The sequence below is a fragment of the Coloeus monedula genome, assembly GCF_965178545.1.
Source record: "Coloeus monedula genome assembly, chromosome: 1".
In the NCBI taxonomy this organism is placed as follows: Eukaryota; Metazoa; Chordata; class Aves; order Passeriformes; family Corvidae; genus Coloeus; species Coloeus monedula.
The window spans coordinates 27,964,595-28,036,683 of NC_138781.1; the positions used below are offsets into that span (position 1 = coordinate 27,964,595).

General features: G+C 39.0%; 2 protein-coding genes across 2 annotated transcripts; one reads left to right on the plus strand and one right to left on the minus strand.

The window, feature by feature from the left end:
• Positions 1-7,452: 7,452 nt before the first annotated feature.
• On the plus strand, positions 7,453-14,633 carry LOC309573388 (uncharacterized protein; the record flags this gene model as incomplete). The annotated part of the gene is made up of 5 exons (XM_082282314.1): positions 7,453-7,633; positions 10,369-10,464; positions 12,288-12,392; positions 12,797-12,892; positions 14,458-14,633. 5 exons carry the CDS (start codon positions 7,453-7,455, stop codon positions 14,565-14,567), a joined length of 588 nt encoding a protein of 195 aa, XP_082138440.1. The 3' UTR covers positions 14,568-14,633.
• A 7,383-nt stretch (positions 14,634-22,016) lies between these two features.
• On the minus strand, positions 22,017-56,414 carry VWDE (von Willebrand factor D and EGF domains; the record flags this gene model as incomplete). The annotated part of the gene is made up of 30 exons (XM_082286273.1): positions 22,017-22,159; positions 22,706-22,801; positions 24,087-24,182; positions 24,280-24,375; positions 24,866-24,961; positions 25,300-25,395; positions 26,649-26,744; positions 27,266-27,361; positions 27,446-27,541; positions 27,873-28,553; positions 29,985-30,047; positions 30,633-30,770; positions 31,301-31,520; positions 31,639-31,889; positions 33,249-33,363; positions 33,709-33,813; positions 34,421-34,576; positions 36,505-36,641; positions 37,804-38,789; positions 39,271-39,479; positions 39,562-39,835; positions 41,784-41,857; positions 42,677-42,891; positions 43,565-43,709; positions 44,797-44,886; positions 46,275-46,534; positions 47,271-47,336; positions 49,240-49,471; positions 50,784-50,968; positions 56,327-56,414. 30 exons carry the CDS (start codon positions 56,412-56,414, stop codon positions 22,017-22,019), a joined length of 5,601 nt encoding a protein of 1,866 aa, XP_082142399.1.
• Between the last annotated feature and the right edge of the window lie 15,675 nt (positions 56,415-72,089).

A 72,089-nucleotide genomic window follows, 5' to 3' on the forward strand; every position in this document is an offset into this window, starting at 1 on the left:
TGCCCGGTGTTTTTTAGATGAGTGACAGAGCTCTTTAGAAATAAACTACTATCTGACCTCCTTCTTTTCACATATTCATTTCCTGGCCAGACAAGCCCAGATCACATGAAGACACATTTGCATTAGTCATGCTGTCCTGTTTCAAATGTGGACCAAACAATACCATGTATACTTCAGCTTTGCTATTAGCTCTAAATATGAGTTGCCAAAAAACTTTTTGATGTCTTGGCATGTGTAAAGTGGTTATGCTGTTTAATTTTCCCTCAGAAGTGCTGTGAAAATGAATACAAGCTGGAAACATTTACAATGAATTTTAAACTTGTAAAAGGGCTTCTAAACTTCTAAGTACTGTTTAATTGAGATACCACTTTCTTTTTTCAGATGTAGATTTGAAGCAATATATCTTAACAAACATAAGACAGGAAAACCCTAGAAATATGTATTGAACCAATTTTTTAACAATCAGCTGCCAAACCTAAGTCTTCTCTGTTGGTGGACAGTAAAGAACTGATTGTAGTTTTTACTTTTTTTCTTTAAATAAGGGAGCATTCAGAGTGCTGATGCTTTGAATGAATTCCAGCATGAGTAATTACATCCTACCATATTTAAATATCAATTAGATGTGGTCCTTTTTTTATTCATTTCCTGTTTCACATTGCTGGATAATGTTGCTGTGCACTGCTGAACAGTAGCCACATTCACCCTAAAGCTGGCAATGTTTCTGTGGCAGACAAAGTGATATCTTTATGTCTTAAGGATGATTCTCTGAATGCTTCCACTCACACTAATTTTACTCTGGGACAGCTTCAGTAGTGTTGCTTTGGCTTACAGCAGCATTAGTGTATATGGGGATTATGATACAATAACAACTAAATAAATATCAAATCATCGATAGTGCTTGATAATGCAGGAAGCTGATTGATGAAAGCTGAATCCTGTAAAATTCACTACTAAATATTAAAACCCCTTATCTTAGAATTAGTATTTAGCCTCTTGGTTTTTTCCTCAAGTTAATCAGGATGAATTGTGAATATGGACTTTCCACTTCAACTGATTTACAGAACATTAGGCCCCTGGTATTTGTACTGTGTGCAGTAGTGTGGTATCTGAGTTTTACTCAATAGTTACACCAAGTGCTATTCAATTATGCTTTTCATTGAATATTATGCCAAATTTCTCTGAGGGCAAAATATAAGATTCTGTGACCAAAAAAAACCCCATATATATTTCTGAGGGACATGGCTGAGAGCCCAGGAGTGGTGAGAAAATCAAATTATTTTCATTTTCTTGCAAGCCAACTTCATGCAGTGCAGAAAGAAAAGCAGATGAGAGAGGACTATTTCAGTTTGATGGTATTGTGAGCTACTGAGTCCTCTAAACTCCAGGCCAAACACAAATTCAAGATAACCATGCAGTATCATGCCCATTATTTGCCAGAATATAGTCTGATACTATAGTGCTGACAAAAATAAAGTGTTTTCTGGATGGCTCTAAAAGAAGCTGGATGTGATAGTTAAGTGTCTTGCAGTCTTGCTTTATCTGGACTTTGGTTCTTAAGAGTCATTTTTGTATATTAATCATACGTTTGGGTTCCACTGACGGGTATCTGCTCAGCATCTTTCAGATGGTGCATCTATAGAATGGGGCTGGTCTCAACACCTATAGCATGAGCAGAAACTCCCTTAGTTGAGACTGGCCTCAGCTTTCAAGTTAAATTGGGTGTTATATTTGTGCAGAAATTTGATGTCTCCTGGTTGCAGTGACTAAGCAAATGATCTGCAGTGGAATGTTAGGGCCTCGATTTATAAAATTACAATTATGAAGTAATGCTTTATGCTTGTGAAATCAGATAAAGGGTCACTGGTCTACTGGCTCTGTAGAAATGGAAGGTTTCTTAGCTTAGACATCACCAAACTATCCCAAAAGATAGAACAAGATCCAACAACAAATTAAGGTTACTGCTGAAAGCTGAGCTGTTTGCCATGCAGCAAGACAAGCCTTGACCTTTTTTCGCAGTAGTCTTTTAATGGACAAAAGAAACACCCATCAGGAAATTTAAATCCAAAATTCAAAAGAGGGAGTAGTGACTCGGTGACCTTGACTTGCATGGAACAAAGCTTCAAACAGAGTTAAACTGTTCCTAGTGAGCCTGGCTGGTCTTTTGACAGTAATTTTATATTACTTTGGGTTACCCAGAGTCCCCAGGCAGAGATTTATTCTGCACTCTAATTGCAAATACCTACATATGGTGGCAATCTGAGAGATTTATAACTAATTGCAATGATTAAAGTGTTAATTCTGAAGTATCTCACATATACCATTTTCATGTTTCTATCTAGTAAGCAAGATAAATCTGTGAACAGGAACTTCAGTGCACATCAGTCTTGTTGACTAAAGATCATGTATTGAGAGTTTGCTATTATGTGAAGAAAATTACTTATTAGAATAATGGTTTTGAAGTTGCATACAGGGCTGGCATCCTTTGGATTAATGTATTCATTTCATATAAATTAAAATAGGGTTTCGTATTATGGAACCAGGACTAGGTGCAGTAATGGAGACAATATGTACATGCAATCCACAGATGCCCTTAGTTTTGGACACCAAGAAGAGATGTGCCTGGAAGTTGTGGATGAATGTTTGTACATAGCCTGTACATGTATAATATTTCTGTTCACCTAATTCACACATAGACATGTTTGAAAATAAACCCATATATCATCTTGCTTCTTTGTGTGGATGCTGAAAAGCTAGAAGCAGAGAAATTTTCCAGCTTTCTGCCAGAATCCTGTGAAAGTTTTGCTTTCTCATGGAGGCTAGATGAAAACAGTGAAGAGGTTTTTGTAAACCAAGACTTTATCTGCACCTGCAAGCTTGTTATGCAGTATTGTTATGGTACATTGGAGATCTATTTTGAAATGGGTGTTGTAGGGTCTTAACCAATCATCCTGGGAGGTGGATGGTCAGAGGACCAATAACCTTATGCCATTCAAGTGAACCAAGTTATATAAATGAGTTTGTAATTTATTAAATAATTCCATTCTTCCTGGACCTGATTTATGTCATTATTCTCGCCGTGCCCGGTACAACAGCAACATTTTAGCAGAACAAGAGTGAGTTTCATTCAAATCCCACTGAAGCCCAATTGCACTGGAAGACAGATCACTATTCAAGCTGTCAACAAAGAAGACTGATGTTGGTCATAAGTCCCTATTATCTGATGTGGGCTTGAGTTGAGATACAGCTGTGATCAATGTTACTTAACTGTACCATTACCTGATGGCTCATCTACACGTGGTAGAACAGAGACCAAATTATGCTGAAAAGTACTTATAAATGTGGTTGCTACCTGTGATGCTACACTGATAAACAAAGCATCAGCTCTGGATGATGCATTTTTTAGATGTACTTGGGTACCGCACCCAGTGCAGCTGTAACAGTGCAGGGATGATTGTGCCAGAGCCTGAACTGCACATACTGCACAGGACTAGTAAAGAGGTCAGCTGTGGAATACACCTCCTAACATTACCTCTCATCCCAGCAAATCTAGTTGATTATTGAGATACTGACATTTTATTAGCTGGTTGTGTATCACCACTGCACAAGCACCCTATAAGATTTTGTATCCCAATTTCTAGGCTTATTGTTTCCTTGCAGCTACTACTGAGAATATGTTGTGCTGTATTACAGCTGGCTGACTCATAAACTGCCATGGCTTCTGAAGATCTGAGCTTGTACATCCTGAATATTTGTCACACTGTAATGAAATAAAAGCCTCTGAAATAGGTGAGAGATGTGGGCATGCTCTAAGCTGGTCAGAAGTGGTGTCTTCCCATAGGATTGTTGGGGACCCTTGTTTTGTACCTGCTTTGCCTTACATAGAGCAGAATCTCAGACTCCAGGTGAGCATCCTTATTCCCATAATATACCACTCCACAGAGTACCTTAACTCTGATTATAATGGAGACTTCATTTCTTCCCTGTCTTCTTCTTTGGGCTGGACAGCAGTGTCCCTCAAGAGGCTATTACATATTGCTATGATACAGTATTTCAGGAGGATGTTGAGACAAAAATGAGCCTGCGAATGTCCTATGGCTAAAACTGCCTTATTTTGGTTTGATTTTGAAAAGAAGTATCAAATATGACCATTAAGGCAAGACTGAATGAATCTAAATTCTCTTTGTCTAACTCTACTTAAAAACTTCATTATCTGCTGTCTTTTTTTTTTAAATCAGATTGTGCTTCTAAGGCTAAAGCATGTTGGATGCCTGGAAGCATTTCGGTTTTCAGTGAGAACCTCTGTTAACATGACTCAATCCCTTGTAAATGCAGACATGCACTCAGCAAATTTGATAAGCCCTGAGATGAATTTAGATGCACAAAAATGGTGGAGCAGCCTAATCCTTCCTACAGAAGATAATGTTTAAACAAATTTGCTTCATTCAGTGAAACACCTGGGCAAGCTTATTTAATATAGTCTTTGCATTTAATTATCTCCTCTGAAGGGGCACTTGCCATATTTCAAAATATGATTATTTTCTTTGGTATTAATTATTTTAAGATCCTCAAAGGAAACTGGGAGAGAAATAGAAAAAGGGGGTCTTAATTAACCTGAGCCACAAAAAGTCATCTTTTGGAATAGGGAAGATGGGATATGGAACTGAAAATAAATAGTGCTTTAAAAATCATGAATAATGAAGAATAGCTCTTAAAACCTGAAAGGAATTCTGTATGGAGGTGTTGTTGCTAGGCATTAATATCAGAAAGGCACATTTCCACATTAAACTGTCTTATGGAGGAAAGACAGTAATGGAAAAAATATTTCTGTGAAGAAATCAATATGGACAAAATTACTGGCAGAAATCAAAGAAGTGCAAAATTACGATATACCCAGAGAACAACACAGCCCAGAATCAGCATCTTTAGTTCTTTTCTTCTCTCATTTTGCTCCTGTGGGGATGGCATAAAGAAAGCTATTCCTTTTGGGAAGGATTTATTCCACAATATATTCCTGGCAAGTAGTTTTACTAAAAGTGGTATCACTGCACAGTCCTGTTACTCCTGTCCTTGCAAGAAGGAATACTGTATGTGAAAACAGGAGGCCCTGTTCTCCCCACCACAACTGGAACTGCAATAGGAATGGGGTTTGGATGTTCTTATTCTAGATAACAAATTAGCACACTATGGCAACTTGTGCATAAGTAATTAGATCACTGGGAGGTTTTGCTTCATCATTACTACATGAAAGGATATTTGCTATGTAGGTTTGCACAGGACAAATGTAGTTGTATGTATGTATCCTCTAAAAGTTGCTTTGGTTGCCTAGGCACAAGCAAGAGGGAATTGTGCATGTTTTGGGCAATTACTCAGTGTGGAACTTCTAGGTTACACATTTAATGGTAGTTTGCTACTTGAAAGTCTAAATGCAGTCTTGCAAAGATAATTTTATATGTGCCTTAACCTTTGCAAGAAGCCAGACAGCACCTCATGCTGTTAGCAACAGATTTGCCTCGTATTCTACTGCTATGAACTCTATGTTCCACGCTCTGTAGGTGTGAAAAGGGATTAAAACCGGTTTTGCAAAAGACATTCCTCTGACTTTTATTCTGCCAGTTGTGAGGCAATCACACAAATTTTAATTTCCAGACAACGTGAAAGCAGTTACCAAATCATACTCCTGCTTCACCTAGAAAACAAATTAAACTCTTTTATGCTACTTGGAAAAGTAATTCTAAGTCAGCTCTCACAGTTGAAGACAAGACTTGGTTTTCCCTTAGTTTTTTAAAAGGCATGAGATTTATTTCACTTTTCTGTAGACACTGTGTAGGTGGTTAAAATGTCTCTTTTTCATTACTGATCATTCCAACTCATCCGAAAATGCTTTGTTGGGCTGAGTCTTGGTGTTGAAAGTGTGTGCCTTTTCTGGGAAACTTTTGAAATTATAGGAAATGCTTGTGGAATACTGGAAATAATGAGAGAAAAATGTTTTCTGATCATCTATGTGTTCTTTGCAATGGAATATATTTTCATGATCAAATTAAAATATATTGCTATCTTGTCACAGAATTGTACTCAAGCCATTCCCAGAGACAGCATGGCAAGCATCAAGTCCAGAGGAGGGCAATCAGCATGCTCAGAGGGCTGGGATACCTCTTCTATAAAGCCAGGCTGAGAGCTAGAGCTGTTCATCTTGGAAAAGAGAATATTCTGGGAAGAACTTAGAGCACCTTCCAATACCCAAAGGGCCCACAGGAGAGCTGGGGAGGAAATTTTGACAAGGGCATGGACAGGACATGGGGGAATGTCCTCAAACAGAAAAAGAAGAAATTTGGATCATATATAAAAAAGAAATTGTTTATTGTGAGGGTGATGACGCACTAGAACAAATTGCCCAGAGAAGCTGTGGACGTCACATCCCTGGAAGTGTTCACGGCCAGGCTGGATGAGGCTTTGAAGTGGAAAGTGTCCCTGTTCATGGCAGGGGTGTTGGAACTAGATGATTTTTGAGGTCCCTTCCAAATGAAGCCAGTCTATCATTCTATGAGACCCATACTCCTCTCCTCTGTAAGGTGACAGTGAGTTCAGTACGTCAGTCCTCTCTGAAATCATCCTTTGAATATTGTGTCACCATATTCACGTACGGCACCCTTGAAGATGGAAGTGTATAGAAATCAGAGTCTGTAAGGTCTCAAACGGGGCAGGAGATCAGAGCTGTGCTGTCCTGGAAGTAGTGGCAGGGCCAGCAGCCGTCAGGCATGCCAGCAGGCAGGTGCTAAGGTGGGCTCCTTATCCGACATGCCGTGTGACTGCCTGGTGGATGGATGGTCCGCTGCCAGCAGAGGCCTCTGCACCTGCAGATAAAATCACAGGATGAGTCAGGTTGGAAAAGACCTCTGAGAAGATTGAGTCCAATCTATGACTGAACCACCACTAAGTCACACGTCTAGTCTTTCCTTAAACACTCCCAGGGATGATGACTCCACCATCACCCTGAGCAGCCCATTCCAACGTCTAGAAACCCCTTCTGTGAAGAAATTCCTCCTAATGTCCAACCTAAACCTCCCCTGATGCAGCTTGAGAGTCTGTCCTCTTGCCCTGCCCCGTCGCTGGTTGCCTGGGAGAAGAGGTCGACCCCCCACCCGGCTCCAACCTCTTTTCAGGCAGTTGTAGAGGGTGATGAGGTCACCCGAGCCTCTCGTTCTCCGCACCCCCGGCCCGGCCCGCTCACGGTGACCCGCTGGGCTCACGGGCGCTCGGGGGGGCTCCCAGCGCCGTGACACGGCACGGGGGGCCGGCGCCGAGGAGGTGGAGGAGGAGGAGGAGGAGTGGGAACGGACTGAGAGGGTAAAAGCGGGGGGAGGTGAAGGAGCGGGGCTGAGAGCGGAGGAAGCGGAGAGGAGGCAGGAGCGCCGCGGGACGAGCTGCCCGGGCCCGGGGCTGCCCTGCCGGGCCATGTGGCGGCGGGACGGCGGCGGGACGGGGCTGCCGCGGCTGCTGCTGTGGCTGTGGCTGTGCGCGCTGGGCCCCGGCCCGGCCGCCGCCTGCAGCCCGCGCTGCCGGCACGGCGGGCTCTGCCTCGGCGACGGCTCCTGCCTCTGCTCCAAGGGCTACGAGGGCGAGCGCTGCCAGCACGGTAACAGCGGGCGGGGTGCGCCGGCTCCGGGGCGCCTCCGGGTGCGGCAGGCACGGGCACAAGCGCTGCCTTCGCTCTCTATCAGGCCAGCCCTCCGGCGACTAATCCCTCCGGGAAGGTCTGAGGAGCTGGGGTTTGGATCTGGTGTGAGAGGCGGGTAGTGAGGTGCCGGGGAGGACCTAAAGACGGAGAGGTGGAAGAAGAGAGTTAATGCATCCTTTGGTGAGGCAGTGATAGCAAACTAATGGAGCACAGCCAAGAGCCGGCGTGAAGACCTCACGTTGGTAAGCAGACCCCGCTGTCAGAAACGGCTGTGGGTCCGTAGAGAGCTTTTTCCCACTTGGATGTTGAGTAAGAAGCCACTCACTAGACAGGCTTCGGTGTTTTATTCCTCCTATTGCTTTAACTGTGCATGCTTAAATACTCCCCTGGAAGTATTTGAGGAATCAGAGAATCAGTCAGGTTGGAAGGGACCACAGTGAGTCATCTCGTCCAACATCCCTGCCCAAGCAGGGTCATCCTAGAACGCAATGCACAGGATTGCATCCAGATGGTTCTTGAGTGCTTTTAGAGTCTTTGCAGCATTCTAAGCCTCAGTAGCATTTAACTAGTATTTCTAGGTGCAATTAGTCAGGACTAGTCATTAACAAAAACATCAAAAAAGTGTGTAGAAAGTAGATTATTTTCCGGGCTCCTTTTTATTTAGAATATGTTGTGCTTGTAAAAGTACTGTAGTTTACTTCCTGGATGTTACCTGACGCACGGAGTCATTTGTACATCCCCTTTCCACGGTAGGAGGCGTAAAGCTAGGGTGGAGTCTGTTCCTGTTAGTGTCCGCGGAGAGACAAAAGTATTTTTGAAAATGCCACCTAATATGCAAAAGCAAACATTGGGAAGAAGAGTTTTAGTTTAAACCCTGTTCAATGTAACACGTTAAATTTCTAAATCCCTTTTTGAAAAGTTTAACTGTAGAGCTTGTGGCTATTAACTGCTAAAAAATCACTCAGTGTCAGGAGTTCCTTTGCTTTGCACGTTGTCCTATGTGAAGAGGTGATATAATTGTGCAATATTTGTTCTAATTTTCAGTGTCATTCATTTTAAATGCAATTTATTTTTTTTTAACTCTGAGATGAGTTTCTGAAAATTTCATTCAGCAGTGTAGTTATTCAGGGAGTGTTGTTTCATTTAAAGGCTGAGGCTAGCAGGTGGTAACAATTGATGTATAGCTAATGTGCTGTGCAGTGAAGATTAAAAACTATGCTATATGAACTGTTCCAAACAACTGTTGGTTCCTAGACATTTTGGGGTTTAAGGGAGAGGTAAAATATTGCTGGAGAGGCAGATCAATTCTTGAACTAGAGAGATGAACTGTCTGGAATTGTTAGGGGAACCACTGAATCCTTGTGCTCATATGGCCATCAACGTAGAAAAAAAATAGGGTAAATGAAGCTTCATCCCTTGTTCTGTCAAGAAAACCAAACTGAAAATTCTGTGAAATGACACAGAAAGAGAATTTTTCTTAAATCAGGAGCTTTTGTATGGCACTTCCAAAGAACTGAGAGCATCTGGTAAAAGTTAGGGAGAGCTGAGCACTGGCTGGTTTTTTCATACATGTCTCTGTCCTTTATTTGCCTGCTAATACTCATTCTGCATGTACTAATGTGAAAAGTCCTCTATTCTTCAGCTGGGTTGCTTAAGAGTGCTGTAAGTATATGGGGACAAAATCAGGGTGGTGTCATTCATCATTCATATTTTCCCTTTTCTTCCCTCTCATACTTTTCACCCATCCAGTCAAAGGATTAGTAGAGAACCATCTCACACCAGCAGCTAACTCAGATGAGGCTCCCAGAAAGAGATGGGTTCTAAAATCTGTGTGTGAATAAACAAATGTTTTCTCGGACAGCAGAGCTGATTCTATCTATATGATAGGTAATTTATTTGCAATCTGATTGGATTTATCCAGAATTTTGCAAAATTGAGATTTTTATTTGTACCTTATCGAGCCTGTTCAAGCTGTCAGCAATGAAAAAGTTGCAGGATTTGTGATGATCATAGATGCTTTGCTCCCAACAGATAATTACAGTTATAAGAAAAGTTACATTTATCTTGGATGCTTGCTAAACAAACACTGTACATTTCAGAAAGGTCTCTGAAAAGCCAGCTGAAGCAAATAAAGGAAAAAAAAAAAAGAGCGTGGGGGAGAAAGAAACCCTGAGTTATTTCTGGAGACATTTTAGAGAAGAGATATAAGGAATAGAGCATGTAGTTTTTCTGAAGAGGAACATAGGAATCCAGTAAAGAGTAAAAAGTCTGATGTTTCATCTCAAGAATCACAAGATTCTTGCCTCTCAAGTTGTAACATCTTTTTATTAAATCATTTCTACTTATCACCTATTTTCTTACCTGTCATTTCTCCGCTTTGGTTATCAAAAGCTTTTTTGGCAGTCCAGCTGTGTTCCTTTTTAATATGGCTCTTTCTTCTGCCTGTTCTGTCCAGGCTCAAAACATTCCTTAATTTGGAGTGCTTAAAAGCTCAGTATGGTGGAGTACTCCCTGTGCAGGGAAATCATTTCACCTTATCAACAACATAAAATGACATGGCAGGTATATCTTAGAAAATAAGAAGACAAACTGATGAAAATATAATAATGTGCAAATTTCTTATATATTTGAGTAGTAACTTTAGTAAGATTCACCAATATTTATCCAACCTTTCTTTGTTGTCTGTCTTACAGCTACATGTTATCCAAAATGCAAAAATGGTGGAGAGTGCCTCCGACCTGGAAAATGCAGATGTCCACCTGGCTATGGGGGTAGATACTGTCATAAAGGTAAGACCCAAGCAAGCAGTAGCTTGGAAAGACAAGGAGTTTGAAAACAGACTAAATTAATTTGGGAGTTCTTAAAGCCCTGGATCTGATGAATTTTGAAATAATGACCTTAATTCTGTAAATCTCTGAGCTTACTGTCAAGACATGCATGGCCTAGAGGATGTGCATGCTTGCAGGAGGATGGGATGGAGTACATGTACTGAAATGTGTTGTGAGAATCTGAGTGAGTTTTTTCCCTTGGAAAATACCCTGTTTATGTGCTACATAAATATTCTATTCTAATTTGCTCTATAACAGATTCTGTCTAAATAATTTCTTGGGATGTTTCTTCATTAGGTGGTTGAAATTTTATGTAGTATCTGCAAGATGGTAACATTGAGGGCAAGTCACTGAAGATACGTGTGTCAACATATTGTTGAGATATGATGGGAGATGACGGAAAAGGAGTAGCAAAGACCATTTTTATGGTTTTGTGAAGCCTATTGAATATAGGCATGGATTGGAAAAGGCAATCCAAGAAAACACTGTTATGTTGTGCATGTACAAACTTGTGTTGTGGGGCACTGTGCTATTATAGAATCTCGCAGAATCACAGACTGGGCGAGGCTGGAAGGGACCTCTGGAGGTCATAATTTCCAAGCTCCCTGCTCAAGCAGGGCTACCTAGAGCCAGCTGCTGAGTGTCATGTCTTTATGGCTTTTGAATATCTCCAAAGACAGAGATTCCACAATTTCCAGGGCAATCTGTAGCACCATTTGGTCACCCTCACCGTGAAGACCTGATGGTGATTTTCTCATCCTTAATGTGGCTGGAAATGGTTTCCAGGGTCAGTTCTTGTACTGCCTCACCAGGGACTGAGGTGAGGCAGACCAGCCTGTAGTTCCCTGGGTCCTCCTTGCCCTTCTAGAAGACTGGAGTAATATTTGCTTTCATCCAGTCTTCATGCACTTCTCTCTGTCACCGTGATTGATCAAATACAATCAATATTAAATACATTAACCTACATTGTGTGACACAGTAATATGCAAACAAGCTTTGAAGAGCTTTTCCAGCTGTGGTGGATTTGTCTTTCATGTCCTTGCATGTTCAGTATTTGTGCAAAAAATCTGTTAGCTGAAACTGTGCTCAATACTTGTGGTTGAACAAGATATTTGGACATTTTTTTCTGCAAATTATCAAGCAGATGTCCAAACTGTCCATGTTTATAATGAAGGATGGCTGTTTCTCTTCAATACAGTGAAGGTGGTGTAGAATATACTTTCGTACTTGCGGAAGGAAGCATTTGGTTGTACAGAACAGTAATTGTACCACTTTTCGAAGATCGTTCTCTCCACAGTTGATACCAATCGTATGTCTGGCATAAATAATGCTTCATAAATGAGGCCTTCAGGGCTTTGTTGTGTAGAACAATTCTGAAATGAGGAGGCTAACTTAAGTATTTGGCCTTTGGGAAGGCACCGCTTAACTTGACTGTAGTGATAGTTTCATTTGTCAAAGGAATATCCCCATCTCTTCTTACTCCTGTTACGTGAAGGTCCTGTCAGGTAAGGAAATAGATGAATCCTTAACCACATGATACTGGCTTACCAGCTGTGATTTGGCAAGCTTGATACAAATATGCATGTTAGTAGTTCCTGCAGTGTAGCTGATGAACAGTGGTGTTACTGGTGAGAAGCAGAACAGTGCCTTGCTCTGAACAGTTGAAATTTTAGTCTTTGCAGATATGATAAAAGAAGTAGTTGATGTCAGATGAGCTGCTTAAAGACAATTATTTGAGGTCCTATGCTGCTTTTGAAATGTATGGTGTATGCTGTCTTCCACAGTCAGCTGTGAAGGAGGCTGTCAGAATGGTGGGGAATGCATCTCTGTCAATGGAGTGGTGAAGTGCCTTTGTGCTTCTGGCTGGACAGGATCAAGATGTCAGGAAGGTGTGTGTCAACATTCATGCAAATATTTATATTAATACTAAAACTGAAGTAACAAAAACATCTTAAAAGTATTAAGGGACTAATAAGAATGGAAATTGCATTACTACAGAAATGAGTGACTTACATTATGGGTACTTACACAAATAAAATAATGTGAAATTATTTTGCATTAAGGTGTACAATGTTCACATTTAAACCAAGGTTCATAATACAGTACCTATATATTTTTTTTCCATTTCCATGGTCCTGGAAATGCTTTTGGAGTTATACATGTTGAATATCTGGCCTAGAAGAAAGTGTGTTTTGCCATTTTGACTTGTATCATCCTGAATCTTTCATTCTGTCAGGATTCTTTTACATCAGTTTTATAAATCCTGCTGACTTACCCATTCTTTTTCTTGTAGCAATTTGTCCTCAAGGTTGTCGGAATAATGGAGCTTGTGTGGCTCCTGGGATTTGTAGCTGTCCAGCTGGATGGGTCGGTAGAGCATGTCACTTAGGTAAATGACTTCTGACATTTTTCATTTATCCTTTCCTCTGCTTGTTTAATTTACCAATCAAAGTGTTCAAATCTTCAGTGCCTAACAAAGCTTCCAGGGAAAGTATCTTCGAATAGTAACTGAGAGCTGCTTCCATGTACTGGGGCTCTTACAAGCATGTGTAAGGAGTAGATGGCTGTTCAGTTTGGTCAGAAACACAGAACTTTTCCACTTTGAAAGAGCTTCAGATTTTGGTTGTCACCAAATTAATTACTAGGTATGTCTTACTGGTATTTCTGAAATATTGTCTGTAAACTGAGACCCCAGTACAAAGAACTGAAAACTACAGAAATACTATTGCTACTGGTGTGGATTAGAAGCTTCAGTAAATTTTACAGACATGTAAAATTGAAACTCACTTCTCACTTTGAGGATAAGTTGAAGAATCAACTCCAGGAGTTCTTAGAATTGTGAAAGCTGCCTGTAATCAGGATTAGTACTGACACTCTTGCTGAACAACCGCTTCTGTTTTCACAAACTTTGATTCACAAAGGCAGGTGATTATAAAGTCTTTAATCTACACATCTCAGGCCTTCTATGCTTGTAACAGCACTGCCCGGATGCTAAATGCAATAGTCCTGACACTACAAAAGGAAAAGGTTTTTTATTTGCTCTCTGGGAGACTGAAAGAAACCTTGTGCAAACATTGGTTTTGAACTGGATATTGTGGGTGCATGGTCTCTGGATTAAGTCCTCTGCATCTGATATTTTGGCATGGCTGTGGGAATTAATCAGCTAGTGTTAGTTCTACAATATATATGGTCAAACAAACATTAACAAGTAACCTTTTGATGTTCCCATTGACCATCAGAATGCTTCTCTTTTGTATTCATCGGGGTATTGAGATACAGGGTGATATTAGAAGCCAAGTGTGGGAGTTGCAGAGAACTTACAGAATGCTAGCTCCATTCCCTGCAGCTGCAGTAATGGTGGAAGTGTTCAGGTTCTTAATGTCAAAATAATTACTGTTCCCAAAGTAACTAGATCTGCGTCAAGTTCAACTTCTTTTGGTGTACATGCTCATAAACAAATTGCAGCCTCTGGCTTGTCAGCTGAACTGGTGTGTAGCAGGGGGCAGCTGAAGCTGTGCCCACTCAGCCTTCCTCTGTTCTTGTGGGGGAAGAGGAGGGCAGTGTGTGAGACACTGATAGGATGTGGTGACTGTTTCCTCATGGGTGTGGATCCAAGAACTGGTTTGAATAAGTTTCAGCAGGAATTTTTATTGTTCTCTCACTTTTATGGGGGCATCTGTCTCAAAAAACGCCTATGCCTTAAAGAACAGAAATTATAGTATTTTAAAAGGGAAATGGAGCATGAATAAGACTAGATGTACTGTGCCTGTATTCCAGTGAAGGCCACGATGCCATAAATTGAGAGGCATTGCTTTTCAGTTCTTCCATTATGCTTTTATTTATAATGTCCCAGTGTGGCCACCAGGGAACAATTCTGCTACCACAGTGAGACAAAGAGAAAAATGATCCTGTGTTGTGCTCAAGACATACTGTGTATCTGGTGTCTCATTTCAGCTGTGTGTAAACTGCCCTGCCAACATGGAGGGAAATGCATCGCTCCAAACGTGTGTAGATGTCGACTGCCGTACTCTGGGCCACAGTGTACAAAGAAAAGGAAGGAATGAAGAAACTTCAGCCAAGACAAGCTGCATTTTTTTTCATGTAACCATACAGAGAGGAAGTCTGCAGCAGTGGGGGGGGACCTTAAAATAAACATGATAACTTGATTTCAGATAGCTTTTTGTACCCACTATATTAAGTAAATGCTTTTCTATATGAAAGGAAAGTACTGCTGATTGTAGGGAAGTTATTATAAATATCCAACTGTGTGCAGTGTATGACACAAGTTTTCTCCTCATTTTTTCTTCATAAGCAGAAGTATTATGCCTTGGTCAGTACAGCTGACCTTGAAATAAAATTTTTCTTCTAATTGAGTACTTCAGAACAGATCTCTGCTCTTCTTTTTGATTTTTCTCCCCTTTGACTAGACTTATTCTGTTATATAATTACATTTTTAAAAAGCACATGAAACAAAAATCCCTCAATTCAGATCATCAGAAGTGAATGTTGGTTCAAGTATAATTTGCTTTCAATGAGATTAAACAGTTGCAAGAGGAAACTTGCAGAGTTTGCAAGTCTCTGGAACATTACCAAACAGCAAAGCTTCTTATTTAAATCGTGGTTATCACTTTATGTCTGCTTCCTGTCCCTCCCCCCAGTCTGATCTGGATCTCAATCAGCTAAAGAGTATTTAAATAAAAACCCCAACAACTGACCCCCCCCCACCTCCCATACTTGTTCAGACAATTCTGCTGTTACTTTCTAAAATCTTAATCCATGCTGATACTCTAAGAGTCCTTATCTCGACTACTTCTACGGTCATATTATCTGATCATCTCTCAACTTCCAATTATTTCTTTTCCTTATCCCAGTGAGACAGGAAAATATATTTTTCTCCTGGAGACATTGATAATTCTATGCTATTCAAGACTGTGTTGTTACAGGAGCAGTATAATGGCAGGCTACAGACTAGCAGGGAGGAAAAGCCATGCCTGTCACAAATCACATGTGTGGGGGATGTTTGTGCTTGCCTTCTGGAAATGTTCCCGTTTGGCTTCATTTAGGTTTTGCAGGCTTTTGAATGACCTGCAGATTGGACTGAGTCTCCTATGTTCACTGTTCCTTGTCTCATTTCTGCTGTTTCCTGAATGCTACTGCTGAGGAAGGTTTTGCCAAAACATGCTAGTCGAAACAGTCAACTTTCTGAATGATGCTCAGATCAATTTTTATTTTTTTGAGACATTGATTTTCATTGTCTTCTAGATGAAACTGGAATAATTTTTTTTTTGTGGGAGAATTTTACTATGCATTACTTTAGTCCGTTTGTCGGAACAACATTTTAACTGTGTTTAACTAGCAGAACATGTAGCTCTCATGGCCAGTAATTTATATGGACCTGTTTCTGCCAGGATTACAAGCCACTGAGCAAAGAGGCAAAGGTAATGGGGTCTTCTTAGTTACCAATTTTTTCTACAAGAGAGAACCCAAGCATGCAGAGGGCAATTGAAAGGCAATGGTTTATTTCCTGAGACTCCTGTTTCCTGTTACAAGCAATTGCTGTGTGGTGCAGTTGAGCTTTCTCCTGTGCTTTCTTTGGAGGCTGTTGCCTTTTGTTCAGAGGAAACCTGCTGCAGAGATGTTGTGAAGGATTTCTTGCAGGGACAGGGCACAACACAAGAGGAATGCACATTTTTTTGTGCTGCTTTTGCTGTGATACACTGGCTATTTCACACTTGCTGGTGAATAATGTGATTCTCGTGTGTGAACCAAGATGATTTCATCAATGGTTCTGAATAATTTTATAATGATGATGTTGATGAAATTCTGTGTCACAGGTCACTACATCATGCCATAATTTAGAAATTCAGGAGCGAGGCTGAATACATTAGGTGACATACTGCTTGTAGGGGAATGAAAGGGACAAAAATTACTTGCACCAGACCCAAAATTTAGAATAAATAATCAGTACTATGTAAATACAAAGAGGCATAATATCTCAGTATTATTCCCAAAAAGACTGACTTCTCCTAATAAAGACAAAAGTGACAGTAATAGTGACTAGAAGGTTGAAGAGATACTGGCATTGTCAGGAGCAAGAGACCAGGAGCAATCATTGAGAGACTGTAACTGGTGTTTCTGAACAGGCCAAAACAAATGCTAATTTAGTTTTCTGTTTAGAAATGATTGAAGTAAGCAGTAATTTGATGCCACACAGAATGCAATGGTGTATTTCAGAAATACTACTTGAACGTAGCACCATCTACTGGCTAGAGGGTTTTTTTCTTTTTTTTTTTTTTTTTGTTTTTTTTTTGTTTTGCTTTTAAGAAATACTTCTTCTTATTATTCAATTAAACTTTAAGTGAGTTTAAAAGTGATTTTTCTAGTTAGTTAGAGAAATCTTAGAATGTATTATTAATGACAGTCTGTGTCCCCAGATTATTATTTTCACAGTTCAACATGCATTTACTAAAAGAGCTGCCAGTAATTCTTGCCTTTTGTTTGTTTCCTGCTCGCTGGACGATTGAACATACTAGCTACAGTGTGTAATTTCTGGAGATAGGTCTTCCTGTGGAGAGATGTCATACATGCAGCTCAAAGGTCAAGAGAAGCAATACAGAACACACCAGCTCTCTTATTCATTAGAGCTAACTGTAACACCTTACACAGATAGTCTGGTTTTCACTAAAACATCTGTAAAAATTTTAGCGGTATTGTAGTGGTTGCATTTTTGATACTCTGTCTTTTAAGAGTGTGCATGGAAAGGTGAGGTGTTTCTTCTTTATGATTCACTTACATGCACATTTTTGTTTATGTTTTTTCTTCTGCTCTAAGTGCTTCTGGCAAGAATGGACTTACTTGGTTTTGCTGTAAAATATCATTTGCTGGCTAAAATGAGCTGTGGGCAGAATGACCAGATACCAGCATGTGACACCTTTATATGACAGAAACTGCATAAACAACTTTAGTTATTAGTAAAGCTTTCTAACCTCTACATTTGGATTTGTATATGTACCTAGATGTTATGTTTTGAGAATTTAAAATTTAGGTTTTTCCATTTGGACAAATAATGGAGTGGGGGTAGACAATTTGTCAAGTAGCTTCTGTTTTTACACGTATTTACTTTAGGGTTTGTTTTGATTCTTCTTCATCAGTTTGCTTTTGGTAAATGGAAATGTTAACTTGCTTTCTCTTCTTAGCTATGAAAATATATAATTAACTTTTGTAGAAAGAAAGAGCCTTTCACATAGGGCCCACTTGTGGTTTTATTTTTAAATCATAGCCAACATGACTATCTGTGGTATCTTCTGTGATACAAGCCCTTCCTTCAGAAAACATTAATTGTAGTGCATTTTAAAGATCTTTTCAAGATCAAGGGGAAAAATCAACATGCACTTGGGAGAATTTCTGCTGGCTTGCAGAGCAACTGCGGTACAACCAGGCAATAAATGGATGATGTACATAGGTATGATGCCTTGAAGTGGCTACCTGAAAACAGAGGCTAGACAAAATAACAGAATAAAAGTAGGTTATTTGAAGGGCCTTCAAAGGTACACCTTGGGAGTGCAAAGCCCACGAGGAGCTCCACCCAAGATGGACACTGGGTTACAGGTTCTTCATACTTTTATAAGTTTGGTCCATTTGCACACCAGGGTTAATTCTCCAATTATAATTTCAGGCAATGATGTCATTACCCCAAGTTTGCCCATCCTCTCAAAGGCTTTTAGTTTACACATTTTGGGGCCTGGGACAATCAAGGTGTCCTTGAAGTGCAAACCTAGAGAGGGTTTGTTATGTCTAACCAGCATGAGAGAACAGTAGTTAACAGGCTACACGGAACTTCAGAGTTACACACTAGGCAGTAGAGGATTTAAAAAATATAAAAGTTAAAACCTAAGGCATCAGGTACCTTCCAGCACTCTTTAGTGTGTAAACAAATCTTGCAAGAAAATTCAGTGAAGATACCAGTGTAGTGCATAATGTGGTAATCACTGCAAAATCTTCGATTTGATACAAGTTGCCCTTCATTCCTTCAGAGTGGAACTGTGTCAACTTCAGCCCTTCTCCCCACCCTCAAATCCCCTAACTCTTTTGAGCCTAGCTTCAGGTTGCAATTCAAGCAGTTCTGTTAACCTCTGTACACAAGCCCTCTGTATGATTCTGCATCTTGTTACACTGAGCAATTTTACTGTATTGTTGGCATGTGCTTTCTAATTACAGTGGATCTTGTTTCCTGTGTATGATGAACAATGTAATAACAAAGTAGTTTCAACTAATCACGTAATTACTGGGCAGTTTTGAAGTAGCTGCCTGGCATTTTGCATGTACTAATAATTTTTCTGCACTATGTGCTTGCTGGAAAATAGCAAAAATAGCACAGCTTAGCACTGAGCATTTTTAGTTACTGTAGCAAAACTCTGGATGTGCTTTTGTTCACACAGCTTGCATTTGGAAAATATAAAAGAAATAATTTCTCCCTTTAAAACAATTGAAAATAAATGGCAAATACTAACAGTTATGATTAAAAATCCCTTTATTGTGCCTGAAATCCTAGAAATGCACATATATGTATTGATTAAGTTTTGTGAATGAAGGATTGCACAAACTCATTAACCAAAGTACTATTAGCAGGGGTCCAGGCTGATGTTGTCTTTCTTTTTCACACAGCACCCCTATAACTGACACATGGAACAGCAGTGATTACAGTATGAGATTATGTGATATTGGTGTGTTTGTACTTTCAAAACTTTTTCAGACACTTGTGGGTCCAAAGCATCATCCTGAGGCAGCAGTTCCGAGAGCTAGTCGGGTTTTGTTCATCGACATCTTTGTGAGATGTGAGAAAGGAAATGGCTCAAGAGGAGTAGTTTTAAATAATATAACAGTTCCCAGATCATCAGGCTATCAGCCATGTGGATGCTTGATTGAAAGAAACGATGAAAACACTAAAATTTAAAATGCAAGTGGGAAATTGGACATTTTTAAAATACACCAGTCAGGCACTTGAAAATTCATCAGGTATCATTCTGGAATGATGCTAAGCTCTCAAAACGCCGGCTTACTTTGCAAGATGACTTAAGAAGACTATCAAAAGGTGAGGAGAAATCTAGGCACAGAGATGCTAACAGCTATGATTTGGTAATCAGCATCACAGAACTGCAGTAAATGGCAAAATTACCTCTATTTTCTTCCTGTTCAGAATTAGAGTATATAAACGGAATATTGCTCAGGAGAACAAAAAGTCATGATGTTTATTTTTGGCTTAAAAAAACCAAAGCAGTAAACTTCAATGTCTTAGCTAAAGGGATGTTTGTGTCTGTTACAAGAGCTCACTTTGTTATGGCAGGAACTGAAATGTCTTTCACAGCTCTAGGACAAGATAGCAGTCCTCTGTAGGAAACTTCAGAAAAACTGGAATTTTATTTTGTAAAAATCTATCTGGCAGCTGGTAGGTGCTAACAGTTCATTGGAGCAATAGGTAATGGAAAAAAGTCCTATGTTAAGTCTTTACAAATACTTTCTGATGTGATGAGTATGGATGGCGTGATGTACAACAAATTTCTCCTCTTATTAGTTCCTATTTTAAGATTCAGCATTACTGAACGCATTGTTAAATTTCTCTAAGAGGCTTGGGAACAAAATTTCCTCATATTACTGACTTCCATCTCAGGGACATAAAAGTCTTATAGACACAGGAATAATTCAGAGGCTGGCTATTCAAATTTGTGACTGTAAGTAATGAAGTCAAGACAGAAAAGTTGGAATCTGGCTTCTGGCTGCAAAGGCTTGTCGTGGATAAATCAGTCATTCTGCATCTGGCTGACTGTTAACAAGAAGGAGGCCTTGCCTTCATTGTTAGTAGCCCAGCCTCAGTTCAAGTTTCCCCTCCTTCCTTCCTATTGGCTTGTCATTAGAACAAGACTGATGTAAATACAAAACAAAGAAGAAAAACCAGTTCTGCTTTTTCTTCTGTCTGCAGCCAAATAGTATGTATGTAAACAGTGTTTATAAACAGAAGGTACCATTCACAAGTGCTGAAGTGCTACCTTCCTTGATAGAGTCACTCAGCAGCTGCTACAGTCTTGTTCCCTCAAAAGAAATTTCATAGTCCAGTTGACTACATCAACAAACTGCAGAATTTTGGGCTCAGTTATCAGCTCTGGGAATTCAATGAAGATATCAGAAGCTGTGGGGTTTGTACATGAGGTAGCAAAAAACTATAGAAATATACATACGTTTTAATGACTACAAGATTGTTGTTTTGAAGCTTGCCAACATTTGTGACTAATATGAATCTTTTAAAATAAGGCTTCTGAATATTCCTTTCATTTAAATGAACTCTGTAATTGCCTTCAACCCTTTTGCTATTTTCAAGTCTCATACATCCATGCAGCACTGCAACTGAATTGCCACACTTCTTCAACCATGACGTCTTTGTACCTTGGAGAGAGAAAAAAGTATTAAAACCAGACTTTAATGATGCAACCCATTTTTATGATAAAGTTTATGAAACAATTTTAATGAATCTCTGCTGGCCTGATATGCAGAATCACAACATTAAGTTAAACTTGTGTATATTGTTTTTCTGTTTCATTAAGAAAATGTGCCATTGTGATCAATGTATGACACGACACTGTCTGACTGACCAACAATATATATTTTCTAGACTAAAAATACACTAACTCTATGCAGGACATATTTATGAAAACATTTACATCAAAATTATTTCTCCCTTTGGGTCACATTTTGCTAAATCAATATAGCAAACATTACAGTCATTGATATAGGATTTGTAGTTTCATATTTTCAAAATCTGTATGAGCACTTCTTTGTTTCAATTTCTGAAACATATCTACCACACCTCTCAGTTCTGCTGGCACCAGAAATGTGTCTAAATACACTGAAATTAAAAGAATAGAAATACCACAGATGATGTAAGAAGAGCAGAATGCTTTTACTTCAGACATCACAAAACAGTTGTAACAAAATGTTTAATTAACAGTGAGTGAGCATCAGCACTCAAGCAAGGGAATCCAACAGAAAATTGCATGTCAAAACAGAGAAATGGCCATCATTTCCTCTGAAACAAAAAAGTAAAGTTATTCTTGAGTGACACTCGGGGATAAGTCATACTTGTATAAAACAGGGATGGACTGGCAGTGTAGCTAAATGGGAAAAGATCAAGGCTTGACTTGGTTCAAGCTGAGAAAGTCAGCAGTAGGACACTCTTCCCTAAAATGGGGCCACATGCTGGAAAAGAAAATAGTGGTTATTGTCAAGAGGATAGTTATCAATTCCTACTGCATGGCAGGAGACAATCAGTTTAATTTGAAACAAAGGAAGTTTACATTAGGTGCTGAGAAAAATTCTGTAAGTATTAGAACCTAAAAATTACTGGAATAGCTCTTAGGAATTCCATTAATTTTCTCTTGCTGCGGAATGAAAGGAAGAAATCAGACAAAATACATATTTGATGTATATCATGCTGCTTCACTGGACAAGAGTGGACTAGTTAATTAGCTCCCAGATCTCTGGCATCTTAACTCTACACGTACCTGAATTTTCTTCCCACAGAGGACTCCAGTATAACCGGGACGACATGAGCACACGTTGGGCAATACACACTTGCCTCCAAACAGACACTTCTGGGTGCACACAGCTAAAACAAGAGAGGTACATATGAGGCTTTATTTATGAACAAATGAATAATTCCTTGGTGAAGGAAAAGTGGGTGCCATCTCTATATACTTATTCTGTTTGCTTGTAGGAACCAAGACCTTGGAAGGCATTTTCACAGGGTAAGGACACTTAAAGGCCACATGGAGCCAACAGTGTTCTTATGTCTATCCCACCCCCCTTTTGCTTTGATGCAGATTTAACATGAGAACACACTGAGGGCATGAATGAAACTGAGCAAAGAACACGAGTAAGGTGTTTTTTAGCACACCTTCCTATTTCAAGCTATTGCAAAGGCCTCTCAGCAGCATACAACACTGGAGCAGGCCAACACATACTGCCAGGGTCCCAGAGTGCCATCAGATCCTGGAGGGCTTCAGAAGGGGCAGAGCTATCTTTACTCTTTATCCTGCCTTTGACACAGATGTGGCTAAACTACATCCAAGGTATAGGACTTCTCTGCACTGCATGTGGCTGAAGCACTCTGAACTGTGCTGAAGCAAGAGGTTACAGGTCACATCATTCTTACGTGTTTGACACTGAATTCCTTCCCACTGTGCAGGACAATGACAGGTACTCGGTCCAATACACTCCCCACCGTTCTCACATTCCTGAAGACAGATTGCTGCACAAACATCATCACAAAATGTGGTTATATCCCAAGTGGTTACATTGAGTTTTTAGTCAGATTTCAGGATGCCCACGAGAGGTTGTGCTTTTCATATTCAAGAGTCACATCATATTCACTCAAATATCTAAGGCCAACAGGATATTAAATAAGAAAGGCAACTAGAAACAAAAATCTCTACAACCCACCACAGTCAGAGGTTCTGCTGCATCACAGATTGCTACAAAAGCCTGAAATACTGAATTAAGACAGCAACATTAATGAGCTTTATCTTTTGCAAATTTACCTTCTAAAGCATACACCTTGGTGAGAGATCTTTTGTCCGTCATGCAACTGAATACCCAATGAATCAACGCAAGAATATTTGATCCAAAGTTATTTTCTATGACCCATTTGCCCGCACATTTGTCCCTGCTTATTAAGCCATGATCTAACCCACAATTATTTTCATTCATTCATAGCTGACTATTTGATAATCAAATCTCTCTTCCACAGTGTCCAAGAATATCTCACCCCTGTAAATACTGGTAATATTTTTTTTTAAAAAACAACCCCTTTCCAATAATTACAGAAAGTAATACAGGGGAATTTATTTTTCCTCCATGCCATTAGAGAGCTCATTGCCCACATCAATTCTCAAGCCTCGGGTGGGTACTATGACAGACACTAACACTTTAGCTATGGGATTTCTACCATCATGCTGATTTTCATGCAGACTGTGCTTTTATCCATGCTGACACAATTTATTTATGCACCATCAATATCTTTATTAAGATACAATGTGACCCACAGATGTGCAACCATCACAGTACTATTTCTACCTGTCCCAAAGAGCTTGTACCCATTGCATTATTTTATTCCCATCACCTCCAACTGTTTCCACAGTTTTCCAATATTTCACTGAACTTCGTTTTCTATTATATCTGGTTTTATGTCCTACAGCACAAATTGAATTTCTTTCACTTTTTTGACTCATCTCCTTGCAGAAATGCAGATGTTTTTATTTACACAAGAATCCAGAAAGAAACAAATAATATTTGCTATACAAGAATTTAACAGACATTTTGGTCTCATGATTTCACCTAAGAACTGCATGGTATTAGTTCTCCATTCTAAATTTTGCTGCCAAGTTATAGATCACTATTTTTTCAATGTGTATAGATGTGTATATATTCTTAAGTTCTTTGGCACTAACTTTGTATTACTTGCATGGACAGAGTTGTCCTGAGTCACAGGTATGGTTTTTAAGGTATGGTTCTCCTGGTAACTACGAGGTACTTACGAGAGCTACATCTTTTTCCTCTCCATCCTGAAGGACAAGAGCAAATGTTTGGGCCTACACATCTTCCTCCGTTCATACACATTGGCTCACACACACCTTAAAATCAAAAAATCTGCTGTTTAATACATTTAACTGATTACAGAATAATTTATTGGTTATTTTTGGGTCACAGAAGATTTCAACGCTGGCTTACTTTTTTCACATCTTCTGCCTGTGTACCCATCAGGACAAGTACAGACATTATTTCTCATGCAGTGACCACCATTCTTACACGGAGGGCTGCAGACAGCTAAAAGATACAAACAGGAGGAAAAGGCTGTAGTTTGGACTTTGACTTAGTGATATACTTTTGGGAAAAAAGAAAGCAACACTAAGAGTCTGACAGTTTGTATGGACAATTCAGCACTATCAGGCCTGCCTTGTAAAAAACATATTACTGTGTTTTGGTGCAAACATCAATAGTAAAGACAAAATCAGATAAAAAGGAGTCAAGGTTTGCAACTGTATGTGTACACAAGCAACCAGACTACACATTACATGCAATGAAACTGGTTGAAAGCTGCATAAATGTTGAGTGGAATACAAGACTGATTTTGAGTCTTCATTCTCCTTGGACAGTTGTTGAATCAGCCATAAAATCTAAAAAATAATGTAATTTTTGTTTTGCACCACTTCTCAGGTACATGACTTGATTGTTAATTTTGTGTCATGATTTTTTCTCACAGATTTCCTCATAATAGCAATTAAGGAGTGGGGAGAAGAAAAAAAGAAAATATTACCATTCTGACAGTGGGCACCAAAGAATCCATGTGGACACAGGCAAACATCTGGCTTAGTACAGGAACCACCATTGAGACACACAGGATTACACCTTGCTGCAGAAATAGGGTCAAGAAGAGTGGGAAGCACAACATCCAAATAAAGTCCATAAAATACATGTGTCTGTTTCAAGAACAGGAATTAAACACCTAAGATAACTGCAGGTAACATAATTCCCATAGAATCTTTACACCAAATTAAGGCATCAGTATAAGATTTCCCAGAGGTGCTGCTGGCAGCAGAAGTAACATGCAGAGACACAAGGGAGTGTGGGGGCCCTGCAGCAGCGAGCAGCTGCCCATTGCTGCCACCTGAGCCATGCAGGTCCAAATTTCAAGCTATGGGAGGTCCTATGGATGCTTTTCCAGGAACATGGAAGTTGCAGGGGTGTTACCTGTACTGCAGGTGGGTCCGTACCACCCAGGTTTACACTGGCAGACGTCTGGGGTGAGACATTCACCACCATTTTCACAGTGCCTGTTGCAAACCACTACCATCCGAGAAGTTGGGGAAAACCATCGGAGAAGGCAGGGGAGGAGACAGGGGGTGGGAGGACAAGAAAGAGATTACAAAGTATTCTTGATTTGTTTTCCAATTCCTTCCCAAAAATTAACACTGGAAGTTAACATACAATTCCACTAGTAGAAGAGGAATTGCTAAACAGAGTAATCTAGTCTCAAACCCATAATAGCTAGCACCAGATGACAAAGGTAAGTAAAATGTTTTTCCATGCAATTATCCATGGTCTGGTTATATATAATGTTAAAAATCTAGAAATTAAAAAAAAAAAAATTCTAAACCAAATGGGAAATGCAATACTAAGAAACAAATGGTCTGTGTTACATGATGCAAGAGCAGCTGCACGCACACAGTAACACGAGACTGACAAGCAAAACATTAAAATATCACAGCTGGGGAAAACCATGAATCACTTCTTCAGGGAGACATCTCATTCTCTTTAGTACTGCTTCACAAAGAGCAGCTTTTTTTTCTGTCAAAATTGAAACTAGAACAAGAAAACCTGAAAAAAAGTCCTGGGATTTGAGGAGGAGACAAACAAAGGACTTTCTGAATTCAGGGTTAATAATGCAATGGTACGTTCATGTGAACAATACATAAACAGCATGTATAAATTTGGATTCTCTGAAGGATACAAATTACCTGTATAAAATCTACCCAAAATTTGGAGTTGCCAAATTGCAGAATGTATGATTTGATATGTAAAAGACAATTTATGTGAGACAAAGAAATTCCAATCTTTTAGCTATGATCACAGCAAATGTTTCAATTTTCAGGCCAGGTAAAAGGAAAAAGACACCATAATGTGGTTCTGAATTCAATTTTCCTGTATCCCAGTCTTTCTGACACACCATTCACTGACAACAACTTCTGAATGTACCCAAGTATCTAATCAATCTGAGCTAATAAAAGTTAAAAAGCTGCCAGGACGTATGAAACATCTGTGTGTTTTTCTAAAGATATTATCACATACATAATGTACTCAATTTTTCCATGCCCATGAATCATAAAATATAAATTATTTGCACCTTTTATAATGCATTATGTTTTCAAAGTGATGTGCAGTTACATGATGTTCAAAAAGCTCAAGTATGGGAACCTTCAAAGAGGCACAGGTATTATGTCATTTGCTAGCATAAGACCGAGGGGATAAAAAATTTGCTTTCTTGCTCCCAAAGAACAGGAAAAATGCCGTTTGTTTTTCTCTTATGCTATTTTGCTTACTTGTATCACATCTTGGTCCCACAAAACCATATGGGCAGGTGCAGAGGTTTCTGGCCAAGCACGTCCCTCCATTTTGACACGGTGGTTTACAATGTGCTGCAGATATAGAATTATGTTGTTCAAGAAATCACCTCTAGAAAGACGCATGGGCTGGTTATGCTTTATAAAAAAGCAAATGTTAATATCTGACAGTGAGCAAAAAAATGGAAATAAAATAAGGAGATACATGCAATGCCTTTTGACAAGAGTAAGTAGCAACAACCACTTCAATAGTACGGAGTCCCAACTGTGGTGGTCACCCTGAAGAAAAGAAAGCTGACACAATTTCCAGACAGTGCTTCCCACTCTTCAGGAGTGTTTAGCTTAGAGGCAACTACATTCACTGGTGAACTGCTCTGCTTACTGTGAAGGCTAAATTTAGGAATATCCAATCATAAGCAACATTTACAGTGTATATCAAGAAAACCAGGACATATACCAACATGTAACTCAGGAGTCCTGTTGCAGTGACAGTAAAATGAACACACCTTTTTGCTGGCAGAAAGACCAGTCATGGGAGTTGTTCACAGCATCCTTTGGGTAGTTATGGATTTAAAAGCAAAAACTACTATATTTACCTTCCTCACAAGTGGAGCCACTGTATCCTGGTAAACACTCACAGACATTGGGCTTAATGCACTTCCCATGGTTTTTGCAATCAGGTCTGCATAGAGCTGGCAAAAAAATCAACAGCACTCTGCAAGTTATTAATTTGTGCATATGAGTTACCACAGGCAAAATTAACATGCCATACTCACCAGCCTGACAGTTATAACCAGCATAACCAGGCTTGCATTTACAAATATTGGGTGCCACACACTCCATATTTTTGCCACAAGGTTGTCTACATCTTGCTGAAAGGCAATGAAGAAGACAAAGAAAAGAATAAGGAAAATGAAAGTGGCATTTCAGCACAATGTGTCTTGCCTAACATAGTGAACCAATTACAGAGAATCCATTGTGTCCCTGCCCATAAATGAGGAGTCTAAGACACATCAGAAAAGTATTTTTAAGTGCATCAATACAATTAAAAGCCTGTAGGCTATGCCAATATTAAGAATGAAAATGAGAAAATTCAATATACCACACTTTCCACTGATTATACAGTAACAATATACTTTCAAGTGATAAAGACATCTCAAGATTCTTTTCTTCAAAGCATTTAAGCACAATTATTTGTAATACCTCTGCAAGTGAAGCCATCTCCATAATAACCATAAGGACAACGACCACACTTGACACTTCCATCTTGACTTGGCTCACAGGGTACACCAGGAAAACAGGGTAAATCAGAACAGGTCACTGCTTTAGGAATCACTGTTTCACTCAATTCTTCAGGAAACATTTTTGGTGGGACAGTGACTTCAACAAGGGCAAAAGGTAAATGACTAGCTTTATGCTTAGCTAATAGGTGCAGAACTCTCTGAGCATTTCCACCTTTGAAGGCTTTGTTTGGCAAAGAATATCCTTTGCTTATACTTGCTCTGCTGCTAGGGGAAGTCTTCCTGTTGCTCTCAAAATAGCTGAAGGCCTCAATTTGTGTTCCTGTTTCCTTCTCAGGTGATGCAGCACGGCTCCTTGAAGAGGCAGCCTTCACAGCATGTACCGAAGAACTGTTTTCCATGTCAGAAAGGTGACCACTGATGGTGCCCAGAGCATGAGCAATGTTTTCAGTAACCACAGGTTGTACAGAAGCAGCTCTCTGAGAATCAGGTGTCTTCCAGCCAGTGATTGTTTTTACTCTGGAGGCTGGTGGCATGCTGCTACTGACCATTTCTGTAGAAATAAATCTCTTTGGGACATCTGTAGAACTGGGAATATAACTTGACATTCTTAGAACCTTCTCAAAGGATGATGGTTGAAAACCTACAACATGTTAGAAAGAAATGGGGATGAAGTATGTGAATACCATCAGACTTTTTTATCTTTTGAGGGTGGGGAATGTTTTCTGAACAGATAAACATACAGCCCATTCATTCTGTGCTTCAGGAAGTCTCTCCTTGTGCTACATCAGAATGTAAGCATGCAGTAGAACCTAACTGAGAGAATTAGAGAAGATCAAGGTATTCTGATTATAATCATTCCTGCCCTCACCATGGCCTTTTCTTGGCTGGAAGAAAAGGAGAAAGCACAATTTATATGAGGCAGACAGCAGAGATTTTCCCATATTAGGTCAATAAACAGATTTACTGTCAGCACATTATCAGCTCCATACATTGCTTTCAACTAGGTAACTGAAAGAATTTAAAGCAAAAATATTGCATATGGTTCATCAGTGTGTCTCAGCACTAGAAGCAGAGATAAAATCACATGTATTTAGATGCTTAGACACACTGATGCACCATGGACATTCTAGGTGAATGAGACACCAACTTGTAGCAAAAGTATTACCATGTTTTATTCTTCAAAATTTGTAATCAACTTTCTCAAAGTTTTTACTTGGGTTTTAGTAGTGGGATGTTTCAACTGTTTAATAAACATCAGAGATTGACTCAGTCTCCTCATTCAAAAGAGTGCAAAATGAATGATAAGTTCTTCGTATTCTGCCCAGGGAAAGTGTGTGGTTTGTGGAAAGAAGTACAGCACTGTAATCCCAGACTGGTAGAATACTGTATATGTGGTTTTAGCATTATGGGGCAGTGGAGGAATGAAACCTTAATCCATTTATAACTAGAAAATGGTTTACAAAAGGTTAAACTTTACTGAATTTTAGTAGTGTGGTCTCCCACTGCCTAAAAGCAAACCATTTTGCAGCTGATGAAGAATTAGCCAGCACTGGTAGTGCAGTGAGAGAGTCTTCCTTCTACCCCAACAACAATTCAGAGATGAAGGGAAAAGACACAAAGAAAGGCACAGACCAGGAAATGCCAGCAACAGCATTTACAGAGTTTTGGAATAAAGACATTCACTTGCCATATTGTTCACCTTTGCTTTGAGTTAAAGTAGGAAAATGGTATTCAGCATAATGCCATAAACTTTTGCTTATCTCATATAACAGATGTCCCTATCCCCATGTTACCTATTTTATGTAAGTGGTTAGTCACTAAAACAAAAGGCAACTGTAAGAGTGTCATACATCACACTGTTAATAAAATGACTTGACTGACCCAAGGGATTTGTTGATATTGACATTTCAGTCTCATTTTTCAGATCAGAATACAGCCCCAGTAATTAATAAATTGTGCCAAACTGAAAAATAAAGTGAATAGCATAAAACTGACTAGAACCTTTATTTGCCAGTTATATTCTTATCAGTGTGTGAATCAGAAATTCCATTTTCTTCATGAAAAGAATCACCTTTATTCCCTCCAATTTCTCCTGTGGAATCCTTCCTTCCAACATCAGCATCATCAAAGCTTTCTGAAAAGATGTGAAGGCACATTAGTAGTGCACAGAAGTAGCTACATTTGTTTAAATTTAGATAAATTACAAACAGAGTTAAAGTTTTACTTCATAAAAACAACTCAAAATTCAGAAGGCAGATAACGTTTAAAAATGTTTCTTAAAAGTTTTTTAACAGAGTATTTTAAAGATACAAGTTATTCAGTAATAGCATACAAATAAAATTTTGGCAACTGCCTTGACTTGGGTAAATAGTTCTATATTAATCAAATAGAAATATATTTTTTCAATATTTTATTAATAATTTATCATATTATGAAAATAATGAAGAAAAAAATGCCAAAAGTATTCCATTGTATTCTACTTGGGTATAAAAGAATGAGGGTGTGTTTTTTATATGTTTTTTTCTACACTAGGAAAAGTGTTTCACAGCTGTGTTGACCCAGAGAAGTCTGACATTGTTATCAGGAGAGACACAGCCCTGCTTTGCTGACTACTGAGAAGAGTTCCAAGTTACTGTTAGAAACATGAAGCACAATCAAAGATACTTTATCTGAATGACAATAAGACAATACCATTCTTCTGAAAATCAAATAATTTTACCATGACATGACTTCCCATCTCCTTGCAGATTATTTGGGCATGGACCACAAGAGTAAGAACCAAAAGTATTGAAGCAGAATACTCCAGGGAAGCAAGGACTGGATGCACATTCATCTACATCCTCTTGACAATTTTTACCTGTATTGAAATACAGATTTAATTTTTTTTATAATATTGTGGCACTAGACTTTGATGGTCTGTTTATAAAAGTACAATGTAGGCAAGTTCTGAAATTAAAAAAAAAAGTGCAACCAGGCATTTCAGTCCATCTAATAAGAACAGCTGATTAGATTTGCTATTCACATTTTTTCATCTTATATCAAGTATTTTGCTTATTGTAGAATATGGAGAAGATGGGCTGTGGGGACTACATGCTTATCTGCAGGAGGAATCTCCTGTGTTTTTCCATGTTGCTGAATTTACCTTTGCAGAGGAAAACAATGGAAATTAGCTTTCATAATGAACTAAAATAAACAACCATTAGAGCCATGCAAGAAATACCTTGAAGTATATCACATATCTGTACCACAAGACCATAAAAGTTCTTCATAATATAACAATAAGCTATTTATAATGGAAAATTTAAAAAGAAAATTGTAGACATGAAATTAAAAACTCCTATTTATCATTAAACATGATAAACACATGTAAATAAAGTAGCAATTTACCTTGAAGTTCATGTGGACATTCACAGTAATAGCTGTTTACTCCATCCACACATCTGCCAATACCACACTGGTTAAGTTTACAGTCATCAGTATTCACTTCACAGAGATCACCTTCAAATCCAGCCACACACACACAAAGATATCTTCCACTTCCAGGTGGGAAATTAATGTTTGTCACACATGAGCCATTATTTAGGCAATCACATGATTTTACACTGACCTACAAGACACGCCCAATAAGACAGTTTTCTTTTTTTAAATGAACTAGCAATGAGTTCTATAAATAGATATTTTAAATATCTTATTAGCAGGTGTCATTTTACTGTAATATTCATTACCTCTATTTCTACCTTAGTCGTTGCATTGCAGTCATCTGTCAAAGAAAATGTTAATTTATGGACATTCATTGTCACAGCTTTCCACAAAAGGAGACCTGATGCAGAAAGACTGGCACCTTCTGGACCAGAATCCAATGTGAAATGAATAGCAGAGCCCTCTGGATCTGAAGCCAAAAACTGATATACAAAATCTTCTCCATAAAATGTCTGTAGCATACCCTGAAAAGTTTCAAGCACTGGAGGCTGGTTACCTGTAACAAAGGAGATATTTTCCTCTTCTAAGCAAAAGTCCCAACATACTTATAGAAATTAAAAGGAACATATCTTTCTACTAAAGAAATCCCATGTACTTATTTCTCTTAAATTCTAATGTCATTCAAATGGCACAGGAAAAACACTTGATATTTTCAATACTAGCGAGTGCCTGCTCCAAGCAGGAATCCAGCCACTGTGGCAAAAACCATGAAGAGAGAAGAAGGCACAACCAGTGTCTCAGCTGCTAAACTCTATCCTAACATCATCCTCCTTGCAGAAGAGGTTGTGCTCCTTAGTTTCAGAGCGTTGCCTCTGGTTTACATTCTTCTTGCATTTCTGACGGTCAGTATTGAGTTCCAGTCACAACATGGCTGTAACATGGAAATCCCTTGACTCCCTGTCTGCTGTATGAGTTGCGTTTCACTCCTTCCATTCGTGTCTCATCCTTTTAGGATAGGTATATATACCTTGGCTTTCAGTACAAGTTCAACTGGGACAAGATTCACCAAGACAGGCACCAGAAGTCCCATTCAGCCAGGACCTTTCCTAATCAAGGCAGAGTCTTGATTTCATGAGTCTTTCACTCAAGAAGACGTGGATGGAATGATTGTATTTGCAATGTTATAGACCTGAATTGGCAGGACAGGCTGGATGGCTAATATGAAAGCTCCAAGAAACATTCCATTTGATGAAGGGACCAATGTGATATGTATATCCAGACTAAAATCTGAACCAAAAGAGCTACAATATCTAGGTTAGAACTTTGTACTACAGAGAAGGAAAATTAAAAATTTAGACTTAGGTTTTCCCTTCATAATGCAGTTTCTAACTGAACTGGAGTACAACAGCCTCGGATATACTTTCAAGTAATTAGGCCACATATCTATGCCATCAATGTAAATGATGCACAGATATTAAGTGGCTAATAAATATGACATGTCCTTTAATTCACTTTGTGATCTCCACTTGTGTGTTATCATAGTAATTTGTTGAAAAATACCTGTTATACCTATATGTTGAAGACAAACATATGTGGGTGTAGCTGTGCTAAATATCAAGACTGCAAAGTACTAATTAGACTGAAAGTTGATAATTTTCATTAGTTATTTGTAATGGCTACTGCAGGAGAGTCAGGGAAAGAAAATTTTTAAAAGCCTGACTTTTACATATATGGTCTGGAAACAAAAATATAATTTTCAGAAACTAAGAAATGTCAGCTGAAAACCAAGATCAAATGACAAGCTCTAAGTGAAACACTGGCCTAGTTAAACTTAAAACATCACTATTGCCATAAGTTAAAAAACTTTGCAAACTTTCAACTTCTTGGCATTAAAAAAGAACTATTTAGAACTTACTTTCAACAACTGACCACGTTAGCTTTGATAAGTCAGGTCTGCACAGTAAGCAAGGGCTGGTTGGATTTGTGTCTCCTTCACCATAACAGAGTCCATCTATGTTGCATGTTTTCTCCTTTTAGAGAAATGAAAATGTGATTCATTAATGTTTTTGGTTATCAAACTGCTTATGAATTTGTAAGTATCAAATAAAATCTAATCATTCAGCACTTCTATTAAACAGCTAAGCTTGTTTTTAAATCTAAACAACTGAAAGCAAGTTTGGTTTTATCTGATAATTATATGAAGTGCTTTTGGTTTGATTTTTTACATTTAAAATTGCTTCATCCCAGCTTCTCTTTCTGTGCATTGAAAATCTCTCTTGGAAACAAGAACAGAGCATGGTCTGCTAATTTTTCTAGATTCTTTTTCTGCCTGAAAAAATGCATATTTTCATAATAGAGAGTAGTGAAACACATACCTTTAATGTACATAACCCAGATTCTTGTGGTTCACATGTCTGACAGGCTCCATCATATAATACCATTGTTTTAGAGTTGCTATAAACAAATCCATCATTAGAAATCTGCAAGGTGAACAGTAAAAATGGATTAACTGATACAGGTATCAGTATATCACTCGCATGTTCTGCCAGCATGAGCTTCCACTCATTAATAGACACCCACATGCAGGTTTAAAATCTCACAACAGCCATCAGAAATCTAACCAAACCTGCCAATGACTCTAGGCAGATTTTGACCAACCACACGTAGGTGTCTGCTTTAAGGTAAATTGAATTGTGTGTGGGCTCTATTGATCTTATTGACTCCATCTGTAGGAGAGCTCAGATATCCGCTCACACAGGGATGTACATATGGCTGAGCTCAACTCAATTCTACCAAAGATGGATCCAAGGTCATTTGAAATACTCTAAGGTAACTACCTGGCCTTTAACTTCTATTCTTGAAGAATGTGTGTCTCTGCAGGACCAAGGTTGTATCTACCAGTCTCCTTGCAGGAGAACACAGCCAAATGACACTCGATGCTTAAGCTTAGGTGACAAAACTGAGACCCCCAAGTTAAGCAAGCTGACTTCTCCCTTTAGTACCATTAAATAAAGGATAATATCTACATGATGTGTTTCATCTTAATAGGAATATTTGTAAGTGAATATTTGAAATTTCTGAGAGTACCTTTATTTGCCATCTGGCAATGGGTTTATCATCAACCACCTCCATGACATCAGACTGCTGGCCATCATTTGGTAACTGGCAGTCGACAGTCCTGGCATTTTGGAAGGCAGCTGGCATAGTTAGAGGTTCTCCAGGAATCCATTGTCTATCACTATACTGAATGTTAAGACAGAAGATTTTTTTTTTCACTGAAATATGTCACGAAAACATTTTTATCAGAGAAGAACTCCATGTGTATTGCACAGCATTTGAACAAGTCTAATGTGTCTGGATTAGAATTCAATGGCAAATATTAAATGGCAGTACTTGCACATGCAGATTTTTACCTAAGCCAGCTACTGTGGAAGAACAGGCAGAGAAGTCTTCCCTGCATGGCCCTTTGGCACTGCATTGCCAAGGACAAACAGCCCTTCCAGCTGCAAAGTAATAGGAGGGTGAAGCAGTGGGTGGTCCTCAAACACCACTGGTCTGACGTGAAAGTGCCTCCGTTTCCCTCCACCTCTGCTCCCACGCACGGACAGGCTTTAGTCAAAGGAACAGATGAGGGTTTTGGCAGGGCTCAGGAATCATTCTGGGTGCTGGGGCAATGCTGGCAGTTAGCCATTTAGCCCTTGCACAAGCCAACAGCTTGTTCAATAGTACAAGATGCCATCGACCTGCAGACTTTTCTTCTAAACTGCAGTGAGGACAAGGCATCCAAGGGTCCATATTGAGAGTTCAAGGTAACAGAATAAGGCTGATAATACCATTTGACTGAAGCATTGATGTGGAAGTAGGGATAAGCATATGGAAAATAAATAAAATGAGATGGAAGTAAGAATTCAGGCAGACTAAGAACCAAGAGAACAGCAAGTAAAAAGAATTTTGAGCTTGACTAGTTTTTACTGAGCTGGCATATTTTTTTAGTTACTGGAGTCAATCAAGACATTTATTCAATCCCAATCCTCGCATGGATAGTCATCTGCTGTATAGGCCTTGCCTGGCTTTTTTTCCAGACAAAAAAATAAACACTTTTCTAAATAGATGTATGTGCTACTTCTGTTCCTACCAAACATTTTTTTCTTTCACCCTATACTCAGTTAAGGAATTCACAGCAAGGGTAAGTATAAAAGGTAAATATTTCTAAATATGTAATTTTGAGTGCATTTAGTACTGTAACCGTTGAATTGTGATACAGTCTAATTCTTCAGAGAGGTTTTGTTACTAGCTGGAGGCATATGAAGATAATTTTTACAGAAACAGTTTAACCTTGCAAAAATCAATTAAAAGGCCTTCAGATCTGTAAGTATTCCAGCTCATAAGGTTCACAGAAATTGAAGTTCAATGTAAAACAGAAGGAAGTAAAACTGTAGTTTTGTTTTGCAGAGATTAAACATACTCTCATCCTTTACATTTAAATTCTGTATCCCTGTAATCATAGGTTCCTGGCCATTTCCTATCCAAATGTCTTGTAAATTGCTTATGTATTTGCCTTGAAAAATTTTTTTAAGAATGAGCAACAACAGTCTCTCTACACAAATTCCCCTTAAGTTTACAGTGATACATTTTTTAATTTCCTGTTCAAACCTGACCCATATCATTAAATATCCATGGCATTCTACCTCAGGGAAATGGACAACATATCAAAAACACCTTTATCTTTTCCTAATAGATTTATTATGTTTATAAAAGACTATTTCAACCATTAGATTTGAGACAGAAATCTAGTAATGGCTTTAACCTTGTTGTCCTTTTTCAAAGAAGTGGTACTTCAATTCCTCTCCATAAGCACTTAAAAATACAGCAATGTACTGGTTGTTACTAATAAGGCTGCCCTTGCCCTTTTCTGAGGGATAACTGCTGTATTCTGTTATCTCCCTCCCAGCTGCTGAACATTCCCATTATGTTTTGTATTTTTCTTATCATGGAGGAAATGGCAATCTTGCAAAGTTTTGAGTGTTTGCTGCAAAGTGCTGAGTGCCTTTGCTTTTAGCTTCCACTAAAGCATTGGGTTGTAGGCACATCGATGAATAATATGTTTGACACTTTGTCCCTTGTTCTCTAAGAAGTTTAAAATGTAATTGTCACTATTCAGGGAGACCTACTTGCAATTTGATGATTTCACATTTCAGGTTCAATGAGTCCCTGAAGCCATGTCCAAAAGCTCTCACTGATGTGCAGTCATACTGCCGAATATCGCACAGCCCAGCATTCTCCAGCTCTGTAATTTCTGGAGCCTGGTCTTGGAAGCAGAGATTAGACAATAAATGCTACTATGAGAACTCATTCATATGCATTCACATTATGCAATATGTTTATTTTTCTATCCAACCATGAAAACTATGTAAACAACAAAATCTGGACCCAGCTGAAGGGAAGCATAAACAGAAGGATTTTACATTGTTAAACTGAATCTTAAATTTAAAGCTAGGCTTCTGTCTTCTCTTACAACCTCAGTATTATGAAGCAGAGGAAATTCAGCTGATAGCAAAAACTTGTGAATGCATGTTTTGCTTTCTCACCTATGGTTCTTTACATCACACTTCCAGATTAAAACTGAAATGAAACTAAGGCCTTATAAATAGAACTGGAAAGGAAACAGTTATGCAATAATTTATACAGGGATTTTTTTTTATTACAAACTAAACAAAAATCTCAGATGGAAGTTATTTCAGGAAATAAATTGACTCAAAACCAGTTTTTATGAAGTAAAACCAGCTTATTTTATTCCTCTTGAAGTCAAATATTTCTTATTATTCTATTCCCTCTTTCTCTATCTGCTTTTAAATAAGTCACTAAAACAAGAACACCATTGCAAACAAAAATAGAACAGGTTTTATTTTGGAAGAGCTTTGACTTTTGTAGTACTGTTCGTATTTTTCCAGCATTATTGTTTAACTGAATTTTTAGTGAATATCTTACCTACGGAAAATGAAAAAAAACCTGCCCAGCACTATTTGCTATACCTCTTTTTTCTTCACCATCACTTCTGCTCCCATCAAATCTAACAGCTTAGAGTGATGTAACATCACCAAAGACAAAAACATCCCACTTAGAGTTAACAAACAGGATCACATAAACTGTAAAAATCCAGGGGAGGGATGGATGTGGAATATTTTCCCTGAAGAACACAGCAAGTGGAAACATTGCCAGTCTCTTGGGGCTATACTCTGCATTGCAAACTGACTTAAAATCTGGCATATTAGAAACCAAGATCATGTTTTGTCCTTGAAAACAAGAAGGTTGAATGGAAAATAATTATAGCTGTAGTAAACTGGAACTAAATAACTGAGAACCCTTGTCCGTGTATAAAAGCAGGAGAGAAAGGCAGCAAAACAAATACACTTTGCACAAACACAAACACAGAGCATTATTGAAGCAAATCTCATTTTCCCCCCACTTACCAGACAGTATTCTGCAGTCATATGAGCTGTAGCCTTGAAAACATGCACAGCCCCATTCTGTACATTCCCCATTACCACTGCAGAGACTGGGACACTTTAAAGCAGTAAGTAGGCTCTCAACCGACTCTTCAAGTTCCTGTGGGTTGTAATTTATTTCTTCTAAAATTCTTTTCTCACATTCATTCTCCAACAGAGCTAAGGAAGCTTCTGCCCAACCGAGGTCATCTTTCAGCAGCAAATCTTTAACACACATATCGATGGCATCGCCTGTTCGCCGGCCAAGGAGGGCACCACAAGATCTTCCTATGCTAGAATTAGCTACTGCCTGCTGGCACAGGAACAAAGCACTAGATTCAGTGAGGCCTGAAGGTGTGGGCCAAGAAGGAAGGAACTTTTGGTCTGTGTCAGTAGCATGGTCCTCTGGGAAAAAATAACTGTATCCCTCTAAATCTGTTTGGCTGAGACTTTGGAAGAGGAATACCGGATGGTATTCATAATAATTTTGGCGCTTCCCTCTACTTGTAGCAGATTGACTTTTGTGAATATGACTGCTGTAATGGTGTGAATTTCTCCTAATGTCTAAGCTTGAACTTCCTTCTCTTTCTGTACCAGTATTTCCCACTGAGGTGGCAGAGAGACGTGAGTTTATTAGTGATGTTTTGTGAAGTTTGGTTTGATTAGTCTGCCTCTGCAGAAGTGCAGATGAATCCATTTCATGTGTAGATGAACGTTTCTTTAAGCCTCTGACAAGATCAGCAGGACCAAGATATTCATCAGTGACATCCAGTCCTGGTATCAAAGAAAGAAATCTACCATTTTCACTTTCTTTACAAGGCAGAGGAAGTTCTGACCGAGTAACCACCTCCAGTTTGTTCACCGGTTGATATAATCTGGCATCTTCAAGTGCACAGTCACAGAAGACAATTTTTCTAGAAGATGTTAAAGAAGCAGGTGTCTTGTCAAACAAGCTCTCTCCTGGTAAAATTCTAGCGAGGAAAGAAAAAGGTGAAACTGTATCATCTGAACTATTTTCTTTATGTTACTAAAGTATTAACTTTTTTTTGTTCTTTGTTGTTTCATACATACATAACATAATGCTATATATACAACATGTTATATAAAATATGTATGCTGAAAAGACAGCATGTCTGCAGCACACAGCTATAACACAAAACCTCAAGAGTAACTAATGAAAGAATTGAGATGAGTGGATGTTTTCTGTACACCCTGATACTTTGTTCTAAAGCTAATCAAAACAATCTTACATCATAGTACTTGAACACTTATTTGGCAATTCAGTTTCAATTTTCTCTTAAACTAATTATGGAATGCAATGATGACATTATAACATCAACTTAAAAACTTAAGGAGACTTTTTTTATTATTTTGACAAGTTTTTAAGACTGTGAAGGAAAGGTAGAAGCAAAAATGATGACATTTGATTTATCAACAGAAGCATTTTGTTACCTCCATTCCTTAATAAAAGAAAAAGGACCATTAGCATGGTTTGGGATTTCCATGCCACTGGCAGTGTGAAAGTCATTCTCTGCATTTCCATCAAAGGTGCCACACAGTCCCACTGTATGTCTGTAATCTGAACTGGGTGCCCTAAGTGTTATGCTCATTCCCCATTCACTCACATCAGCACGAACGAAAGCTCCAGAAGAAAACAAAACCTAAAAAGAGATTGAAGATAGCCTCATGAGAAATGTGAGGTTTTTATTTCACCTGTTCTGTAAGCAATTATTTACCACTTACTGTTACTTTTCTTCCTTGATAGGACTCAGTGATTCTGACATTGCTTCCTGTTGTGTCTCTATTTATTACAGATAAGTGTGGCTGTGATTCATGGAGCTGACCACTACACATGTCAAATGCAATTATATCACTTCCTTCCTTAGCAACAAAGCCACAGTTGCAGGATGCTGGGTAGTGAAGACTTCCACAGTCCCACTGGCGAACATGAACTTCAAAATCTCGAGATGTACTCTTGTAGAGAATAAATGTTCCTGTTTTAAAATTGTCATAGACTCTGGAATCAAAAGAATAGCACATGATATCACTTTGGTTATGAAATAACTGTACCACTACAGCTCAACAACTTTATTTTCAAACAGATTTCTAACATTTGGTGAAAATATTGATAGGGAAACTCATTCTGCCAAGTCAGAAAAAACAGTACAGCCCACAGAGCAAAACACAGCTTTATCCTGAGCAAACACCATCATATCTTCCTCTGAGCAGCGTTAAATCAAAAAACAAAACAAAACAAAACAAAACCACCAAAAAAAACCCCCACCTTATTTTTACAGCAGAAAAGAAGGATCATGAGTAGAATATATGTAGACAATGGCAGTGAATAGAAACAAAAGCATGAAGATACTGCCATTCCTTGATTTTTTTTAACAGTGCATATGGAAGGTACTTCTCAACCTTTTTGTTTCTACAACAGTACACATCCGCAGCAAGAGCAATAAGATGCATAGCAGTGTGCATGTGGGGGCAGCTGCTGAAAACTGCACAAGTACCCTTGACAAAATGATTTAGAAAGTCACATCCTTTTAAAAAGGTCTGCTTTATTAAGATGGAGATGGGGAGTGCTTATTCCCAATGATCATTTAAGATGAAAACCATAAATAGCAACTTGCTTTTTTACCTTAGGGTTAGCCATCTGTCCCCTGAAGCAAGGTTAAAATAGCCAATTTAATGATTCAGCAGCAAGAAAAAAAAAAAAAAAAAGAAAAAAGAGAAAGAAAACCCCCAAACTTTTGCTGTAAGTTTAATAGCCTCTTGGCTACAAATGGCATTTGACAGTCGATTGTAGACTGGCAATTTGCTTTGTGTATAATGGGCCAGCAGGCAAATTGCAGATGGCTGCACTACTGGGACTGCATCGGACTGTCCATAATTCAGTACATAATTTGTTTCCTCCGTTTGTAGAATAAAATAATTTATCCTTAAAAAGAAAGTTCTTTCTGTGCAGCATCATGCTTCCAGACAGATCACATTGCAGTGAAACACTGTTTCATGAGAAAGCTTGATCACAATGCATTCATGGTTACTATGCCCAGTCAAGACATCTAAAATTTCCACTGAAGGAGAAACTGCAAGATCAGGATAACCCCACTGACTTTATTAGTAGCAGTAGTCAAACTTCTATCACAGAACCCATCACAACTTTTATTTCCCCTTCTGTTATCATGTGTGGGCTGAACATCCTTATTTGGAGGCAACATATCCTCCTCTTCTCACCCAGCCACTTGAAGAAATGTGTTCCTGCTGAACAAAGAATGTAAAACTCTCAGGTGTGGAGCTTGTGTTTGTTCAGACATCTTTTGTGAACTGGAAACATCTTAAAAGAAAGAAGCACACCAAAAACAGCTGTGGCCAAGAAAGCTGTTTTCACTTCAAAATCCTTTTTGGCCAGTGACATGCAAGTGACAGCAGTATGTAAATGACTTTCAATGCCACTAACAAACACAGCAAAATACTACACAGACAGCTTCCAGTAATTCATCCTTACAAGGATTCAGATACTGACACACAGAAATAGGGAAAGTATGCTTTTGTTTGGAAACACCTCTGCATGAAAAGTTTTGTCTAATCAATCATTTTATCATGGTTCATATTTAATATACAAACATTTTTATCTTTCATAGTCAACAGGCTGCACAGCTACCACTCCTCTTGTCCATTTGCTTCATTCTCTTGCCACAACCCCAAAAATTGCCTTTAGAAATGCAAATATTACAAACCTCATCATGTCTGGAAAGCTTTTACCAACTAAAGCACATTTATCCTTATTGTCACAAAAAAAAAAGTAAAACAGTATAATTGCAGAAAACTACAGCTGACTTGTATCACCAGCACAGATGTAGAATAAATATAGAAATAATTAAAGAAATAAAACACACACCCCAAAACCTACCCACAAAAAATCCCAACACACTTAAAATTAAGAGCAGCAAGCCAGTAATTACCTTCCATCAAATGTAATTACATGAGGGTCAGTAAATGAGTAGCAGTAGGCAGTGGGTAGGTCCCTAACTGTAATCTTCAAAACAAAGAAACAAATTGTAAAACATGTCAGATTAGGAAACAAATGGACTCAGGCACATTATTTATCTTATTATAGTGATGCCATGAAGATTTTTTGCCTTTTCTTTTATACCCCTATTATACCTTTTTACAACTTCTTTATTCCTGGTGCTTTTTGCCTACATTCTTGAACTTGTTTGTCAAGCTAAGAGACTAAACATTTTAGAAGCTTTGTAGCTAGGGATCAGTGTGCCCCAGACCCCAAGGTCCTCTCCAGAACATATTCTGTAAACCAAGATAGAACCATCCAGGGGAAGGCTCCTTGGGGAGGGGGGCTCACTTGAGCCTCTCATTGGGGAATCTTTGATAGATATGCTAATTAGTAAAACCTATAATGTTATACCCAATGTTGGGGGGGAAGTAACAGGAAGAGAGACACAGAGACACAGGGAAAGACTCGGGGTACATCTCGATGCATATGACCTGGACGTGCGCACCTAAGGATCCTTAAAAATAAACACCAAAGTAAAATCCCTTTTCCCCTTCTAACCGTGTACGACTCTTGATTTTAAGACCAGGAAAAGGCATCAATAGTGGTTTACTTTATACTAAATATATTATATTATACTTTTAATCAATCTGAGTAATTATGTCAATATAAAAATGTAAAAGAAAAAAATTCAAATTAAAAGACTTTCAAGAAAAAATAAAGCAACTAAAATCAACCATTTAGAAATCTTGGTGTGAATCAGCAAGTCACAACTGAAATAAAAGCTTCATTAACACCAGCCACACTTCTGGCCAGTTTACAGAGCTTAACATGAAGATTTTTAACCTGCATGCTTTCTGGAACATAGCCATTCCACAGGAAATTCTCACTGGATATAGGTTCGACTGCAATTCTGGTAATCCTGTCTCCATCCTGCATGAAGTCTGTCACAGCAGTGAAATAAATTACAGCTTGACTACAGATTCCATTATTGCAAGATTTCTGGAGAAGATCCACATGACAAGAAGAAAGAGCCAAGTTTAGACCTAACTGCTCTTTACCTGTTTTAAAGAAAACACATTATTAGTGAGTTCTTCTAAATAAGTCACGTTCCGCATATTACTGTTAATATAGATACTAACTTATTTACACACACTTTCATAAATTAAAATAATTACTCATTTTTCTTGGGTTTGGTCCGGTCATGTAAAAAACCTCCTCTCTACCTCTTCATATACACACCCAACAAAATGTTTTTGCATTTCCCAGTTTGATAGACAAATAGGAATCATGATAGGCCTGCTAATGTGGAAAAAAATGGTTGTCTACATAGGCAAGGCTCCTCCTGGTTCACAGGATTTGTGCTTGAAAAAATATTACAGAAAATGTCTATAACGGTAAAAAATGAAGACTTTGTGACTGCATAGATCATACTTGCAGTGCAACAGGTAAACAAAATCAACTGAATTATAAACTTTACAAGTATTACAGTATTCTGTCTATTCAAGTTAAAGAATATGACTCTGATATCAATGTCTACCAAAACAACACTTACAAACTTCAACAAGTAATTCTTTCATATTTTCAGCAGCATTATACAGACTGTGAATCCTTTTTGTAATATTTTAGAAAGTATTTTACAGTGTCACAACTTCTTTGAAGAAGGAAACCAGCATAGTATTTATAAAACTCCATTAAATATGCAAAATATAACAAAATCAGGGTAATACTTACCTTCATCAACACTATTTAATGTCAGTGAGATTTTGCAGTCACTTTCTAGCTGGCTAAATTCAGGGCAAGGAATAGGAATGCTACTTTCTATTGTCAGTCTGTATTCCTTCCCATCTTCTGATATATCATATGTTTCTGCATGTATCTAGCACAGAAGAAAATGTACTTAAAATACAATCTGTGAGTAAACTGCAGCACTGCTTCCTAATCAGTTAGGAGTGCTTATTTACACAGGCTGAGGAGCAGCAGCACATTGAGAAGAGGCAGACACAGCAACCAGAGTCCTGAAGAGATGGGTAAAGGGGCAAGGATAAGGAAAAGGCAAGAGTAAAGGTTAGCTAGAAAGGTAAGGAGTTAGCAAACCACATTAACACCACAAAAGTTAGTAACTCCTGGAAGCCAAGATACAAACAGTTTTGTGTACTGTCTGGGGGAGGGGGGGAAGGAAGGAAGTGGGAAGCTACCTGCAGGCAACAATTCCAAAAGAATTTGGAATATTTCTCCTGGGATTCCTCTCTGCAAGCTTACAATACAGATCACCAAAAACATATAACCAAAAACTCAGTTAGAGATCAGTAATAGGGGCCTACAGCTGAGCTTGGTAGGCTGGGTAGAATCCTGAATGCAGACTCACAGGAAAACAAAGATAACCCATTGCCTCTTTGCAGGGTACACTGTAGAACTGCACTTCCATGAGAGAAATCTGGGCCCCGATCCCACAGAAACAAGCTCAGGCTAAGTCAGCAGGACTATACCCAATATGTAATGACATGCAGTACATCTTTCCGGGACTGGGATCCCACTCTTGGCCAGCAAATGGCTCTCTATAGCTCTATCCACAGTAGGAACTATCACTGGTTTGGCACTCAGCCTCTGACCAAGCAGCACAGCACAGCCCACCTCCCAGCTACCCTCCTTTAAGCCCAGACCAGGCTGGCTCAGGGCTGTCACCTCAAACTTTATGAGCACAGCGCCAGTCGGCTCCAGCTGCTGGAAACCAAGGCCCACACTGGGTGTGCAAGGTGCCAATTCAGCCTTCCTGCACCTTGAGTACATAGGGAGCACACAAACCACTGCAACTCTCTTGCTTTTGGACAAATTTAAGTGCACCTCAGCTGACAACATGCTCTATTAATTCACAGTTAATACATTTTAAGTGCCTTCTAGTCAGATGACTGATTGCTGTAGCAACACTCAAAGATTACTACTACGTTATGTTTTTACAAAGTTACCTTAATCCCAGCAAAAAATTCCTTGCTCTCAACTGAAGAGCTTTGTATATCTGGCTTCTCCATGAAAAAAGCAGAACTGCTACAGTAGACCTGTAGGGCAAAACCAGAATAACAGAATACATTTTTGGTATGGTCACATGAAGACAAAACCCTACCACCATGGGTTGGTTCAATGGATTCATTGGCCTATCTTCTGGTTGCACCAGAAGGTACCAGTTGCCAGTGGTAAGTACAGCTAAAGAAAAAAACAGAAACAGACTGAGCATGCTAGGACCTTCTGGCATATTCTAACAGTGGTGCAGAGACTCGTTCAACTAATGGCTGCAGAGAAATCATATTTAATGGATACCTAAAAAATCTTTTCTGGAGCATTTCTGCAACCAATGATATCTGTGAAATGTATTTTACACTTGCTTATATGTTATTTACTACGTTCTTTTCCATTTCTGTTTTTGCCCTTTAATTTTGTTTAGTGACCATTAGATCTTAGATTATGTTTTTCCTGCTGTTATGGACCTGGATAATTTTTTTCAAGATGAGGAATTCAGTGTGGTTTCCCTCCATTGAACCAGTTCCATGCTACTAGACACTATGGTTTTGCTTTGGTTTTGTGTTCGTTTTGGGGTTTGTTTTTATTTTGCTGTATCCATTTTGAGATGTGTTCACCACACATGCAGTATTTCTGATCCGGAAAAAAAGAAGAGATTCACAGCAGCAGGAGGTAGCTTATGATTGTGCCTTTCCTTTTGACTGTCACCAAGCCAACACTGTCAGGCAAGTCTTCGCAAAGTCCCCAAAGGATTTTTGAGGATTAACAATTGCTATTGCTGTCCATAAACCATCCAAGCAGCCTGGCTTTGGCCTGAACATACATATGCACACCAATCATGTTTTTTTGGGTTTTATTTTCTCCAGGAAAAATTAACCTGTATTTCAGTATATATATGTAAAAGGTTTATTGATTTTCCAGTGCTTAGGCTTCTCAAAGTTACCATGAGAGCCTAAGTCCTCATTCTGGTACAATGGAAGGTAGGGCATCACACTGCTTTTGATGGCAGAGATTAAAACATATAAATCCAAGACACAAAACCAGTAAGCAGCAGCTCATCCAGAGAAAAAATATCTATCTAATGAATCAACAACACAGCTTTTCATAACCTCTGGCTCTTACAGCCTCTCACTGAGATGCAGTTGCATCCAAAAATCCTCTTAACTTACAGTATTCTAATAAAAATTTACCTCCTGGAGGCACATTGCACTGTATTGAGACAAACAGTATCAAAACCTTAAAGGCAGTGGTAGCTATAGTTCTGTGGTCTTTACACATTCATATGGGCAGTTGGTGTAAAGTAGAGGCAGTAGGCTGCTGCCAAGAAAACTTAAGCAGCAAGGTGCTGGACCTCTCGCTAAAAACTGTCAGTGTCTACTGAGCCATATTTGCAAATACACAAAGAAATCACATTAATGTTTTAACCTACTCTGTCTCCAAGTCTGACGTTTATCCCATCTAGTTCTAGAAGTGAGAAGGTATGAACTGCTGTTTCATGTGTAAGTTCTTCCTTGATACCTTCAGGAGAAAGTCTTGACCAAGTTACAATGAATCCAATAGAGCTGTTTGCAATAGGAATGTCAAAGGTACACCTTAGGTAGATGCTGCCTTTGATCATCTCTGCTACAACTTCAGGAACAGATGGAAGTGGTGGTGACACAGACGGAGATGATGTAGGAGCCAGGTTACCTAGTCAAACAGAAGTGTGGTCTGTGCTTTTTATTCTGCACAAAATCAGTATTGGATACAATGACATTGACATATCTTTTGCCAATTAATACACTAATAATATTACCTTTTTCATTTGTGGAAATACTACACAATTTCTTAAGAGAATCAAAGAAAAATGTGTATCTTTCTTTTATTAATTATTACATGGAGAAAAAACTCTTTATGAGCTTTTGATTAATTCTAGCCAATAGGAAGGTGATAAAGAGGGGAAAAAAAGGCAATCCAAAAAACCCCAAACAAGAAAATAAAATACGATTCATTATTTTACCAGGCAGGAGAGAACAACAAGCAAAGCAATGTGTCTTACAGAAGAATAATTTCACTATTTATGAACACAGTGGGGAAAAGAAAAAGAAAAATGAAAAAGAAAAAGGCTATTTAGAAACGAACAGAGCAAGCAGCAATATGATTTGTAGATTCCTCTTATATTTTACTCCTGAAGAATCAAAGTAATCTGTCATTCAGCATAATTACAAGTACTTCTTGACATTTTGATATTCAAAATATTCTGAGAAAGAACTTTTGTAATCCAAGTTTGTCTGAAATTACCTTCCAACTGCTCATTTTGCAGCAAACCAAGCAATACCCTTGATAACATGAACAAGTTTTTATTCAAGACATAATATGACTAAATGGTGACATTATTGGGTCACAGATGCACAGAAAACTTTGAAAATCAAAACAAAATACTCACTGCTACAGATGCCTTCAATTCCCATTCCCTCAGGATCACAAGTCTGTGGCCTTGCATCTGAAACAGCTACAGATTGTTTTGACATTGTATATTCACACACATACCGAATACATACACCAGTGCTCTTAGATTATAGACCAAATGTCACAAAACACTAATTGAAGTGCAAACTTGCAGAATAGAAGCAGTCTTTTAATCTGAACCACGCACAGCTATGACAGCAGTGAGCACAAAGCCCTGTGTTGGAAATCATCTAGGACGAAGGGCATAGAACATTCTAACACCTCTACAACTTTTACTGCTGATGTGCTCAGCCAATACTTATACAAGTCGTTAGCAAATAAAAAGGAATTATACTATTCTCTTAAATATATATTTTGCTCCCCAAACTCACATCTGAACACTTCAGCTGTAACCCTGGACAGTGAAGTTCAGTGCAGACATGCTTTGAAAAAAATCACACAGAGGCCTAAGGAAAAGTGCTTGTGCACTGCTACTGTTTTGTATTTTGAACACTGTAGAAAAATAAGTGGAACTTGGATTTAACATGAAAATGCCAGTTAGCCACTTTACTCAAACAACATCAAAAGGGCAGCAGCAACACTGGAAATCCCATTCACCAAAAAGACTGAAGAACAGATTTTGCTGTTCCACACTTCAGTGGTATAACGTTTGAATTCCATAGCATGTAGAGGACAGATTGAAAATTTGCCTCAGTTGTTTACAGCTATCAAGTGTTAAAGAGAAAGCACAGTACACATGGTAACCTAGATACAAAAAGCAGTACAACAGTACAATGTACTTTACATGACAAAAACATCTTAAATGCAGGGATTTAAACTCAAGATGTGTTTCAGATTTACAGCATTCAGCAGAGGCAAACAAGAGTTATGCTTTTTGCCTGCTTTGCTTTGAGGCAGTAAAAATTTGCTAGTTCGCTGTCTAGCTGTGATTTTATATCTTCTTTCCTCATCATGTACCAGGATGCAAAGTAAATTGCAAGTCCTATTGTGCAGGAGTTTTCTTCATTGTTTCAGGCACATGCTTCCTGAACCCTTGGAGAATGTCTTAACAATTGGATCTAAAGGTGCCAACATGGCACCAGAAAATCCACTGATAGATTTGCTATTAAGCTTTTGAAAGAAGTCAGTAATAGAAAATATGACTCCAAGCAATACAGCATATGATGCATGAAAATATTGCTGGTATTTTCACAATGGTGTGTTATACAAGCTAACAAGAATTTCCTACTACACTAATTTGTCACAGTTTCACTGTATTTATAACTGTAAGGATTTAACCACGGGTTCCTTATCTGAAAAATCTGTCATGAATAATGAAATACTGAAGTCTTGAGCTGTGAACACCAAGATACTTCTGCAGCACAAGCACCCAAGACAGTGGGAGACATTGCAAAAGGTCTCCTGTTCTTTCTCATAGTACTAATAAAATGTGTATCAGTAGAGCATTTGTGTGTTGAATTTTCTTCTAGCAACAACATGTATACTCTCCAGAAAGATGATAAGAGTTACAACAAAAATATTCCTAACAATGCTAAATAATAATTGATATAAATACAGTTTGCTCAAGTTCTTGAGACAAAATTTACTCTGGTACATAATTCTATGCATTTTAAGTAATGAATATTTGGACAGTTTGAGTGCAATGAACGACACTGAATTTTGACTTCTAGATGTGTCTTATAACCCCACCTCATTATATGGAAAATTTCAATTCTTGAGTTTCTGGGCTTTGAAAATTAGTGAGATGTTACATGTAAGTTAAAGAGGGGTGAAGTGAACCCACCTCATCATTTCAGATCATTTCTTCTCTAGTATCCATATTGAAATTCAGGATTGCAAGAAATTTTAGCAAAACTATTTCCTGACATTTCCACTCCACCAAATATCAGACAGATATAGATCAGAAACACACCCCCTTAGCTGAGTTAGAGCATGCATTTTCTTACCTTCTGCACAATACCCCATGCATCCTTGGGTGGGCTGCAGTAAGTAAACAAAGAAATCTCCGCAGTTCCTCACCCTGACAGGGATTCGGAAAAGACAGCAGTCTTTTGAAGTGCTGGAGAAAAACTGCCATGTAGCACAAGCTGTTAACTGTTTCATCTCACCAGGTTGAGGCATGGATTCTGAGTCCCTCAGAGACAACCAGACAGGGGCTTGAGTCCCACAGTGATTCATCTTCAGCACCAGAGAAAAACATCAGGAAATGGTTAATGCTACATCAAACTGTTGCTGTGCTTCAATGAGAGGTACATATGTAATTAATTTCTCGCAAGAGCTTTTAGCAAAGTTCAGACAGTATAACAGAGGGATTGCTGACTTTCCTCCTCAAGGTTGAATACAAACGCACACAAAAGAGACCTAAGACCTTTTTTGAGCCTATCGAATTTGTGTTTGTTTCTAAAGACAGGCTACAATTTAGTGCCTGAAGAACTCAACTGGAAGCCACACCTGAGCGTTTTGCTCAAAAAAGCTCACGGTGGTGTTATGGCTTAGTGAGCTACTTTGCACCATTAACCTACAGTAAGTGACTGTGTGGATGCTATCAGAGCACAGCAAACACAGTGTAGAGCATAAGTACACTGAGTATCAACTAAAGGTGTTAAAGCTGACACCTTTTACTGCCCTTTGTCATCAACTGAAGGCTCAGCTAACCTGGATTTCTTCTTAGAGATGTGGGCAGCTGATGCATTTGTATGTTTAAACTGGTTTGTATTAATTTAAAAGCAGTTAATTGATGGGATTTTAGTTTATTTTTTAAGAGACTGTGACTGTGAAATTTCAATTCATTAGAAAAATCAAGGGTAAAATATTCTAACGACATTTTCAGGCTTTTTAAGGAAGGAAGTGTCTTAAAAAGGGGAAACTAAAAAGATGTATCTCCTTAGAATATAACAGAGCTCCAAAATAAAGCTCCAAATAAGCTCCAAAATAAAGAATTACACATCTGAAGCATTAAATATTTCAAGCAATTATTGAGTCTTTGGAGGCTTTCAGATGGCAAGGAAACTAATCTTCAGTCAGCTCTGTTAGTTCAAGCTATTTTAGGAGTAATCTCTTCTGTGACATGATGACTTTAAAAGCTCCACAGTTACTGGATTCATGTGGCTGCAAGTCTTTACACTGCTCTCACACGGCCTTCCTAACACACTGGCCATCACAGAGTTCCAGCTTTACAGCATGATAGCCCTGCTATGCTGCCACTGAGAAAACTTCTTTAGCACTGAGTAGAAATTACAGTTTTTGAGTCCTCTGAAAGGGATTTAATTTATCATCCTCTGCTACTGCCAATTCAGTGTAAAATTTTCAATGCTTAAGACTTAATTTTCCAGCTAACACATTTTAATATAATCAAGTTTTTAGGGAAGATAGGTACTTTGTATTGTTCCACATCAGTTCCCTTAACCATACTCTTTTTTTATACCTACCCTACTGAAAAATTCTTCACCAAAATATCTATTTCTCAGAATCAAATGATTTGTAGCAATACCTCCACGCACTTGGTTGGCATCTCAGCAGGCTTATCAAAAACCATGAAGCGATACCATCCTGGTGTTAGGGAATGGTCACAGATTAAATCCTGAATAGATGATTGCTGGAGGTGGGATGAATCAAAATCCACACTTCGGTAAGGGCTCTGCAGGATCTGATGTCCACCAGGAGAGCACTCAAGAACTGTGGAGCAAGAGCATTTCAAGTATCAAGATGGAATGCCTAACAAATATTTTAGAAAAGATGTCAAGCATTTTTAAGTGAAAATAAGGATATGTTGCAATATCATGTGAAACTAATTTTATGAAAGAATATATTGAAGTCTTAGTAAGAACTACTGTGGATGTTAGCACTCTGAAATTAAATAGAATTCATTATGTCATAACTTTCCTTCTTGTAGTGGACAGTAAATGCAATACTAACCACGTAGGCACTTACCCTGGATGCAAAACCAGTGGGAAGGAATATGTTTATACATATACCTGGACTTGGGTTTTCTCATCCCACTGGTGTTTGCGAAACCTGAACACAAATGGGGTGTCAGATATACGAGAATATAAAAACCTTACCTTAAGAGGAGTAAGGATTATCCAAAGGTCTTTGGATAGAATAGACTATCACTTTACAGAACTCCTCTGGATGAAATTAATTCCTTCATATGGATGAGAGAGTTGGATAGCTGCATGCAGTTTGCATGTATACATGCAGAACATAGCAAAAGCGTGTATGAAAATGGGTAGATGCTTGGTTAAACATTTTAAGTCAATTTGCATGAATGACATACTAAATACATACTAAATACAACTGCCAAACATATTTTTTGACATTTAAGTGACCTTGCGGAAAAATTCTCTCAAAATTGATAGATAAAATGAAGGATCAGAATATGAAGAAGTCTTTATCACAATTTTTTAAAATGCAAACTCATTCAGAAATAAAGCAGAATGACAGAATTTCTGAGTCTGATCAGGCAGCTGAGTTGACTTCTGTCAAAGACAGTGACAACAAAAGTTCTGGCTAATGGCATATTTACATGCAGAATACTGAATAGCCATTGTTTTTCAGGAATGTGCTTGAGAAGTGAAAGTAGGGAAAAATACAGTAAGGGAATGTTTATAAATAAGTGACATTAAAAGTATACCTATCTATTTACCTTGCTTCTAAAAATGGACAGCAACTGATGCGGACTGTGAATAAAATTTTGGGTTATACTGAATGATACAGTGAATCTTAATTCTTGCCTTCATTATGCTACTATTGACTTTAAAGATGCAGCTGTAAGCAAAGCTGTCTAATGTTACATTTTGAATATGAAAGCTCTGATCTCCAGGTTTGTCTGTATTTGTCACATATTTTGCATGGTATAATTGTGTCACTGATTAGAAACATCTTGGCTCAAGTCATGCAATGATTTACTATCTTCCACATTTTTCATGCCATTCTAGATAACCACAGTTATAAAACAGTTTCAAAATCAGGTAATTCCCCACCTTTAAATGGAGAATATGCCCTAGTGAAAGAATACTTTATCTCTTTCAGCACAGTATGAGAATCCTACAGTCTTTCAAAGACTGAAGATTTAATCTGATATGGCTTTAGGCTACCCAGGCAGGTAACAATAGCTTTATCTTCTATCCTCTAAGGGCAGCTGGAAGTCAGTGTGATTGACTGTGCCACCACTGTGTTTCTGAGTTTCTTGTAGTAGCCTGTAGGCTATTCATGTCCATACAATTTGACCTTACAGGGAACTTACCCTTCACTGGAATTTAGAGAAAAGCTCTTGAAGAATCACAGGTCAGTCATGTGTGTTATTGAAATGTTTTTCGAGCAACCTACAGCACAAGCAGTTTACGAACCATGATGAAAGTTTCTTCCTGTCCTCTGTTTTTTACTGGAATTATCCCTCTCATACAGCACCCTCATTAGTTTTCTTTCCTGTAACTGAATCACTCCTGAAACAATTAATATCTGTTACCTTCTCCATTAATAAATCAAGCTGGACATGACAAGTCTTTATTTTCTTTTCTTCCACAATTTAATTAGATCATCGTTTGATAGATCTTTAAAACAGCTGACTGTAGTCACTTGTAATAGGGTTATAAATCCTACTAAAGATCAAATTATAAGCTTCTTATTATTATGCATATCACTTTAAAATGCCATCAAGCTCTTTATGAATCCAGTGTATTCTTTTCTCCTTTCTACAAGTATGCTAATATTTCTATAGTTATTGTTTGGAAATCTTTTGTTGTGTAACACGGGTTGATTTTTTTTTTGTTTGTTTGTTTTTTGTTTTTTGTTCTGCAAAACAACTGGAAATAACTGTCATCATCAATAACACAAATAAAAATGTTGTGGTGGCCAAGCCCTCTTCCATATAAAACCAACGTTTTTACACACCTGACTGTAACTGAAGTGCTGTCTAACTTCAGCAGCAGCAGAAACAAATAAAATTATCATATTTATGGACAGACACGCAAAAAATTAATGTCATGTTCTGTGCAAAAAAATTACCCCTGCAGAACAGATCTGCTCCAACCAGAAGCATTTAAGAGGGAGTTGGCTACATTTTCCACTGAAATAATGATTTCCTTATTCAAGATGCCTTAAATAAAAATAGATTTTGATATAAGCATTCTTTCAAATATTATTCTCAGGATGATGAATATTGACTTTGCTGAAATGCTCCAGAAAACTTTGCCTGTGTCTAACACCCAGCAATTTTATAGAATCATCGACCAGTTTGGGCTGGAAGGGACTTTAAAGATCATATAGTTCTAACTTCCCTGACACAAGCAGGGACACCTTTCCCTAGACTAGGTTGCTCAGAGCTCCATTTAAGCTGACCTTGAACACTTCCATGGATGGGGCAGCTACAGCTTCTCTGGGCAACCAGTTCCAGTGCCTCACCACCCTCACAGTAAAGAATATTTTTCTACCATCTAATCTGAACCTACTCTCTTTCAGTTTGAAATTACCACCTCTTGCCCTGTCACTACATGCCCTTGTAAATAGTGTTTCTCCATCTTTCTTGCAGGTTTCCCAATGATTCAAGTCTGACAAAATTATAAGGAACTGAAAACAGGTTCTGATAGCTTGAAAGTGCTAAGGAAGGTTACCTACAGGGCAGGCTTACCTACCAGCTCTGTCCAGGATGTGAGCAACATTAAATTAGGGGAAGATATCTGCGCTACTGGTGACTTTACTTCATCCACAATCACAAAATATTCTAACACGTTCTGACACAAAACAGAACACTCATGTATGTTTTAACAAAATTTAGCATTTACTCATGATTATTCTTAATGGAAACCTTTCGATATATATGGGAGTATTCTTTTAATTTTTTTTTATGGACCTTTAAATGTATTAGTAATTTAATAACTTTCATTTCAAATATTTGTGAAAGAATAATGAAATTCTAATTATAAAATACACAAATGAATACTTGAGAAATAAGAGAAATATTCAATCTCCTCTGTAGATTGTGTACCTGTGTTTTCACTTAAGCTAGAGGAGATACACGCAATAGGCTATCAGTAGGTTATTAGGAAAGACTTGTTTCTAGAAAGTTGTAACTCTCCCATTCTTTTTTGAGGTCCAGATACAACACACTGCCTGCTGAAAAAGGCAGTCAATCGTGGGAAAATACGCAGCTGTTTCCCTAGAATTTGAGTTTACTTATCATACTCTGTGCTTCTTTCCGCAAACACCCTATATATACTGCACATGGCTCTCTACTGTTCTTTGACTTGTGTCTCTGCACACCAGGAAGAATTTGATTCCATATTTGCTTTTTCTTCACTGTTTTCAGGACTAGTGCAGTGAGCTTTGCTTTGATCCATCCCAGACTGCCTTGGTCCTGATGGATACTGAGAAACGTGACTAAGCTGCAACATCTTAAACACATGGATAGCTTTGTGCTAGAGGATGAGCGTTTTTGGAGATACAGACAAAATCTCTGCACACGCTTCGAGGTTTCTACCATGGCTGTTGTAAACTGGGTCACATAATAGGTCCTCTGAACACCTTAACCAAAAGTCAGAAGTTTCTGAAATCAACACAGGAGCTCATTTACCCCAAGGAGATATTAAGTGGCTCCTGATGACTATCTCTGAGGCAGTCGGGTGGAAAATTAGTTCCACAAAGGAAGGGCTTTTCAACTTCCTGTTCACATCTCTATTCCATCCATGTGCAAAGAGGGGTCAGTGATTTTTCACCTGTCCAGAATGTTTCCAACAGGATGGAGCAGTCAGGAACTGAGGACTGCTGGGTACAATCTGGAGTAGAAATGGGAAAAGGAATCACAGCAGACTACAGACAGGCAAGGGCAGAGTGGCAGCACTGGCAATCCAGTTCCTCAGGTACAAAAAGCTTGTATCTCCTGCTGCCCAAAGGCTGGGGTCTGGCAAATGACCATTGATAAACTAACAGAGTCTTTAGTAAGCGCCCACTCTGAGTGTGAATGTGCTTTTTCTTGCATCTACTGACTGCAAAGGATGCAGCATACCAACATCCCAAGGTAGCAACTAGAACTGTGACTGGATTTAACAAAAGTATTTGTGGATCTAAACTCTTCCAAAATAATAAAATAGAAAAAAGTTCACTTTTTGGAAGAAGCTATCCTGGAACAACTTTTTAGAGTAAAAGAAGAATATAAAAATTTGTGCAGCCACCTAAAAAATACCATCTTTTCTGATGAGACCTATAAAAGAACATGAGCAAAAATGTTGTAGCAATGACAGTATTGCAATCCCATGGAGCAGGAAAATGGTGACTTCTACTCATGGACCAATGAAGAAAATCGAACCACAAATTAATACATCTTTATACAAAAACCTCATCAGACTGGGCGTTAAAACCACTTTCAGCCTTTTCAACCACTCCTGTTCACACCCTATGGGGTGCTTTGCAAAAGTAGTAAATAATCACATAACCTTTATGAAAGAGTAAAATATGTGTTTACAGAATGTTTTCTAGTAGTTCTCATTGCAGTATGTTATTGTATCTACTCTTGATGTGGTTTTTCTATCCGAAATTTGAACTATACAGACACAGGTTTTGCAGAGGTCCCAAGTAAGGATGCGCCAAGGCGCTGCCTGTGCTCCAACAACAGGCGAAGAGCGCCGGGAAGAAAGGGTGGGAGACCCAGCACCCCTGGTCTTGGAGTTCCCCTCGGCAGGTTTTCCCCGCAAGTGCGCTGTGACAAGGACAGTTCCTACGTTGACTGAACTTATGAAGTTCAGCCTCTTCCAGGGAAACCTGGGACACGCAGCCCCTGCGCTCGGCGGCAGGCGATGCGCGGGCACGGGGAGAGCCGGGGCTGCCCCGCAGCAGCCGCCCGTCCCGCTCGTTCAGCTGCCTGTGCCCGGTGCCTGTGCCCGGTGTCCTGTGCCCGGTGTCCTGTGCCCGCTGTCCCGTGCCCGGTGTCCCGTGCCCGGTGCCTGTGCCCGCTGTCCCGTGCCCGGTGTCCCGTTCCCGGTGCCCGGTGTCCCGTGCCCGGTGTCCTGTGCCCGCTGTCCCGTGCCCGCTGTCCCTTACCTCGCCGGCGGGCCCCGGCCGCCGCCAGCCAGCCCAGCAGGGCGGCGCAGAGCCAGAGGCGCGGGGCTGCGGGGACGGCCCCCGGCATGGCCCCGCCGCTCCGCTCCGCTCCGCTCCCCGCGCTCCCCGCCGCACTGGCTCCCGGCCCGGCCGCGGCTCCCGGCGCCTGCGGCCGCTCCGTGCGCCCACCCCGCTCCCCCGCGCAGCCCCTCCCCCGGGGGCCTCGGCCCGGCCCCCTGCCCCACCCGGCCCGGCCCCGCCAGGGTCGCCGAGGGGGTGTCCGTGCCCCGTCCCGGCTCTGGGGCCGCCACGGCTGGGGGCTTGTGCCCGGGCCGCTGTGGCATCCTCCGCCCGGGGCTCCCTCGTGGGGGTTCTTTGCAAGGAAAGGAAAGAAACAGTCGTTGGTTCTTGTCGGGGGATCAGTGAAGATGCTTTTCCATATCGCAAACAGGTCCAAAGAGACCCAGAGCAGGCTGGCATCGTGAGCAATGCCCTATTGCCCTCCAACCCAGAATTGTAGTTATTTTCTGATGCACAATAAAACGCTGAAGAAGAGCCGGTTTCAAATTGGCCCTTCAATAGATCACCAAGAGTATTTTACATGTCTTTAACCTTTACTATATGTAACCTTCACTACCATTAATGCAGACTGAGTTTAGCAAATATTTGACAGTTCCAAGAGCCCATGTTTTAAGACTTGCTGAGAGATGCTCCTCTTCACAGATGTCTGTCAGAGAACAAAAAGCTGTACAAATCTCAGCATTTAGGATTTGGTGGTATTTCCCTTGTAGGCCTGAGGTTGTGCAGTCATTGAACCACTTTGCACACACCGAGCAGTACAGCAGTCCACAGAAATGTTTCACATGCTCTGTAGCATATGTAGGCCTAAATCTAAAACATAAAAGTTGATGACACTCAAACAGAGTTTACTGCCATCCACTGAACATCTGCCAGGCTGCAATGGTCAGCGAGGACTGCTTCCATGCGGTACTGACCTGGGTGGCTCTTTGCAGAGCAGCTTTCCCTGCAGGAGGAGGTATCAGGGACTCAAGGCAGAGGCACAGCAGCATTGTGGGCGTAACCTCAGTCCTCTTTTGCTCACATACCCTGAGCTTCTTCATGGCAAGGAGCAGTTCAGCTCTATGATGGCAGTGAGTTTTTAAAGAGAATCACTGTCACAGCCTGAAGCTGAATCTGGCGTCTTGGATTCCTGTCAGTTCTCCAAGGCTGATAATTTTGCCTTAAGGATTTGAGGAAATTTTAATAATGAGTTTTTTTAATTGTTTACTCAACTCTCTGGTTTATTTGTCAGCAGATATGACAAACTTTTATCCTGAAAAGCTGCATATGTCTGAAATTAGTTTGGGTTTTATTTTTCATTTTTCCCATGCCACATATTTATAAAGAAGACAAGAGGAAAGAAAGAGGTATTTTACAAAACAAGTTACGAAATCAAGACCTAGAAAGAGAGATGTGAGAACCTCTGACAAAATTTAAACACTGAGCTACTTCTTTGACCCCTGCTAGTCATGATGGAGTGTATTTACAGGAGGATTAACACCTTTTGTCATGGATCATTCAGGGGATTGAAAGAGGTGGCAGTAATGGCTGCGGGAGTACAGGAACCTTTCATCTTTTCTAGACTGGTTTTACTCTGCCAGCTCCCTCTGCTACTATCAGCCTTGTAGCCTCTTACAGTGACAGCAGAGAAAGAGCATATTGTGCTTAAAAGAGCTGACAACTTGCCAAAAGTACTGCTCGGCACTCATGGTGACAGAGTTGTGTCAGTGACAGTGAATTTATGGAAAACAAAAGTAATTCTAGGGCAGTCTCATGCTTACAATAGGAGAATAGGGCTTTCCAGCAGGTTAAATTTCAGATAGCTTGTGTCAGTAATTTCTACAGGTTTAATTAAATAAATCATAGGCTATGTAAAATTGTGTTGCACTACTGAGAACACCTCTTTCATTTACAATGGAATGTGAAGTGAGACTGCAATTTTGTATGGGTATATTACTAAATAGCAGGATGCTTGCGAGGAAAACCAAGACCATAGAATGAAGAATTTACGATACTATCATGGTTATGTAGTCCAAGTCATTACTTAATATTCAACTGAAAATATGGCACAGGGAGGGATGATATCAATGCTAGGGAGCATTTAGACACTGCAGCACAAGGCAGCATTTCCCGGAGTGGATTTTATGATTAACAACGAATAAAGAGAGATTTAAGGTTGGTTTTGAAAATTATTCCAAAGCTAACTTAGAGTTTAGTAATATCAGCCTGTTCAGTAAAGCTTTTAAATATGTATTTATTTTAAGGTGGATTCCAAAGTTCTGTCTATGAATAAATTAAATTAAATTTTTGAACAAAGCCTGAGCAGAAGTACTTTTGTTGAGTCAGGACTGTCTCATAAGGGAGGGAAGAGCATAGTGATTAGTTGAAGAAAAAAGATGTGTTGGATGACAAGGAACACAACTTGGGCAATGCTGAAAATAGAGTTTAAAAATTCAGATAACAAAGAAGGTAACTCTGCTGATGCTAAGTTCTTGGATTTGCAACTAGATTGTTCTGGTTTAATGGTTATCTGCATAAGTTCATGACTGTGCAACTCTGGTTTGTGTGCATGGGTAACACAAATCCCAGAAAAAATGGTTAAAGGGGAAAAAAGGGAATTTTTTCATAAACACAGCCAACATAGCAACTTTGTCATTTGACACTTCTATTGCTAACATGCCAGTGGGATGTTTTCAGCAGTGCACCTTGATCATCCACTTAATGTATACAAAATACATGTCTTAATAGGTTATTTAGCATTATCATTATCTCACATTGCATTTGGGGGAACAGTCCAGAGTGAGCAGCAGGCAAGTGTATAGCAGGTTGACTAAAGACTATTTTAGGTAACTAAGTTAAGAAGAACAATCAGCAGCGTTTGCCAAAATGTGTACCAAATAGGTGTGTGTAGCTGCTCGGGTGTAAACTGGAAATGAAAAATCACCCTTGAATTTTAAAAGTAGCTGCCTCTAGACAAAGCCACAAATGTCTTTTCTAGCTGTATCCAAACCCTCAACTCGAAGGTAAATAAAGGTATCACCTACAAGAAAGGCAGTACTTGTCGTAGGGTCCTTGGAATAACAAGTAATTAGTGTGAATGGTAGGGCACAAGAGAGGGGAAGCAGAGTTTGAGTGCTGAAGGCAGCTGGGTAGGTGGATGCTGTCCTGAACAATGAATCCCCAGCTCTGACACTTACAAGTTCTTAGCCATGTTTTGTAAACTCAGGTAAACACTTAGAGAAGACTGATTAAGCTTAAGCTAAAATTGCCCACTATATGTGATTAATTATAAGCCTTTTCTTTCCAACTGTTTAGCTAAGAGTACAAATGGAAGTCTTTCTTAAATGAATCCTTCATGCTGTACCATTAAGCCTGTCTGTATTGTAAGGCAAGGTAAATCTGAATAAACCCTTTAAATCTATGTTGCTGTATTTGTTATCTGTGCAGAGATAGAGCATGGGTGATAACTCCAAATAAAGCTGTGAGCAGAACTTGGAAGCTGGGAGAAATTTCCCTGCAAAGCTTCAAAGGGTTATTGCAGTATTGCCAAGTGCTGAATGTTTGGAAAGAGTTTCCTTCAGCAGATAACACCCCTCCTGTAAGGAGCAGATGGCTGAGAGATAGCCTGCAGCCCTAGGCAGATCCAAAAAGTATAAGAGAGGGATGAGTTCTCTTGCTTTTTGCCCCTTAATGTTTTTAGTTCTTTCTGTGTGTAAAAATAATTTCTTTTTGTTTGTGCCAGTTCATACAGGTGGATGGTAAGTGAATTCGTCCTTTCCAAAGCAATAAATTGTTAACATTCTTTGTCTAATCAATTCTGTCCTTAAAGTCAAATTCCAATCTTCCCTTCAAATTGTAGGTTGTGCGACTTTTAACTTAGCTAAGGTTCATTTGATTTAAAAACATGGTTTAACAGCTCTGAAACTAATGTCCTAAAACATCACTAAAATATAGGAAGACACACTAAGACACATTGCCAGTTCCAGTTCAGAATGAGATATTTGGGATATCCCCCTTCCCTATCTTTGACACCATATAAGTAAAAACAGATAAGCAGTAATGGTCATGTGCATTTATTCATTTCGGTCATTCTGTGGCTAAAACTACAGCATCACAAGAGGTTAACTTTACTCATGCTTATTCTGCTGGCGGCTTTTTCAGAAAACTGAGGGGCTTTTGAGTGACAGTTGTTTTCCAAAATGCTTTTAAAATTTGTAGAGGGTATTTTTTAAACTGCCATGTAATTGTACTCAGCATTGACAGTCTGTTTAACTTTCAGAAGTAATGACATCTTTAGTAGGTTTTAGCCCTAATTCTCTTTTATATTTGACCTCTTGTATACACTGTATTTGACTTATGCAGTAAAGGACTTCAGTTTAAAAATCTAATGTAATTTGGCTTTGATAAGCAGTATAAGAGTTAATGTAAATCCTAGGAAATCTGTCTCCAGGAGTTATTAATAGTCAAATAAAATCAGTGTTAGGCTTTCTATTAACTTCAATCATCTTTGGATCAACCACTTACCCTTTTTTTTTTTCTTTAAGTATTTTTATATTCTTAATTCATGGTCTATCATCTGTATTTACTCAGAATGTGCCAGAATATTTTGAAGTCTGGGAAGTACCTTGGCTAGTGGAATATTAATGGATTATCTTTATTTTACGCATAATGAAATGTAGCACTGACATGTAATTACATTGATAAGCTAAGTATGATACAATTCTCAACTACTATTTCTTCTCTTTCTGTCTTCCATGCAAGATAAAGTGAGTGTACAGCTCACTTTAGTAGCAAGTTTTAAAAAGTAGGACACCATAAAATTCATTCTTTACCCTATATAGAGTAAATGCTTCTTGAGTAAGGTGCAAAATGGTGTACTTCATATTCAGTCTTACTGGCGTTCACCTATTTGTATTTGCACTACTATTTTTGATATTTGTGAAATAAAAATTAACATTACTGGGTAAAATCTTGACTAAGTTATATGGTCTTCTAACATGCAGATGAGAAAAAGTATTCTTAAAATATATATCCTATGCAGATGATAAACAAATAGCAGAATATTTTTCTCAAATTCTCAGATTACCTTTGTTGGTATCTGTTGGGGCCCTTCCCCTGCCATGTAATCCTGGGAGAGGGGCCCTGGGGGACAGACACGGGGTTTCCCTGCCCCTGGTCAGCCTCGTTCCCCATTGGTTGTTTTGTGCTCCCCTGTGCAGGCAAGGACTCTCGGTCCCGTGATTGAGCTGTTCCTTGGCAGAGCCCCGGCCATGTGGCTGGAGAAATGAACATCTCTGAAACATCTATCAAGAATTAGTCCACATGTATTTCTTTTCCACAGGCCTCCTTGTCTGATACATCATGTTGTAGTACCTGCATTGTAACAAATGGTGGTAATGCGAGCAGAACGATCCCCGATCCCTAAGGAAAGTAACTGATTTGTGAGTAAACTCTGGAAACTGGATTTCTCTTCTTGTTTTTGTTTTGCTACTCCATATCTAAACTATGGAGGAGCCACGGAAAGACTCTTGGGTCTCAGAGCCGCATATGGACATTTATCTTAAACTTGAAAAGATTCTTGAACAACGATTCATAAATTTTAGCTTAATTCAAGCTCAAAAGGAACTGAAACATTTCCTTTCATGCTTGTTTAAGAACTTTTTCTACGTCTCTTGGGATTTAATTCTTACCAAAACTTTTGGAACACCGTTTGGACACAGTTAATTTTTGAGTCAAAATATATGCCGATGGAAGAACATTTTCGTGAATATTATTTAATTACCGAGACTGTTGAACAATGTCAGCTGTGTCTTGGCGAAGGGAAGTGTGCCTCAGAATCCGTGGAGTGACCCAGGCCACGTGCACCGAGCGCTCTGCGAGCAGCAGCGAGGCAGTTCCCACGTGCGGGCGGAGCCAAGCGAGCCGCAGTGTCGGCAGCAGAGCGAGGCGCGGCGGGAGCGGCGGGACCCGGCGGTGCCCTCATGGCCCCGTGCAGCGCGTGGTGGAGCGAGCCCCCTGAATGCCAGACCAAGAGGGGCAGCGCACAGGCGGCAGCTGGTGGCAGTAGTGGCAGAGTGGAGCCACGCCCAGCCAAAACGCGCGCTGGAGCAGGGTGTGGCGGGGTCGTCACTCAGGGGCCTGGCCGAGACGTGGGCACGGCCCCAGGCAGCGGCAGCGCAGCTGAGAGCAGAGGAGGCGGAGCACAGAGAGCTGAGCAGCGCAGCCTGGCCCATGCAGGCCCAAATGCAACCCTGGGAAGAGCGCGCAGGCACCAGCAGCCCTGACAATTCCAACACGGGAGCGAGCAAAAGTGAAAGAGAAAGCAAGAACGCAGCGAGACAGAAAACAGCAGCCACTTGAAAAAAGGAAAAAATCACCATAGCTAACATTTTAGGAATAGTAAAATGGTATAATGTTAAACAAAATTATGGTTTTATAACAAGATGGGACAACCAGCAAGACATATTTGTTCATAGAACTGCTATTAAAAAGAATAACCCTGAAAAATGCATCCCAAGCTTGGGAGATGGAGAGGTGGTAGAATTCAAAATTATACAAGGTAGAAAAGGGTTACAAGCAGCAGAGGTCACGGGGCCTGATGGTGTTCCTGTAAAAGGCAGTATATATGCAAAAAATCATAGTCATGTTAGACAATATCTCCATTATAAGCCCCCCATTACAGTCTCCCTTTCCTAATCCCACCTTTCCCTTTTACCCTATATCCTATTACCCCCAGTGTATTCCAAATCCGTTTTTCACCCATGGCTTCCCTATACAATTCCCTTTCCCTACAACTCCTCTCTGATGCCGAGGGGGGGATGAAAAGGGGGAGGGAAGAAATTAAACCCTCTCCTGCCTCAGTTTCCCCACAAAGCATGCTCAAAGAGTTCTGTCTCCCTTCTGTCAGCCGTAAGATGTTCCAGAGAATCTGTTTGGACATTTAAAGACTCAGGAGGGTGGCTTGTTTTATTTTGAATCTGTTCTTGTTATGTTTATCCAGTTGTTTTCAATGTTAAGTTTTAAATCTCTTTTTGTTAAAAATAAACAGGTGAAATGTTGGGGTCCCTTCCGCCCTGCCATGCAGTCCTGGCAGAGGGGCCCTGAGGGCACAGACACGGGGTTTCCCTGCCCCTGCTCAGCCTCGTTCCCATGGGTTGGTTTGTGTTCCCTGCGCGGGCAGAAGGACCCTCGGGTCCCGTGATTGAGCTGTTCCTCGGCAGAGCCCCGGCCATGCGGCTGGAGAAATAAACATCTCTGAAACATCTATCAAGAATCTGTCCATATATATTTCTTTTCCATGGCCCTCCTTGTTTGATATGCCTGTTGCAGTATCTGCACTGTAACAGGTATCAAAGGCTTTGATCATGTAGACACTAAAATGTGTTCTAGTAAAATCCCGTGAGAAGAAGGGGGATTAAAAATCTCCCAAACCCCATATCCTAATGCTAAAAGACGTGTTCTTTCTTTCTTGGCCTATAATTTCTCCTCCTAGCTTTTACACTGTATGTGGGAACAGCTTACCAAGTAATGAGTCAGTACGGTCACTGAGCAGCCACCTGTTTGTGTCCAAATACAGACATGGCACCCCTGATGAGGGGCACATCCTACCCACATTCCATGGCTATTTGATAATGGTGAATATATAAATAAATAACCTGTGGCTGGCCTGGTAGGAAAAAGATGCAATCACGAAACCAGGAAAAGTACATTCTTTGCCTTTGTTTTGTGAAAAGGCCTCTGTGGTCTCTCAAGGAGGGAGTTCACAACTGAGGATCATAAAAGGAAGCAAGCACGTGCAGAGGGTTCCTCAGCTTTTACTACTGCACTGAGTTAGGATGGGACTTTCTCTAAACCTTTCCCTGCATTGTAGAGAAAGACAGTATTTATTGACCTAATATAGGATGACAAGAACAGATGCCCTCTAAAGGAGCAGAAGCACAGATTATCAGTTAGCTTTATTGCATGAGGTTCCACTGGTTTTTGCTGAGGGTTTCACTCAGCATGCCTATTTTCATGTGTATCTTTATACAGTAAGAAAAAACAGAAGTGTCCTCACAGAAAGAAGCAGATGTGATTTTTCCCACTCCCATTGGGCTTTGCTGAGGCTTTAAACAAGTATTTTGAGGAAAACAGATTCCCCTGCCTCATTCTAATGGAAAATGTGTTTCCTGTCTGTTCCCCAGATAAAATGAAATCTTTTTCTTGGATAGGAGTAAGATATCTCACTACAGATAGAATCTTCTTGGCACAGCAAATTATGAAAATGGTTTTTATCATCTGTAGTTTGAAGAAACTGGAAGGACAATCTCTGGCCGGTGCCCTGTTAACTTCCCTCTCTGGTGGTTTGGTCATCTCAATTTTTATGTTAACACCATTGGTTTTTATTATGCTTAAAAAAACAGAGCATGACTTGATCTGACAGAAGACTATTGAGACAGGAACAAAGCACAGACCTTGTTTTGAAGAAGAAGTGAACAAACTATTCAAAAACTGTTCTACAAATTCATGCCAAGTAGTGTTGCTAATTTGATTTCTAAAAAATCAAAAAATCTGAAAATCCACTAAAATATTAATTCAGTAGTATACCAGATTTAAAAGCCTGGTGTTAAATTAATTACAATGAACTGTTTTGAGGGCTATTAATCTGAAGAAATGCTAAACATGAAGAAGTGTTAAACTCAGCTACAGCGTCTGGCTCAGGAAAACCAAAGCACCAGATTGGACAAAAGTAGTAACAGGACAAGGAATTATTTCACTTGTGAGTTCTGTTTTCTCTAAGCAGAATGATATTGGTCCCTCTCAGGCACTGGTACTGAGCAATACATGGTTTGATTTTTGTCATAATCTTTAGTAAAGGGTAGAAATGCAAAAAAAGGGTTGCATAAAATTAGAAGGTAAACAGCTACCTAACTATTGCCAGATTTACATGGGGAGCCATAGCTGGCTTGTGAATCTGTAACTCAGGTTCTTAAGCTAACAATAGGAAGGAACAGAAATGTTGTGAAAGGAAAGCTATGGTGAGAGATACAGCAAAAAAAAAATCATATTGGCTCAAAATATTAATACTCATTGTATTGGAAGTATAAGTAACTATGGTAAATGCTATGTAATTTTTTTAATTTAATGTCTTTCTGGTAACTCTCTCAATGTTACTGTAACATGAAGATTCTATTTCACTACCTTTCTTCCTCTATGGTTAGGAATTTTGATATGAACTATATGAGACAATTAAATGGCTTATGGAGACAGAGCTTTGAGTAAGGATTAAAAAATAACTTCTGTATTCTGACATTTGATACTGTTAATCACCTCAGTTTTGTCATTTTAGCAATAGATCATAAGTAGATTGAGAATGAAAGCCAGATGGTCAGTGGGGGAACAAATAAATCCTTATGGCTTCTTTTTTTATGATACAAGTTTTGTTCCAATGACTACACAGGGCAAGAATGAATAAAACAACTTCATCAATAAAATCTAGACTGAGCTACTTACTACTTAAAAAACCCAACAAACCAGCTACTTCATTTCTCCAGTTAGCACAAGGCTGTAGTGAATCTGCTTCCCCCAAATTGTCTCTCCTACAAAGACTATGTGTAGACATTTGTCTTTGCCTTAGTCCTTTCCCAAACCCTACAATTATAACATAACTTCTTGGGGTTTTTTTCCAGTCAAAAGCGCACCCTTTCTGTATCATACCTGTCTGGCTTCACAGCTGCTACGGTTACATCTATGGTCCCAACAAAGGTGATTTAAAAATGAACTCCTTCTTTGCGTTCCTTAAGCAAAGATTCACTCCGACCTGTTGGAGCAACTTATCTCTCTTGCTGTAAAAAAGATAATATTTTTAACCTGAGTTCATAGGTGTTGCGTAATTACTAATGTCAAGGTGTCATATACATAGTATCATACAACATGTCTTCAAACTTGATAGTACTCAGAAGACGTCAGCCAGCAGCTTGTGCTCTTTCTGATGGAGGAAATGTGACTTTGACAAATACCTGAAGGTTTTGATAGGTGACTAGAACAAAGCCATAAACTCCTATGTCTTTTCTGTCAGCAGTGGAAAGGCTAGTGCTGCTGAAAAACAGACCTATTTGCTGCCATACCTCAATTTAAAGTTAAGTGAAATTAATCATCTGGAAGAGCTTGGAGCTGCAGTGCTTTAAGGAGTAACAGAATTAGTGTCACTGTAGCATCCTATTGCTATTGGTATTCTAAGTCTTCATCTTTGTAGGCCTGAGGTATGAAAACCTAATATTAAATAAATGTGCCTTATTAATAATAATCTCCTGTTAGGCCTATTGCTCTATAATACTGTTCAATTTTCAACTCCTTCTTTGTATGGCTCAGAGACCACCCAGGGGCTTGGAGAGTACTTTCAGCACATCATTGCTGAAACTGTCACATGAAATCAACATAAAAGATATCAGAAAAAAACCTGTAAAAATCAAAGCCAAATGATACTGTTAAACTACATCAATGTCTGATTGCAAGTTGGGGGAGAAAGGTTGAAAATAATGGAAAATGCTGGTTGTTGTAATAGTCCCTGTTACACTGGTGGGCCCCACAGAATTACATGACTTTGTGCTGATAAAATTTGGCTGCAGGATTTATCTGATTTTTATGCAGCTCCAGTAATTAGGAAAAGAATTTGCATTAAGTGGGTGTTCTTTCAGTCCTGCTTGTGTGTTTTTAGCTTTCCATTGCATATAATACTTCCACAGAATCCACAATCATGAATTTAAAATACAGTCTGCAAATGTAAAAATGAAAAACAAGGTAATGAAAAGCACCGGATAATAAAAGTTCCCATATCTTAAACAGCCCTCAAACACCTGTTAAAAATTTGGTTTGTAACCTGCCCTGAAATGTAATGGAAATTAATGCTTGCAAAGTCCCTTGTGAAAATGTAAAATATCACAGTTTAAAGCTTCGCGTACAATTTGATAGATCAAATGTATCTCAAACACATCTACCGTGTCCCACCAGGACTATTCCAAGCTGATGCCCTCTGCATTCCAATGAAAAGAACAATTATCCTGGTCAGTGTTGTTCTTTAACTGTTGTAAAGCAAATGTGATTTGTTTAGTTACTAGGCTAACGTGATTATCTCTCAGAAATTAAGATGTTTAGAAGTAAAAGCAATTAATGCAATGAAATATTTCCTTTCATTCAGCTGTATTTAGACTGGTCTATGCTTACATATATTACAAAGGAACAGGGTTTAAAATGTTCATTTTTCTCTACTTGTTCACAGAAAAAGGGACTGTCAGTCAAGAAGAAATATAATGTAGGGGAGGCTAAAAGATTGCTATTTACCTTGTATAGAGTGACGGTCTTAGAACTAAGAACATATTTTTAAGCAAATGTCCTCTGTAGCATATTTTTCCCATGTAGTCCTTAATAACCTCCTTGGCTTCTCTTTTCAGAATACTGCTGCATATATAGAAGCTAGCTCATCTGTAGTTTGAGGATGAAGGGTCATTTTAAACTTCACAACCCATTAACAGTATGTTTAATGAAGTTAAAACATTCAGTCTTTAAGCCCTCTCTGCACAGGCAATCTAATCAGTCAGACCTTACTCACATATTTCCTCTTTGATGACACAGACTTAATCTAGAGCTTTTACATTTGCTGATTGGCAAAACTAGGAATTCCCCTTCTACAGATCCGTGACTCTTTATGATGTTCTGACCTCCTTGTTTCCAGACTTGCTGCAATGCTAAGAACAGACGTCCTGCTGTTCAGCTGGAGTCTTAGCATTGCGTATTTGAAGATAATCCCTAGACCACCAGCATCTTTTTGGCATCTGTGAACATAAAGGTTATGACAGTTGCCCCTTCTGACTGTAATCTTTGGTTTTACAAGAATTCTACTGAAAGACTTTCAAGATATGATTACCTCTTCCTGCTTTGTGTGGTATTGCTAAGAAAAAAAAATATTAGAAGTTTTAAAAGCAATATATTCTGCTGCGTTTTAAAACCTTCAATTTGCAAGTAAATTATGTACTTAGCTTTACACACTTGACTTCTTCAAACTATTTAACAGCTTACACTGCAGCACATATTTAAGTGTTTGCAGGATCAAGATCCACATCCTCTCTGCACCATTAAATGTTTTGCAATTGAAGAGTGGCTAGATTCCCCAAGGGGCTGTCTTTTATGTATAAATGGAGAACATCCATGGGTTGCATCTGGGATTTATCATCTTGTTGGAGTGATCTAATCTTAGTGTGTATGTGTGTACTCGTGCACTTACATATGTAGACATGGTAATGACAAGGATAAGCTTGCCGGGGGGAAAAAAAGCAAGCAGGGAAAGGAACTGCCAAATATTCCTTAGAAAATTTCCCTCCATTCTGTGGAAATTTTAAAACATTTTGTTTTCTGTCCAGCTCTATAAACAATCCACTGGTTCCATGTATTCTGTTCTGCCTAGTAAAGCTCTGAGCAATTTTTAATACTGCAAACCATTAACTAGGATTTAGTTTACAAATTAGAAAACAAACCCACCAAAGATTCCTTTTCCTTTTTCTTTCTCATCTTAAATTCCATCTCTACTTCTCTGTGCCTCCATTCAGTGTTGGTCTGAAGCAGTTCATCACAACTTACATGTGTGTATATATTTATAAATTCATATAAGGAATATACTTGTGTGTGTCTGTGTAAATGCATACACATGCACCTTTCACATATAAAACGTACCTAATGATATTGGTGGATATAATAGGTTCATTGTTTTGTCCTATGGTTTAACTGTAAATCTGCCTAAAGCAACTATGCATAATTTTTACTGCATGATATCATACAGTTTTGTGTTCCATGTAAGTCACACTTCGGACAAAAAATTTTAATATATATGGGGTGGTTTTTTGCATTCATGACCTGATACTATCAATTCTCTCAAAAGATTTTTAAAATCTTCAATAAGAAAACTGCTGGGTTTTTTTTTTCTTTGCCTAACCTTTAAGAATCACAAAAAAGGTTACATGGCTAGCTCTGGAAAGTGTTGTCCAGTCTTAGAACAGATGAAGTACCACAGAAACAGTGTGATCTTCATCTCCTTGTACATGCCATGAGGGGTAGAACTAGATGATCTGTAAGTTCACTTCCAACCCAGGTCATTCTACGATTCTATTATTCTAAGATGAAAACCTACTGACATGTTCCTTTGGAACATGAAAACCAGCCTGGTTAAGTACCTTGTCTGGGAAATTCTGTTTCAAGACTGATTAACTCAAATATGTTTATGCCATTTACTTATAGGTGTAATATTAGATTGGTAGAAGCCCTAGACATAAGTTAAAATCTGTCCTCTTTTCCTTCTAGACACTGCAGACTTCCTAAACTATGCTATCCAGTTGTTCCTAAGAACATTCTTTTCCCCATCTTTTGTACTCTTGTAATGTGATATCTTGCTTCTAAATGCAACCTCAGCTTTTCAACATAAATAAAATATGATTGTGGTTTGTCACTGAGCTCGCACTTGGCAAAGTCAAGAGGGAAACATTGCTGAATCTGTATTGACCCCTACTCAACTGTAGAGCTGGGCAACTTGAGAGCTTTGAACATAAGAACTGTAGACAGCAAATCATCACAGATGGAAGAAGTGTAGTGCCACTCCATCTTCTCCATGCCAACATGTTCTTTGGATTCTGGAAATTCAAGTATGTGCCATACAAGTTTCAGTAAAAGATTCAGCTGTACACACAGACACTATTTTCTTCTTTCTTTCCTCTTTGATGTGTATATGAGAAATTTAAACCCTAATGCACAGCATTTTCCACAGAAAATAAACATGGCATTAAATTACACAGTAGTGAAGGAGGCATTTCTGCATAATATGTTTCTTTCCTCCTCATTCAACAACATAAACTGTATTGGTGTCTATGACTAGTACACTAGAAAGCTTAAAATATTCTTATAAAACTTGAAGTAGACAGTTTTGTTTCCACTTACAAGAATTAAGGACTAATTTTATTTCCTTGAGGAGAACTCTGATAATCTTTATAGTAGTAGAATAGCTGTTTTGTTCATCAGGTACGGGATCTGAGGGATCAAAATTAATGTATTATATTGCTTGTTTTTGTGATAACACTTGTTTAAGTCTACTTCTTGTTCTATATTTTTCTGTCACATATTAGTAATTATACTTTCTAATAAAGTTACATTTTTTTCTGTGTCATCAATCAATTCTGAGAAATTTAATTTTCTGTAAGAATGGCTTTAGGAAAGTGGTACCATCTACAGAGTAGCCATTAACATATGTAAATGGAAAAACACGGAAAAGAAGATGAGATCTGTCTGTGGGCTCTGAAATGATCAATCGCTGAGAGAAGATAAAAGAACAGCTCTCCTGTGGGAGACAATGACTTACTTCTTCATGATAGTTATTTAATGTCAATGTACTTTATTTGGATAATAAATAAGAGGAGTTCCCCTGAGCCTGATTGCTTGTTTAATGTGTTCTGATATTTAATTGTAAAGAGAATTAAAAGCTGAGCTGGTGTGTGAGGCAGCAAACTAACTTTACCACCCACCAGTTCTTCCCATGTCACTGGCTGCTCACCTGGCAACACGTCTGTTGCTGACACAGAATTTTTTATCTGAAGGCTGTATTTGTGACACATTTGTGACACATTTGTGAACTTCATTTCTCTAAAAAAATAGTCTTTAATAACACAAACCATCAATTTTTTTTCTTATAGAAGATGTTACTAGTACATAGTAGATACATAGTGCAATAGCCCTTAATTCAGGAAAGTAAAAGAACCTTTAAGGACTGACCCTACAGCAGAATTAACTACAAATTAGATAGCCACCACTGCCTTCACCAGATTTCAAGTGGGATTAATTTTGCTTTAAGATAAGAAAACAGTAATCTTAACATCCCAAATCTGAAAGCCACCTGGTACCAGATGTTTAAGATGTGCAAAAATAAATAAGATGCTAAAGTCCCCAGAAGCTGTTTGACTTCCAATGAAGAGCTAGGTATTTACATTTAGCTAGAAATTCATAATTTTAAGAGTCTGTCCCACAGTCGCTACTGTGTGAAAGCCAGTAAAAAGCAGTGCATCATTTAAGTCTTATTAAACCATCCGTATCTAATGATACAAAAGCCTCGTGCTAACTTTTGCAGCGATGACTCATGCTGCATTCCTTCCCTTTCTACACTACCAAGTTACGTAGGTGCACATTGAATATGTGTGTTGGTTTGCACGGCCTGGTTTTTGGTAGCAGGGGGGCCACAGGGGTGGCTTCTGTAAGAAGCTGCTAGAAGCTTCCACCACGTCCAGCAGAGCCAATCTCTGATGGCTCTGAGGATGGACGTGCCCCTGACCAAAGCTGGGTCAGTTAGAGATGGTGGTAATGTTTCTGTGATGACATATTTAAGAAGAAGATCAAAACAAAATGGGGCGCAGTTTTTTTCTAGCCAGAGAAGGGGAGGAGGTGAGAACATGTGAGGGACAGCAACATGGTGACACCCAGGTCAATGGAGAAGGAGGGTCAGGAGGTACTCCGGGTGCCAGAGCTGAGATTCCTCTGCAGGCCGTGGTGCAGACCATGGTGAAGCAGGTTGTCCCCCTGCAGCCCATGGGTCCATGGGGACGGAAGAGATCCATCCACAGCCTGTGGGGGAGGTGCCCATGCTGGAGTGGGTGCATGCCTGGAGGAGGCTGTGATCCACTGGGAGACCTGGTGG